The sequence below is a fragment of the Agelaius phoeniceus genome, chromosome 1 (genome assembly GCF_051311805.1).
Source record: "Agelaius phoeniceus isolate bAgePho1 chromosome 1, bAgePho1.hap1, whole genome shotgun sequence".
Taxonomy (NCBI): domain Eukaryota; kingdom Metazoa; phylum Chordata; class Aves; order Passeriformes; family Icteridae; genus Agelaius; species Agelaius phoeniceus.
In genome coordinates, this window is record NC_135265.1 from 106,952,755 (window position 1) to 107,013,702 (window position 60,948).

General features: G+C 38.0%; 1 protein-coding gene across 2 annotated transcripts; it reads left to right on the forward strand.

Moving 5' to 3' along the window:
* The first annotated feature begins 26,064 nt into the window (after nt 1–26,064).
* On the forward strand, nt 26,065–60,506 carry RBBP8 (RB binding protein 8, endonuclease). 2 transcript variants are annotated; one of them, XM_077184813.1, is made up of 19 exons: nt 26,065–26,166; nt 29,130–29,350; nt 34,441–34,483; nt 36,865–36,960; nt 39,019–39,131; nt 40,663–40,738; nt 43,815–43,981; nt 45,398–45,499; nt 46,187–46,284; nt 46,905–47,032; nt 47,966–48,851; nt 48,937–49,063; nt 50,879–50,979; nt 51,372–51,486; nt 52,395–52,547; nt 53,163–53,232; nt 54,189–54,285; nt 57,855–57,996; nt 59,911–60,506. In XM_077184813.1, exons 2-19 carry the CDS (start codon nt 29,239–29,241, stop codon nt 60,006–60,008), a joined length of 2,724 nt encoding a protein of 907 aa, XP_077040928.1. In that variant the 5' UTR covers nt 26,065–26,166; nt 29,130–29,238; the 3' UTR covers nt 60,009–60,506. The 2 variants fall into 2 exon arrangements, with proteins under 2 accessions (XP_077040928.1, XP_054488742.2); XM_054632767.2 differs by having other exon boundaries at nt 26,081–26,486.
* Nucleotides 60,507–60,948: the final 442 nt, after the last annotated feature.

Sequence of the window (60,948 nt, forward strand, 5' to 3'; positions counted from 1 at the left end):
CAGTGGTTGGAAATGAGCACCTGAAGGACTGTGCTTTTCATATGCTGGCTGTGGAAGCCACCTCTTAATCCCACCTGGACTACCTAAACCATGAGAGGAATCAGCCAGCACAGATTTTCCATGTAATTTACACAAGATTTTAATTACCAGCCAAACCAAACAGCAGAGGGTTCAGGAAACACATAATCCACTTGGGAATTCACCACCTGCCTGGTTCAAAAAGCACACACAAAACCACATTGTTTTATAGGCTTCAAAAAGAGAAGGAGGATAAAAAATAGTAAGCATTTGATTGCTTTTCTTCCAGAAAATCTCTTTTTCCAGAAAATTTCTCTTGTAGTTCGATTTTAACAGAACTACTACAGGAAACTGAAACTTATCAGTGGTCCAGACTGTAACTTTGGGTCCATCCTCTGCATTTTACCAGAGATAAGACTAATAGAATCTTGATATTTTTTCTGAGAATATAGCTCAGACTGTGCAACTAAGGGGTCTGTGGGGAAAAAACATGTAAATGTCATGGACATGGAGGAGACAATGTTACAGAGACAACTTATTTCTGATATTTTGTTACTTTGTAATGCTTGACTTGCAAGCTGAATAATGTAGGTTTTACATGCAATTCCATTAAAGGAAAAAAAAAATGAGGGACAGAGAACTGGAAAACTTCATGAGTAGTCATCAGGTCCCAAAAGCTTAGATCCACAGCACAGCCTACGATTGTCCTAATCTGCTTGAGCATTTGGTGACACAGTAGAAGACTATTGTCTATGCTCAGCCACGGGAGGCAGATGAGACAGAACTTTAATGAGTATATTTCAAAGCTATTTGTTAGACAGCAAATGAAAGATGAAAGTTGGGAAAGCACAGTTCAATCACAGAAGAAAAATGTATTTTCTTTTTGGAAAACTCTGCTGTTCTTATTCTCCCTGGCTTGTCTCTCCATCCCCACATCTGTTCCCACTTACCCTGCGCCCATTTTCTCACTGGGAAGCATCAGACAATCTTTACTGCAGGCACAAATATCCATTCCAAGTGTCTTCGAGGGAATACATTCTTAGTCATGGCTCTGCTCTACTGGGTGTCCTTACTTTACATGCAAATCTGGGTCCACATGTGGCCCAGGCTTCGACTCAGCAAAATACTTATGCAGGCATCTCACAGTACAGATGTGCTTAACCCCCCAAATGTCCAGCACACATTTAATTTTGAGAATTCATTCCACTGAAGCTGGCAGAAGTGCAGTGTCTGTCACTGTCTTCTCCTAAACCGAGGCTTGCAACTTGCATATTGCACTTTGTGACACTGACAGCCAAAATGCATATTAATTATATCACAAATGTAATGTTTTTGTTTTTTAAAAATATGTAAGTTGGCAAGAAAGTCGGCTGCTATTTCCCCCACACTTTCTCCAGATGAGTGAATAATTTTCTCCCTTATTTTGTTACGCACTCAAAAACTCAGAGCAAGGCTTTACTTGTCTGGCTTGTGACACTGCTGTGAATTCTTTTGTGTCCCTTGTGTGTCTCCCAGGAAGAACCAGTGAGCCCTTGGGGGTCTCCTCACTCTTCCACTGACTTTATCCCAGGGAAGTCTCCTTCCCCTCAGCCCTCTAGGTGGCTCAGGTGTCCTTTACAGACAAAGCAGACCATGAACACTTGGATGAAGGGGGGAAAGATGCCCAAAAACATAACACCCTTATTTGCCTATTGCTTGTGGGTAAATGATTGTGATCCATGGGAGGACTAGAGAACTGGCATGGATAGGGAAACAATACCATAAGGCAAACAAGTTGCTATGCAAAATAATGACTTAATAGGCAATGCCTGTAAGCATTTGTTATTAAATAATTGCAATTAACCTGTTTCAACTACTAGGAAGATTTTCATTCAGTTAGAAATACTAATGTTCAGCATGCAATGAAGCCACTAAATGTAGAAAATCATTGCTCAGAAAATCATATCTCTGCAAGAAAAGAACATTGTTGCCAGCAGTTTTTTATTTTTTTCCCCCAAGGAGACAAGCAGCTGATACAACAGGACAGGACATTTTCCACTCAGAAAACATGCATGCTCAGGCAGGCTGGAGCACTGTGTAAAACAGGCAGCTGTGAGAGATGAGTAAGTCCCATCCATTCAGAGATAAAACAACTTTTTTTTCCTTTTTTTTTTCTTTTTTTTTTTTTTTTTACATAGGCTAGTCTAGTGTGGAGACTGCCAATCCTTTCCTCTCACTACTTCTTTGATGTTCATTTGCTTTAAAATTTTTCCCTGTGATGAACAACAGAGATTGCCAGCAAGTATTTGCAAGCTCAGCAGCAAAGCAGAAGGAACTGAAGACTTGCTGCTCCAAATGAATCCTTGAAAATGACTGTCTACAATCATTCTCTTCTGTTTGCTTCACTTAGTGAGTTATAGGATAAAGGGAAACAAACAAAGTAACATGGCAATAGCTGTAATAACAATAACAACTCATTACTGTTTGTAAAATCTCTGTTGGAGGCACGTAAGTGTGCAAAGTATCACTCTGAAAGGGACACTGAAGAAAGCATATTTATTTCCTCACAGACTCCCTCTAATTATTAATACATTTTGGGTTTTGATAGCATCACTGATTTTTTGATAGCAAATTTCAATGCCATAAAAAATACCACAAGAACAGTGAAAAGTGTACCTAAAGCAGTACACTGTCCATGATACTTTGGGAGGAGTGCAAGAACACACTTAGAATGCTGGAAGGTGGTAATATCTCCTCCAGACTCACTCCCCATCACAAACCATCACCCATGTTGCACATTATGAACACAGCGAGCATAACCTGCTCCTTCAGAAAGCAGCCGTGCTGGGAGCTCCCCTTGCCGGAGATGTCACACGCCCGGAGCAAGAGGGTGGGTGGCGGCACTAGGTGGCACTGGAAGCCCTGCGGTTAAGGCAATTTTTGGGCTATTTTGGGCTTTAAGCGCCATCTGGCGTTATTGTCGGCTTTTTCTTAAAAAGTCTGGTTGTGAGACCCTGAACTGGCCACCTCCACTTTTCATGTTTTACAATAAATATGCATAGCTAGTTATTAAAATACAATACCATCGAGTTTTGCTGAACAGATTAGTATCTCCTCCCCTTTCTTGTAGCACTTTTGGAAAGGAGCTCAATATGCAATGCACTTATCAATTCTGATTTTTAGCCAAAAACATTTAATCAGAGAAGTTTTGGCTTAAAGGCATGAATGTGCTGCCAGATGCACTCCTGCTTCTAGATGCAAGAGCGTTTCAATGCCCTTTCCTTCACAGTTCCTTGGCTTCCCCTCCTTATGTTTCCTCTTGAAAACTCAATCAAACAGGTTAGACAAATCAGAAAGACTGACATGGGAGGCAAGAGCACAAAGATCAAACAAACAAAATCACACATCCATTCTTCCAACTCCCGTCCACCCTGCCCCCCCTTATAAAAAGAAACACCAAACTGAAACAATAACAAAGGACTAGTCCTTCACAAATTCCCCAAAGCATGGAATGCATCTCATCAGTCAAGATGCTGCACACAAATGCCAACCACCCAGTAAGGATTTTCTTCCATGCAAGTTTGTTGCAAATCTTCTCATTCCTGTCTCCATTCTTTGCTTGTTTGGCCTGAAATGCTTTAAAACCAAATGACAACTTATTTTATACCCTTAGAATATTCCTTCTGGATAGAAGAGTGTATTATTCGTGTATGCAAAACTGTAGATTCTGCTTTGCCATTTCCTGGACAATATACAACTGGTGTTGAAGGCAGTGTGCAACAGGTACACATTGAGCTTCCCAAAAGCAGGTATCTGTTTCACATTTTGAAAGACTCTTGCACTATTGTAAAGGCTGGGAGGGCAGCCTTTACAATAGTGCCTCATTCTTGCTCATGTTGAGGCTAACAGAGAAAGTTCCTTTCCACTTTAGGAGCATACAGTGGATTTTGTCTTTTGTTACTACCTTGTAAACTGATGCTGTAAGAAGGAATTGCTGACACAGTGTGACAAGGAGAAACAGCTCTGGCTCTAGGAGCTGGTGGGTGACTGATGCTGGGGCAGCAGCTGACTGAACCACCCAGACCCCAGCGACAAACAGGGCAGGGGACTCCACTGACTCCACCTTGAAAGGCAGAAGGGCTACCTTGTTCTTCCTGGGATTACCAACACTGGGACACTAAAGCCAAAACTCAGATTACCTTTTACAACTTGCCAACAATTCATTTACCCTGTTGTTATCCAACATCCCATCACCTGGGGGCAAGGATGGAGGGGGGTGGCAGGTAAACACCAGGGCACAGGGTGGGCACTTCTGCAAACTGCCAGACCAAGCAGGTTAGCCAGGGGAATTCAGAAAGGAGTTGACCTGCCTAAAAATGAATCCTCTCACAGACATAATGAAGACAGAATTTGCATTAGAAATTCATACAGCTGTTTGGAAAGGGGAATGTTGCCCTCAGGGACAAATCCACTCCCTAACACCCAGCCTTGGCGTCTCCCTCATGCCTGGCCAAGGTCCTCCCCCTCATGAGGAAGAATCCTGCCCCCGAGGCACCTAAGCAACAGTGGAGCAATCCTGAGGAGGCTGCTTTATTAAATTAAATGTCCTCGTGGGAGGATGCAATTCAGGGGTTTTTTCCTTTTTTCTTTCTTTTCTTTTTTCCCCCTCCCCTCAAATGAAGTTTACTTCTCAGAGAAGAGAGTTTCATTTGGAAAAATTAATTCTGTGAGGCATGATTCAAACTGAATGTTGTCTTTTGTTCCTTTTTTAAAGTCAAGTTGCATAAAAAGTAATACATTTCCAGAATCAGATTGTCTCCTTCTTCAGATCTGATTGCTTACTCCAAGTTCATCACTAGGATAGTGTAATGTGGATCCATGGTTTAAGCAGGACTCTCCAGTGAAAACAATGAGTGTTCTGCTTTCTGCCTAAATTAATAACACAACATGTCCAGTAAAAAATGACTAAAAGATAAATCAAGCCAAGTTAATTTCATTTAGGCTAAATGTGGGAGTTTTGCTTTGAAGTAAGAACATAGAAATTTGATCTTGTTCTGTTCTAAAAGAAATTAATTTGAGAAACATATCCTAAATAATCAAGACAGGCAAGCATTTTGTACATAAGTAACCAGGATTACATCCCTGAAATACAAATCAGGATTCTTTGCAGCTTTAATATAAGGTTTTCCATACAAAATACTCAGCATAAACTCTCATATCCAATATTCCTCTTCACTTTTTATAATTAGCTTTTTTTTTTTTTACTTTAATCAGTGTAACTCCTTAACAACACACTCCTTTTGCCTATTTTGTACTATTCTGCTCATACTAGACCACAAAAATAAAACAATTTCATAGAAGAAGCTTAGGAGGTCTGTACTTTTGTTAAGTATGTGCTTTACTTGGTGTATCTGCACCACAAATAAACAAAAGCAAGAGGTCACATCATTGTGCCCCTGTGTGGCTCCAGAAACAGGACTTTGGGCTACAGTCTACACAGCTGTGGGCATCACAATGGTCACTTTTAGACTGTATTTCAAGCTTGTGTCCCAGCGCATGTTTAAGCTCCAACTGGTTTCATGTCCAAATAATTTCAATATTAACACCCAAAACAGGGCTTTAAACAGAGATCTGGAGTCATACTATTCTTTAGTCCAGATTCAAACATGTCAGCATGCAGCAAAATTACACAAGGCAGACAAGGCAGTGTAGGTGCCTCCTAAAACAACTGGTATCTGCAGCAAGGATAGGTAGGGTGCTGAGCTGTCCTTCAGGGCCAGAACTGCAGACACACAGATGAGAAAGTCCATTTTGTTTCACACAGCTCTCTGTCTTGTGCTTTATCCACAAGGGTAGGGGAGATGCAGCCCATGTGACCCAAAATTTCCTGATTCTTCTTAGAAAAAACACAATTTGTTAAGTAAGTTCTATTTTAACCTAATGGCCACTTCCACCTCTGCAAGACAGTCTCCATGAGAGACTCTTTTCACAGGACAGAAAAGACAGTCAGGCTGTCAGAAGAGCTTTTCAGCCTGCCTTTTTTCATTATATCTTTTCAGCTCTAGAAGGTGCGTAGCAAAGTGGCAACAGCTGTTGTGAGAAGAGAGAGTGCATCAAAAACAGACCTTGTGGTCTTCTCTTCCTACCAGCCTGTTCTCACTACCTGTGTTCTACCATCTTGTACTTATATTGTTTAGACATTTTACTCTTACCAGGGGATTTGTGTTGTTTTCATCTAATTATCTTTCTTTATACAAGATCTTCACATAGAGCAACTTCATCCAGCTGAGAGAGAGGCATACAAATAAAATTTTCACTGCACTGGATGCTGGAAGAATGAAGAGAGGTCACACCTCATCTACCCATCCTGTACAAACCTCTTATTCGTGTAGGTATGGTCACTGATGAAGAGTGGGCTTTAAATAACTTGTTAAGAAGAAAATGAGTATCTGAAAAGTAAACAAAATTACAAACTTCTTGACTCTTCAGCTTTGCTGAGACCCACAACCTCTTTCTCATGCCTTCCTCCAAACATAAAAGGCACCTTAACATTCTTTGTCATGCAAAAATTCTCAGTTGTGTGAGACTCTAGTGACTTGTCCCACTGGCCTTTTAGGGCATAAATACCTCTTCTAAAAAGAAGAAAAAGGTCAGATTCGTTAAAGACTTCACTCTACTCATGACTACCAGGCTATTGCAATGTAATGACTCCAGGAGATAGGTCTTCAGTCCTAGTGTTAAGGAATGCGATTTGAGCCGTTGCCGGTACAGACATGTCACTGATGCTACTAAAACAAAACTTGAGCTAAAATTTGTTTCAAGTCTTTACTTGCTCGCAATGGAAAGTTTGCTGGCAGCTGTTGTCATCATTAGCCTTGTGGCGATGTTTTTTTCTGAAGTGTCTTGTGTCTTACTGAAGCTTAATGCTTGTTAAGTTGGGAGGGGACTTTGGGTGATCTGCCAGCAGCAGACAATAAAGTGTTCTTTTCTCCTGTTGTAACAGAGTCGTAAGTTTTGGTTTATGGATAATGGCAGCTACACACAGTAAATTAAAACACACACAAAAAAGAGGAAAACATGAGGGCTTCTCTCTAAGTAGTCTATTTAGCCTATTACAGGCTCCCCTCGGGTTTTAAATACAACCATAAAAACACTCTAATTTTTGACAATTAAATATTTTTTTTTTCTTAGTAAGCTAAGTGCAGGCATTTTTATAGCAATGTCCCTCTCCAGGGACCCCAGCTTTACAAGCTTTGAGCAGCATTACCCTTTGCTGTGGGTCCCTAGACATGCAGGGAAAGGTGTGATCTGGAAAATACCCCTTTGTCTGTGCACAGCTCTCTGGGAAGGAGCTGAAATTCATCATTTGCTACTACAGTGTCCACTGGTTTTGCCTTCTACTATGGATTTCTGGGATGGATGGTGGTCTTGCTTTTAAATATGGATCAACTACATCATCTTTATCCTTTCAACTGACACAGGGCTGTACCTCAAAGCATGCCACAAAGCCCAGGAAAGAACCACTGAAGGAAACTGTGCAGTCCAAAGTAGACTCAAGTACATTGGTTCTATGCAGTGAAGCCTCACAAATGGCTTAGGGAGGTCTGTCAGGGCCATGGGACCCACTTCAGACATCTGGTAATTTGTTGGTATAAAACACCAAATGCACCAGAACCACTTAACTTCACCAGCTTCTGTGCAGAGGCCCTGTAATATGTCCTGCAAGCAGATGGGGAGGTACTATACCACTCTACAGAAACACACAGCAGCCTCAGACTGCTGTTAGGTTCAAGTTTAGGTTCATTATTCTAAAACAGGTCCAGTGAAAGCTAATCAGATTAAGATAATTAAAAAGTAACCAGGCACCTTCAGCTGAAAAAACAAGACTAGAAGTCCAAGCAAGGAGCAGCATGTTTTTGCCCATTGGTTGTGGTTTTCCTTGTTTGCTCAAGTTACCTGAGTCCTTGAAGTTACATGGAACAAGCATCGCTGGGTACTGGCATTGTTTTAGCAGCATGATGAAACTAAACTGTAAAGAAATCTCTAAGGTTTGTGTGATTTAACCCACTCTGTGGGTAGGTCCTGGGCTGGAGACACAGGTTACAGTAACTCCAGCTCCTCAGGGCAACCTTGGACTTGTCACTTCAGCTCTCTGGGTCTTTTCTCCTCCTTCACATTACAGCCACAATGATGATGCATTGCTGCCTTACCCTTTCCTGCCTCACCTCCTGGAACAGGAGCTCCTCAGGAAGCAAGCTGCTGGCAGCTGCTTGCAGGAGCACAGCCTGGCACAGTGGGGCCACCAGAACAGATCCTCATGGATCCAGCAGCAGCAGCAGGGTGTCTGGCACTCCTGTGTCACCACAAGAGCACACACAGCAAGGTTCACTGTCCCTGCCACAGCACAGACAGAAAGACAGCAGGCAATAACCACCCTCTGCACGCTTTATAATTTAAAGGAGGTAATTGCCATACATAACTTAAACCTCATGGGTAATTCAGGAAAAGTGGAATTAATTTACTATTAATTAATTTTAATTAATTAAAATAAAGGCACTTGGTCTTGATTCTACTGCTAGGACATATTATAAGACATATAAACATCATGGAAGTGTTGTTCTATTTGTCATGCTGTTCTATTTGTCATGCTAACAAACAGGGAAAATACTACTGAATAGGAAGCCAACATCTTTCCTCACGTACACTCTGCCTTAAGAAATCATCTCTTCCAGAACAGATCTGAGGCAACAGCATTCCTGCTATTAGCTGTCTTCCAATTACAAAGAAATATGAAGTACAGAAATAAAATTCCACTTGTATTACATCTGCCTTTCCTAAGTGGCCAGTGCATATATCTTGCTCAATTTAATTCTGGAATCTCAGACCCAGCCAGAAGCCAGCTCAGTCTCCTCAATGCGACTCATTTGGCAGTCTTTCGCCAGGTTCTTTGCATTTGCATCTTTTCCTAATCTTCTTTCATGATGTTTGTGTGTCTTTTGATCTTTCTGAATGATAAAACAAGGTAACCTAACAAAAAAAAAAAAAAGGAAAGGAACAGAAAAGCTATTTTAGCATGTGTAACAACAATCTCATTGGAATTTCTCTGGAAGTCTTGTAGTCTGATCTTGTAGAGGCAAATACCTCAGGTTGAGTCCTTTTTCTTGTTCTGACCCAAACATTTGCATAAAATGGGCAGGTTTTTTTTTTCATAGCATCTAGATTTTTTTTAAAAGAATATTTCACACAACAGCTTTCATTTAGGTGTTGAGACAGCCCTGATGGAAGTGCAGAGATCCCAGCTGAGATGAGTGTCCCCTCAAAGTAAAAGTAGGGTAATGGCAGTTCAAAATTAGGCAACTGCCATGTTCTCAGTGGCAAAACTTCATAAAGAGACCAGACTAGACTAAACAGCTGTGCCAAGAGACATGTTATGTTCTTTTGCTTTTAAAATGTCCCTAAAGCTCAGGTTTAGGGACCAGGGCTTTCCTCAGGTGCTAGAGCTCTGTAAGCAGCAGTAGCATATGTATTTCAAACATCAGCCACTGCTGAAAGACAATGAACAAAGGGCATGCAAAAGGGAGGAAAGAACTCAGAGCCAAATTCTCTCAGGTCACATACCAGGTGAGATGACACTAGTTCAGGCTGTTCACTTGCCCAAATGAGGCCCTCCTGCCATCTGCCCACATATTTCTATCTTTCCGGTGTTGTTGTCACAGCAAGTCCTTCATTCTTTTGAGAAAAAAAAAAGAAAAAAAGAAAAGCCACCTGACCTATTGTATGTGTATTGATTTGGTTGATTTGCTGCCTGTGTAACTCAGAGCATCATTAATCTGATACAGAGAGCACCATTTGAAAGGCTTTGACTAAGTACAATATCAAGTGTCACCCTGGGCTTTAGAGTACAAAAAGTACAGATAGCACAAACAAAAGGGCCATATTCACCCTGGTTTAACTCTTCCAGCCTTGCTAACAATTGCCATAATGTGCTTATTCTGGAGTCGAATCAGAGGAAAATCTGAACCAGAAGAGAAATGGGAGAAAGTTGCCTGGACAAAGATGTTTTCTTGATTTCTTTTGCTTGATTGATACCACTGAAAACACCAGATGATTGGGAACATTCATTATGTTGTTTCTCAGATGTTGGAATTGTCTGGTTTCTGGATAGCAATATGCTTTTCAAAGGTGCTAATCACTTCCTCCACATAAATAAGATTAATTTCTCTCTTGAAGATTAATATGCAGGTAGCCTCTGACCAGGACTGGTGAAGTGCTTCATAAGCAGTTGGGTAACAGTAAAACCACCTGAGAGTATATTTAGAGGAAGTAGCAGCAGGCATTCACTTTCACAACAAGGAACCTTTCAAACTCAAGTACACCTTGTGTTCTTGTCCAAATTCCTTCCCCTCACCTGTATTCTGGTCCATGCTTCCATTGCTGTGTCAGCTATCACCCTTGCTGTTCCCATGCCCTCTTTCTCTTATTCTCAACAACTGCTGTCAGCTGCTGCCTTCTCCAACAAGACTTAACAACTACAGCACACAGGGCTGCTGTACAAGCTGCAGGTCACCAGCCAGGTGCTTTGGAGTATGCTCTGTGATCCCACATGGACTTTCAGTATGTTTCCCCCGTTCCTACAACCCACACATATGCATCCAGAAGAAGAGGTAGACTTTCATTATGCCAGCTAGGAAAAAAAAAAAAAGAAAAAAAAGAAAAAGGATGCCAAATCTCCAGTGCAATAGGGCTGTCATAAGCCTGAAGCAAAACAAAACTCAGCACCCTGTCCAGCCCTCCTGCCCTTGATCACTCCTAATATTACTCACTCACAGGAGCTCAGTCTAACCTTTATGTCATGCCTGTGGCAGACAGAAACTCCTATAGTTTTACTGAAGTTGAATATTATTTGAATTTTCAGTCATTCAGGTGTCCCTTAAAAAAGAACTTTGTGAGGCAATTCAATTACTTGACCTTTGTCCTACCGATAAAATCCTTTTTATGTTGAAAAGGGTATTTTGATCTGAATGACAGAGGCTGGGCTGAACCCTGCTTTGTTTTCAAGCCAACAAGGTGGTAGAGGGCCAGGGCACACTTCTGCTTTCAGGCTTTTACACAGCCCAGAAATGGGCAAAACATGACCTAAAAACTTTGAATAAGATGAGAGGGGGAAACCGAAGCAACTGTGATCCGTTTTTAAACCAGTTCCAGTACTGGTAAAAATCAGCCCCAAATGCCTTGAAATTCACTGAGACCAGAACTTCTTTTTTTTTTTTGTATGCGTGTGTGCTATTCTTCGTGCTTAGCACTGCAAAAATGTAAAACAGAAAAAGAAAATTCTAAATAAACTGATGTTGCTGCTGACCCAGGTAGAATACCTATGACAAAAAAACAACTTCTCTCTGTCACTGAATTATTGTTTCTCACTGACATTAAGAAAACAACCTGGAGATTAGCCATTGATAAATGGTTTCTACTTCCCCACAGGGAACTTTCCCGTTTTACGCCGCTGTGCAGACAATCGAGCCTATGTCAGATTGTCAGTAACGCGTGACACAGGCTTCCTGTAACAAACAGGCCATGTTCCAGTCTGCACATTCCAATTCCATTAATCCTTGTACTGCTCTGTGTTTAAAGTATAAGTAGTATGATTGGAAAAACAATAAAGATATCATCTGTGAATTAAGTATATAAGGGTGCAGAATTCTTAGAAAACAGTACTGCTGACACCGGACTGTCCCTGGGCTTCTCAACATGTAGGGAAGATGAGACCTTGACACCCTAAAAACAGGTTACCATAATTCACATGTGCTGACAAAACTCAGGAACTGAGGGTTTAACCCCTGCTGCCGCAGTGAAGAAAGAAGCAACAGATTGCTCCTGCAAAAAGCAATCACCCCTCTGCTCTCACCCCAAAAGAGTCCCCATTCATCTGTTTTGCTGGCCTTTTACTGAGGAGCAGCTGGATAGCTGGCTGCACAGGGGATGCAGGTGTCCCTTCCAGCACAGGCATACAGGCCACAGAATCCTTGCCAGCCCAGTTTATGAAACAGGGGGACCCATTTCATTCCTTGGTTCTATGTGCCCCCACAGACTAAGCAGGGACAAGTCTTTGAAGAGTGCTAAAAAACCTACAGAGCAGCAAATTAGTGAAAAGAGAAAGAACAATTTCCTCACACACCTACACTGAGATCACCAATTTCAGGATGAAAAATTATTTTATGCACTTCCTTAATGAAATAACAATCCCTTAATTTCTAACACAGAAGCTTGCTTTAACAGTAGCAGAGCCTAGATCAATACCCTGGATGTGGTTTAACACTTTATGCTTTTGTTTCACTGCCTTTTAAAGCATAACTCAAGCATGAGTCCCTGATATTTGTTCTTAGAATTAATTATATTCCTTTATTTGCTTGAATACAAGCCAGAAAGTAATGAACTACAGACCTGAGTGTTAGAAAAAATATATGATCAAAGGTACAAATACACTATTCACTATTCCATACATTCTTTAAATTGCTGGGGTGGGTAAAAATGTTCTCCCATTTAGCTCACACATTTTCATTTATTTAATTAAAAAAAAACATTTGTTGGTCAGTATTCTTTGCTTTCTTTTAGGTTCCTAGTTGCTGCCATTTTACAGAGCATATTGTCTGGTCCTGACTGCATATGAGTCAGCCCAGTTTCAAGAAGGTAGGTGGAGAATTAGTGTTTGGGCCAAGTGAGGAGAGTGATATTTGTTTCCCAGTTAGTTTTGACTAGAAGTAACTTATTGGGGAGCATGGGGTGGGTGCCTGCAGAAATGCAGTTCTGTTAATTCTAGAGGGTGTATCAGAGTGATTTTTCAAGGTGTTGTGCCCAGGAAAGAATGATTTCACCACTGTGTTCTGATTTTGCATTTCTATACGCTTACATAAGAAAAACACCTTGCTGATTTGCAAATAGAAACACTCAGGGCCTCCACACTGTATGAGTAACTCCCTTTTTTAAACTCTAGATCAAATTCCAATTATTTTACTTTCAAAAAAGCATCTGTCAAAACATTTATTTCCTAAAGAAGACCATACTGCAAGAACATTCACAAAGGATGATTAGGACAATTCCTTTTATATAATTGTATTACATAGCACCAAATTAAATGACACACTTTACCTGGATAAGCACCAATTTAGAGGACATGCTCCAGGTCAGCCTTACTGACTTTGTTGCCCACTTTTTGCTTATCATGGAGGAATACAAATTAATCTCATGAGTGGGATATGAGCAAGCTTCAGTGGATTAAGTCCCAGCTATAAAAGGTAACCCCTGCCAAAAGGACTAGGGACCACCATCAGAATTCACTGGTTAGTCCACTTTGACAGTAGAATACATTGACATTTTCTACAAGAATTTGTTCAGAAGGGACTAGGGCAAGGTATCCAGAATGCTGTAAATTTTCACCATATCTTACTTCTCTCTAATCTGCCTATGTTAGACACAGTAATGAAAGAAGAGGTTTTAAACTGATTACACTGAGCAAATCCAAAGTCTGATCACTGAAGTTCACCTTCAAAACCAGACTTCCTGTCTTAGCTTAGCTGATTCAGAATGGAAGTCAAACTAAGTGGCTGCAGATGAATTTGGTCTAGCTTAAGTGAATCATCCAAAAAGCTCTTCTACACTAAAATCCTGTAGTGTCTGTTTTCTCAGAAAACATGACTCAATCCTTAGCCATCAGCTGGATTCTGACCTTGCCTTAGGTGGAGGCTTGGACAAAGGCAACCTGAGCCATCAGTCCTGACAATCCTGCCTTCTGTCAGGAGCTTATGGAAGCACCAGAAAAAAATACACTTTCCTTAAGGCAAATTACCACTTCCCTTGGAATTTTCAGAAGCTCATTATTTTTGCAATACTTACATTGTGTCAGCAATACTTACATTGTGTCTTACAATGAACAGACACAATGTAAGTATTGCTGTACTTACAGCAATACTTACATTGTGTCTGCATTGTACTGCTTTTTTTTTTTTTTTGATCACTAGAGCATTGAAAAAGCCATGGTGTTATGCTCAGCACAGTAAACACAGTGCAAAACAAAATCTGACTGGCATCATGTAATGAAGAATCACTTCAAAGTTCATATCTTTCCTGTGCAGGTGAAGAGTTTATGTTTTAGCCATGAAGTTTTCCTGAGGGAGGAAAATAACTCTAATACAAAAGATACTGTTAAATCACCATTAACTTTTCTGTGTTTGTCTTTTGTGGGTTTTTTTTCAGTTGATCCCACCTCTCTAGTGATAAAGCAGTTGGAAATGAGGAAAATGTATAGTTCATTTCTCAACTTAGTCCAGTAATGTGCTCATACCGTAGCTGTCATCTCATTATACAGTTTCTTCATGAAATTTCAAGGCCTTTAACAGCATTCATATCATACTAAGTAAAGTTTTTGGTCACTGTGCATGTGCCAGTTTCCCAAAAGTTTGATCTCTTTCATATATTGAAAAGTTTGGAGCATGTGCTCCTCAGACATGCTACCACTCCTTTATTTCATAATGAAACGTTTTGCTTTAAAAAATAATCCTGTGAGTCCACCACTTTTGTCTGCCCTGCCAAGGTTTGCTGATACTTCGGCTATCCTGATACAGATTTTGTGTGGTTGTGCTATTATATTTATTTAATAATTGTGATTTTAAAATTCCTTTTGTTTAAGTATAAAATTTTTAAACTAGACTATTCCACTGATACCCTCCACCAAGAAAGACCACCAACACTTTCATTGGAATATTTTGGAGACAATGGCAAAGTTGGATTCTGGATAAATCAAAAAGGTGAGTGACAGCCTCTGCCATTCGTGAATGTCAGGGCTTCAGATGTGTGTCTCAGAGGAAGGTGGACAAAAGCTCTGCAGAGACCTGTGCTGGGGAAAGGCACTGCCACACCTTTCCCACTGCTCTTCCCCTCCTTCTGCCACAAGATATCTCCTCCTGGAATTTCCCAGAGGTAGCTAATCTGAAACAGGATAAAGAAGAGATACTGAATGAGGCATAAAAACAAGACACTCTGTTCATGCAGTTTCAATAATGCTGCAAGACTGCTGTGAGCTCTTCCCTTTTAAAGCCCTAAGGGACCTGACAACAGGTTAAATGGTGTGACTGTTGTAGCTGCTGAATATAAACAACTGATCAGAAGTTGAACAACATGACAGAAGTTGAAGAAGTGAGAGAGGGAGAGGATGTAGAGCTAGTGATCTGCTGGGTGATGTGCTGAACTGATACAAGCATACTTACGGTTTAAGTCACAGGCTGAAAGTCAAAGGTGGAGGCTTGAAGCATCTCTCTTGATTTTCTGTTTTTATCATGCATGGCCAGAAAGGGAATCTTGAGTCACAATAAAGCATGGTTCTGTATACTGTGTATGGACTAGCACCACAGAGAAATGGCTGCCTAAGTTTGTACTTCCCCCTTGCTCCAAAAAGTGAGTAGCTCCCTTAACAGCTCAAGCCAGAAAACATACTGGAACAGTAATTTTTTCAAAATTGTTTTATCCTACAAGATAACAAAAGAGGATTAAAAATCTGGCTTCAGTAAGATCATTAGCGAAGCTCCTTCTAACTTTAGAAGCTTGGATTTTTCTGTGAAAGACATTAACTGCAAAAGTCAAAAGATTTGCTTTTGAAAAGTTGGAACATTTATTTACATTCAACTAATGTTTTCCTAATACTCTCTTCCTCTTGCTTTTTTTTAAGTACAAGAACCAGGAGAGACCAACAAAGCCTTAGGTATTGGAAGAAAAAATTCTGCAGCAGGACTGAATGAAGTAACAGAAGTAAGAGTGGTTGGGTTTGCCTCAATGTTCTGAATTCTGAAGATGCTTAATACCAATGTGACATCTAAAGTTTCTAACAAAAGACATTGTCTCAGTAACATTAGGTTTCAGAACAAAAACATATTTTCTCACTCAATGAACCAGAAAGCAACAAATAACATATTCTTTTTTTAAATACAGACCTATTGAAAATTTTAGTGAGTCTTTCTTCAGTAATAGCATTATTTAAACTACCTTTTTTTTTTTGCATAAGAGACACAAAGAGAGATCTAATGTGCTAAGAATATTTCAGGACTCCTACAATAGAAATTGTAGCTCCTTAACAAAACGATCTGGTGTATTAGTAAAACAGCAGACAAATGAGTAGTAGACCATCTACTTGGATTTTCTAAGGTCTTTGACCAAGACCTGCAGAGGATACCGTAAGTACAGATTAAGGGATGGGAAAGTAGTTCTCATATTTAAAATAAACTGAAGGCCTAGATGACAAACCAGAAAAACTAAATATCTGAGTTCAGTATGTGAAAAGATAACTGTGAGGTCCATGATATCCCATGCTTCCATGTCTTCATATAGAAGGCCTTTTCCCTAATACAGTATCATTTGAAAAAGAAGATTAAGAACAAAAAAATATTTATTATTCAGATACTCAAACAATGACAGCAATGCCTCTTCTAGGTCCTGCTTTATAACTCTCTCTTTACAGCAAATACTCACACTTCTGTAATGATTAATCTCCATGAAAATAAAAGGCAAAGCAGTCCTAAATGTCTGTAAGACACCAAAAAATAATAACATTTCAAGGCTTTTTCCTCTCAGAGAAAAATTGCAAGATTTTGTATCAGGCTCACTTTTATAGTGAGAATCGTGATAGTTCTCTTGTAATTAATTTTTATATCCTGCTGTCTCAGACAAGGTAAAGGAGAAACTGTTGTTATCAACAAATTAGTTACAACAAGTTCTAAACCTGTTTTTGCTCAGGAAGGCATCAAAAATGCTTTAGGTTGCGTCCCTTGGCTCACTTGAAGGCATTTTTCTCTAGTTAGCCTCTAGGTCAGAAATTAACTGCTGCTCCCTCTCTTCCTTTTCCAAGGTTGGACTTGGCCTACTTTTCATTATGCCCTTTATGAACCAACAGTCTCCTTCCCTTACACAACTAGTCAAGAGGAAAGAAATATTATCTAACTGTGATAAGGGGTGGGGGCATGTGTGTTATCTGAATTTGCTTGTGAATGTACTGAACAGCTCTTGATAGCTACAGGGAGGTATGTTGTAAACTCTCTGTAATGAATACTTGTAGACATGAATGTTTGTGCATACCTTCACTATAAGAACAAGTTGAAGCCTGCACCATTTATATTGTCTTACTTTTCAGAATTGCACCTTTCTGAGACTCCTCTCCTGAAGAAGATTTTATGTGATCACTGTATAAATTGGTAGAGTTCACAGATAAGTATTACAAGACTTTTCTTGATGGAAGCTGGAGATGACAAACAACTTATACTTTATTCTCAACTGGAAAAGCATGTAACAGTAGGTTTGATTTTGAAGAGAATTTATCTGTGAAATCCATTTAATGCAAATTATATTTGAAATAAGAGAGAAATAGGTCCTTCAGATAATTTTACTGCCTTCTTCAGGAGAAAAAATGATCTCTCTCACTGAGAACTCCAAGGAAGCCTGATACTACAATATATATGCCTGTGGTAACTTTACATTTAAAACTGCTATGAGTTATGAGGCTGGGAACAACAGTCAACTGATGTCAAAATATGTGTTGATACATACAATAACTTCCTTGTCTTATACTTTTGCCTTTCAGTTATGAAAAATTAAATTTCTGTAACTTGTGGAAATTAATATAAAAGCATAACTTAAAATCTCAGTCCTGACAGCGACACTGTATGAGAAGCCCTAACTAAGGAAAAGCCCCTGCTGAATCTCTAAGGTGTGTACATGGTGGGTTTTGTCTGGGGGGAACAAGAGTCTGGAAACAACAAGCTCCTTAAAAGCTCTCAAGTCAAAGGAAGAGGTAGTAAACATCCCCTTTTCCCCAGGCTTTTCAGAGTCCAGGAAAGAGTTCAATGGCAAGTACAATGCCTTTAAAGACCCACCATCAGGTTCACTAAAAGACTCCAAGTTTAATGGTGAGCTCTGGGTCCAGAAAGGAACATTTCAGAGACCAGCTGACATAGTTGAAAGCGAAAGGATGCAGAAAGGAACATTTCAGAGACCAGCTGACATAGTTGGAAGCAGACCAGCTTTGAAGCAAGCACACCATCCCTCCTTAAGTCTAGTATACAGGCAGAACCTTTGCCACATTTTACATTCTTACAGCTATTTTGGGTGGTAATTTACTTGTGTTAATCAGTTACACAGTTTGTCCAATTATGCGACACTCATAAAACCAAATCGTAGGTGGACAACAGTACGTTCACATTGGATAGGGATTTACAGTTCAAGATTAAGAGCTTGTAGAAAGAGCTTTGGAGTTTTTAAAACTTCCATTTAATATGGCACCAAGACTGGGGCATACCCAGAACCCAATGTCCCCGTCACATTTGGCAGTGATGCCCGATTATTCAGTAGAGCCTCCTGAATCAGCAAAACCACTTCCTGCAGCAGACTCTCTGTAAATCCCTTATCCAAGTACTGACCCAGCCCAACCCTGCTTAGCTGTATGCAATCATAGCCTAAGGTGGTGTGAGTGCAAGCACAAACAGCATACATCTGGCATTTCAGCTCAGTTAGCTGCCTTCCTTTCAAGGCAGTTTTATAGGAAGGGTTACTTTCCTGTAGTAAAATCATCTGAGTATATTCAAATATCAGCTTGTCCTTCATATTCAAGTCAATGGTGAAAACACCATTGCCTATCCTACACAGCACCATTTGAATTTGGTGGTAACTTCCTGTTCTAATCACAGGTTGTGTAGTAACTAGTGCTAAAATCAGTAAGTAAGAAAAGATGATCTAAAAAATGATAAATATCACTGTGGAATCATTTTATGAACAAACACAGCTTTCTAGAGTTACACATATACAACCTTTTCAAGCCTGAGTGTTTAAATTCTGGGTGCCTAAACAAAAAAGAAGCACATGTTTAACCAACTGATTGTATATGTACCCATGATTACCTTTCCAGAAGTGTTAATTACAGTTCTTACTGATTTAACTCAACATCTCCGACAATCACAGCAGGAGATCTAAAAATTATGGGCTATATTTGTATTTGAAAAAAAAAAGAGTACTAAGTTTACACAGATGCAGGCTTTGGCTTCTGTCAGGGCATATGCTGATCTCTGCCTACAGCCTGAATAACTATGCAATCTGCAGGACTGCCGTGCAAGTATTCTTGCCCCACAGCCATGAACAAGAAGCAGCACAGCTGCTATTGCAGCCCATGTGCTATTGTAGCCGGGCAACTGCTGTAGTTCCTCGCAGTTATGGCCCAAACGTGCCATGTTCTCTGACCTGTTTCACCTTGAAATAGGCTGTGCAGTAACTCAGGGTTAGATTGCACAGACTTGGGCTCCACCAAAGTCACAAGGTGGATATTCCACGTGCAAGCTCCCAGTATGCTGTTTCTCATGTGGTAACAAAGATACACTGAACTCTATGAATACAGTAAATACACTTTTCATTGGAAAGAAATCTGAATTAGTGCATAATTTTGGGGATTTTAGCTGGTCACACTAAAGATTTGGTGTTACATTATAATAAGTCTGTACTGTTAGTGTTATAAAAAAAGGGTATTTTCTTCTCTGTTTCTCTTTGCGCTTATGCTGGGCAGACCTCTAGCCCAGTTCATCTGCATATAAAATGAAACAAAATTTATAACAATAAGATCTTGCTACACTTAACAAGGATGTATCACTCCCCCACCCCTCGGTAAATTATTTTGCTGGAGGCTACATCATTCTCTCAGAGTAGTATGTTGGGAGTTGACAGAGGCGTGCATAATTCGCCGCGGAGAAGCCTCCCCAGCCGAGCTGAGCTGCAGCATGTTGGGCTGGCCTTTGATGCAGACTGGTTGGGCAGGTTCCTGGGTGCCCCGGGAACCGGTCTGACGGGCCTGTTATGCCAACAAATTCTGGTATGATTCCATGCTCTCCAGAATGCAAAAACCTGCCCAGCCAGTTAAATGAAAGGCATATTAGGTTATCCATTGCACATTGTATATATCTTAGGTGCAGCAGATCTCCACTCGGCATTCTCTAGTGTGGTCCACAGTGGCTTCCTCATCTCACTTACACTTGAGGTTTATAGCTGGAGGGGAAGTCAATAGTAAATATTTATCACCCCGACCAAGAACAGAACTTTTCACAAGTCAAACAGAAGGGTGAGTTTTGAAAATCTTTCTTTAAAATTAATTTAAGATAACCTTAAGCAAAAAATTTCTCTGATGCTTGAAGTGGTATAGTGTCTATTTCCTCGATGTGTCTGAGTACTGCCAGTCTCTACAGCACTGGTTGACAGAATTTTGGTAATTGCAGCTGTTTGAGCTTTCTGTGTGCAGCTCAACATCATCTGCTGTCTGCAGGGTATTTACTGCAGAGACAGTTCAATGGACCTAGCACAGCAGTGAGACAGAAACTCCACAGCCAATGACTTGGTATTTTGAGCAGTTCACTTAAGTATTGCTTATATTGCTTCTCTTTTATACAGCATTTTTATAATCCCTGTCACATAACAGCAGTGTTGTGATAAGGCATAATGCCATTACAGTAAGGTGTGTGGTTACTAATTCTTGCCAGACTAATTTTTTTAATAGTTCAATTTTATAGAGTGAGCTACTTAAGCCTAGATTTACCTATTTCATGGTAAGATAGGAAAAATTGCTTGTCATTCTTACTGCTTTCTTTCTACATACTTATTAGAAATTTACCTGTTTAGAATGAGTAACGGTGGTAGTAATGGCAATAAAAAGCAGTGCTAGTCATAAAGGGTAGGCTGACCTGAAAGTTGTACCTGTATCTGCAGCTGAATCCATTCACAGGTTCTGTGTCAAATAAGAAAAATTAAACGGTGTGAAAACAAAAGCTGTGGAATCTGGTAACTGATTAACTACTGGGGCACAGAACTACTTGCTGAGCTGAATAGAAAGGAATGAAGACAGGTTTTGTCATGCCTGTTAGGACAAAATAACTCTTTAACTTAAGTAAATGTGAATCTTCTCAACATCTGTGTAGCTACATTTTTAAAAACCCTCACATAGCTACTTCCGTCTCCCGGGAATTCTTGATTTTGCCTAACTTTAAGCAAAACAATTACCATTCTCTTTCGTGATGTGAGAAAAACCCATATCAGAATCAGTGGATACAAACCACTAGATACAAAATATCTATATTGGATTATGTAAGATTTTATGGTAGTCACACAACAGGAAGTTTCAATTATGTTTACTGCCAGCTATTTCCAGGCTGATGCTAAAATTAATATTATTCTTTTGTAGAGTGCCAAGAAAAAGGCCCCTTGAGCCTCTTAAAAAAAATCAATGAATTAAAATCACTTTCTCATTAGCAGTACTGTATGTGTGTGTAAAATTTTTTCTTCAAAGTGTAGATAAACAGAAAAGAACATAGGAAAATTTTATAGTCTCACAGAGGCTGATAATACTCATCAGAAAAAAAAGTTCCATTTTCTTATATTCTCAGTTGATTCTGCTATCAAATACATAATGAAAACTTGCTAAGGGATAAACCATTCTCCAAAGAAAAATTACAGCTGGCTGAACTATATGGTTTGCATAAGAACTCTGTGTAGAGCCTCTAAAATGCTACAAGAGAGCATTGATTTCTAAAGCTATAGGATTTTAACACAGAACATGTTGAATGTATTTAAAATTCAAACTAAATAAACCACTTTTTCAAAATGCTGCTTGCCATCCCCTCTTCCCCTGTACAGTTTATGTGTTCTGTTTTATTTGAGTTTTCCTCAGCTGCCTTTTTTTTTTTTAGGGGGCTGGAAGTACAGGGGCTATTGTTTGGGAATTTCTTTTTCCCAAATGGTAAGTAAAATATTACAAATATTACTTCCTATATGTTGTTTCTTTTCTGTCCCTGAATTCATGTTGTTTACTACAGTAAAAGGTAGGTGGCATGATTTTTTGCACAGATCTGTTAACTTTTACTTCAGCCTTCCAAAGCTGAGATAAATATGCATAACTAATCAAACTGGTCATGTTATCCTGAGTAACATCAGTATGAACAAAACATTTCCATCAGTATGAACAAAACATGCAGCTAACACAAATAGGTGCTTCTGCTTAGAGCCTGAAAACCAGGAACTGGTGTCCTGCAACTGTATCCCTCACGTTGCCCTTTTTGGTTTTTTCCCCCTCCATCAGGTCTTCCCAAGAGACCTGAGAGTTTGAGTTGAGTAAGCCCCGGCAGTTTCTGACTATAGATGAGGAGCAGTGAAAGCACTTCAAAGAAGAGGGCTCCTTAAAATGAACAGTGTTACTGGCATCAGGAAATTTGATCTTGGCTCAGTTTCAAATGGGGCTACGCAAGCAGCTTGAGAAGAATCAAATTCAACTAGTGGGGTGATGGAGTGGCTCCTCCCTAGTTTTCCACAGAGAGCAACCACCTGTGCCAGACAGCAGTGGTGGGGTCTGTTGCCTGTGTGCCTTCCCAGCTGTAAAAAATCATGCTACTCAGAGCACTTCCAGTTCCAACACTTCCAGTTCAAATCCCATTTAGGTAGTAGCTGAACTGTGCCACATATTCTTATTTACTGCATCTGAAGTTGGGCTCCTTTGATGGTCTTATTGGCAATTGCCACATAAAGTGCATTAAATGAACACGACCAGAGAATTAAACAATATATTTATCCTTCAGTTGCAGATCTGCAAGTCGAGGAGGTTGTGAACACACTGGCCATGTATATGTATGTGTAATCTATTAAATGTGATGCAAATTCATAAAGACCTCACTATTTTATTTTATGCACACACACATATATATATTTATTTTATACACACATACATATATATATATATGCAAAGAATGAAATAGTTAACTTTGTGCATAAAGCAAATAAAATATTTAAATTGGACTTCCTATTGGAATTAATATCTGGTTTTAATCTCTACATCTAAATTTAAAGTAATTGAAACAAAAAAAGAGTAAGCTTTTCTGCTAATATCTTTTAGCCCTACTCTGTATGCGTATGCAGTGAACTATGTCCTCTGCTGCTACCTGAGTGGTTAGAAACACTGATGCAGCCTCTGTACTCCCCCTCAAAAAGGGAGGGGTGTGTGTGTGAATTGAAGGCTATTTTTAATTTTATCTGTGCTGCACATTGTAGTACTCTCACAATAGAACTTCAGTTATTAGCTGATTTGCTAGTAAATAGTCCAGTCATCAAGAAGAAAGGCATTGCCACTAAACTGTAACTGAAAATTGACAGCTCCACCTACTATTATAGGATTAAACAGTTCAGACCATCCAGGTCTAAAATGGGCTAGGACAAAATAAGATTCCTGCTTTTCAGAATTGCTCATGGATAAGGGCTCTGTCACCTAGTTCAATGTGCCACAGTAAGGGTTATTTTGAAATCTGGACATAAGCCATGACACCACAGGAAGTTTCATATCTGTTCAAGCGCAGCAACGGTGAAGCATTTTTCCCACAGTTTTATTGTCTAGGTGTGTGTGTTTACTCTTACGAGGTGAATGAGACGTAGTTCCAGTTAGACTAGTCATCTCAAGACACCCAGTGTGTGAATGTGGACTATCAGACTCTCCAGTAGTTTTCTGGCACATTCAATGAGCCAGGAATTTATTCAGTGGCCACCTATGTGATTATGAAGTACATAGAATCAAATAAATCTGGAAGGGAGATAAAACTAAAGTTCAACCGTTAACGTTAATCCGTTTTCACTTACTGCAGAGTAGATAAGGATAACACTGTAGAAGTCAGTGGATTTATACTGCTGTAAAGATCAACATGAGAGAATATGAAAACAAACAGCTCAGAGTTTATTGGGCAATAAAAGGGATGACATAATTATTTGCCAGAGTGCTTCCTATAAATAGTAAGAAAGGTACAGTTTATGGTAAAATATCTGATCGATCAGCAAGAGGGCTACTTTATTTCTACTTATCAGATCTGTGCATAGATTTAAGACATCTCTTAACATGAGGAAATGATTGCTTGCCTACATCACAAACTTTTAGATTACAGAAGTTTCAAAAGTAGAATGAAAAGCTGCCAACAAGCATTATTTAGAAAGACTGGAGTGTCTATCACAACCTATTATGACATGACAGCTTCCTCCAAAACATCTAGCTAATTTTAGTTCCACCATATGTCTACTGATCTGATAATGCAAAAAACTTACAATTTGATCCTACAATAAGTAATCTGCTGCTGAGCTCCTGAACAACATGTTTCTTTTATTTAAGTCAAAAAATTAGTGTTTAAACAATGATGAGGAATGAGCAGAAAAGTTAAGGACATGATTTTTTTCAAAATACTTCAGAATTCATGGTACGTACTTGATGGGAAACCAAGAATATTTTCAACAGTGGGGAACAACAGATTTGAAGCTTGAATCATGTGTCATCTCCTGTCTGACAGTATTTCAAAATACCTCAAAAATGTTGAAATAGTATTTTGGATACAGTTTTATTTATGCTGTAGCTCCTTATTTATGTTTTCTTGAGACCTGAGTGATCTGAGTAATGTAAAAAGAATTAGATGGAAAGCTACTAACAATTATGAAATACCTGAACACTTAACTTTTTAAATATTGCTATTAACAATCTAGAAAGTATAAGTTTGCAGCACTGTCCCTTCCAAACTGATCACTATTATGTCTTCTAGTCATGCCACCAAGCTGTCTCTGCAGGAGTTCCTATACATACCAAAATGGTCCAGCGGAATCACGTGAAGACAGAATAGTAATAGTGAAAAACTCTGTTTTGTTTCTATTTCATCACTAAGAACTACCTAAAATCAAGAGGTTTATCTCATTGCAGACAGCAGGGCTGGTCCCAATGAATGAAGGAACATTGATCTGCAATTTGGGCAAAAAAAATATAACACTGAGAAGTAACAAAAAAGTTCAGCAACCTTATACTGTACTAATTTTATGTGCCTACTGGTTTCCATACTCACATAAAACACAAAAATATGCCTAGGCTGCCCTGTTTTACAGTAAAATGACAAGCCATGGAAACTGTTAAGATCAAGAGGATGGGGGGAAGCCCCCCACATACTTCTGTGTGTAAGCCCTAGCAACCAGAATATGAATCCTGGGGCACCGATAAATTTAACAGCATAGTTTTAAAGGCAAGACCACTTCTGGCACAGTAGTACACCCGATGATCCTTTTTACATCTAAACCAGCAAGAACTTCTTTCAGGAAGGCAGGGGCAACATTTGTTTCAATGCAGGCTCCCGCTAACACCCTTGATTTTCCACAGTGTTCTGTGCCTGCTGTGACACTGAACTGTGGCACCAGCCAGGGCTTGGCTTATCCCCTTGGCTTTCCTCTGGCAGCACTCTGTGGAAACCCCAGTACTGGGCCAGAGGAGGAGAGGGCTGAGACAATACCTGGTGACGTTGATAAACAAACACGAGCCAGCAGTGTGCCCAGGCAGCCAAGAAGGCCGATGGCATCCTGGCCTGTGTCAGAAATAGTATGGCCAGCTGGACCCTGTACTTGGCACTGGTGAGGCCATGAGGCTTGGGCCCCTCACTTCAGGAAGGACATTGAGGTGCTGGAGCGTGTCCAGAGAAGGGCAGCAAAGCAGGTGAAGGGTCTGGAGCACATGTCCATGAGGAGCTGCTGAGGGAGCAGGGGCTGTTTAGCCTGGAGGAGGCTCGGATGAGACCTTATGGGTCTCTACAACCACCAGGAAGGAGGGTGCAGCCTAGTGGGGTCAACCTTTCCTCCCAGGCAAAAGTGACAGGACAAAAAGAAGTGGCCTCAGGTTGCTCCAGAGGAGGTTTAGGTTGGACATTAGGAAGTTTCTTCACAGAAAGGGTGATTAGACACTGAATGGACTGCCAGGGAGGTGGTAGCCACCCTCACTGAAGGTGATAAAGACTGGACGTGGCACTCAGTGCTGTGGTCTAGTTGACACGGTGGTGTTGGATCAAAGGCTGGACTCGATGATCTCAGTGCTCTTTTCCAACCCAGCTCATCCTGTGACCCTGTCACTGTGCCACCACCGCCATCCGAACTCCCCGCCGACCGCCCGGGACGGCGGCTCAGACCCTCACGCTCCCTTCTCTCGCGAGACCTGCGCAGAAGCCTCGCGAGAGTTGCCCGCGGCCCCGCCTCCCCGGGCGGGGAAGGCGCTCGCTGCGGTTTTTCCTTTTTTCCCGCCGCCGGCGCGCGGAGCCGCCGGGAGCCAACCAGGTAACGGCGCGCGCTCTCCTCATCCTCCGCCGGGGAGCGACCGCGAGCGCGCCGCCCCCGCTCCGCCCCGGGGACGGGCCCGCCACGGCCCCACCGGCCCCGGGACCCCGTCGGGCGCTCCTCAGGCGCTGCCCCGCCTGCCCGAGGGAGCCCCGTTCTCTCCGTCTGGGAGGCTTCCGCCGCTCGGGACAAGCGGCGTGTGGGACATGCCATACTGCTCCTCTGGCGTCCCGGCTGCGGGGTGTGACCCGAGCCTGGCGGGAAACTCCCAAGTGTTGGTCATGGCAGGATTTCCCAGAGCATCCCGGCGTGTCTATCGAGTGAGTTTTATGTGCGGTGTTGGTGCAAGAGGGAAAGGAGAGCGAAGTGCATCGCCGGGAAGTGCAGCAGAGTTGAGTTTGTAGGGGCAGCCGGCGGGGATCAGGGCGCCGTGTGCTCCCCCGAATCCCGGAGGGGCGGTGTGGCCCCGGCTGAAAGGTATCAGCACCGATAAGCGGCCTCGGCGCCTTTATCGGTGCTGATGAATTCCTGGAGGCAATCACTGGTGAGGCCGTGGAAAGCCTGACGGTGCCGGAGGGAGTTGGGTTGTGGAAGAAGAGGGAAATAAATGGACGCTTTCAGGTGGTTCTATGAAAGCGGCAGTCGGCAGGATAGCAGCAGAGCGTGACATCCGGGAGAGGGGCTGGCTCTGTGCATCCACCCCCCAAGCAGCTTCCAGTGCTGTCCCTGCCTGCAAGTGTCCGTACATCCAGCTCTGGCGCTTTTACCCCCTAAGGACTGGAAAGCGCTTCCTTAGGGCTGGAGACTAAGCCGTCACTTTTACACCTGTGCAGCTGCCCAGGCCTGTCAAAGGCTCCACTTGAACGCTTCTTGCGGGCCCTGTGCTTTAAGGGAGGTTGAGCACCTGCAGGAAGCAATGTATCATTTTGGTATCTTTGGGCAGATGAAGCTTGGGTAAATGCCTTGCTATTTTTTCCCTACTTGTAGTCGGTTGATGCACTAATAATTTGCAGAAACGTTGAGTGGGTTTTGTGTATTTTTTTTTTTTTTTGCAGTCATCTTGGGGGAAAAAAAAACCCAAAACAAACACTACGGACACCATTTATTGTCTAGAGTCAGGTGACTTTTCCATGGGGTTGAGTCATCTGACAGACTTAAATCTGAAACAGTAAGTGAAAGCAAGCGTGTGGTTTTCAGTGCCCTAGTGCTTGACAGAGAAAAAGTTTGATCCTGAAACATCTGTTGAAGGTGCAAAGCAAGAGTTTAAAAGTCATTCCTAATTTCACTAGGCAATTGGTTCCACAAAGAAGTGTTGTAAGATGGCTTAATGTGGCTGCACACAAAGTGGAGCATTTCAGCTGCAAAGATGCAAGCAAATCACTGTCCAACTTCTGTTGAAGACTTGTAAGCATTGCTAATTTCACAGGGTAATTTTATTTTCTATTAAGGATTTCTCTGAAGATAGCATTTGCTAATATGAAGCCATATCCTGAAATAGGCACTGAATTTGCTATGGACAGAGCAGGTTAAAGCAAATGTGGAGCTGCTGGCTTCATTATTGTAACATTTAAATATCCTTATACTATAGAAAACATACAGTTCGAGTGTTACTGTTGAGAATAATGTTTTGTTCCATTATTTTTATTCCATTGTAAAGACAGCCAGACTGCAAAAACGTGACTTAAAACAGTGCACAGAGAGATGAGACAGGAGAATGGAACCAAAGCCTGCAGGCCCTACACTTGGTTACTGACCACTGGACTGAACATTTTGCTGTGGTGAATCTGGGGGACCAGCTAAACCAGCAGCTGCATTCAGATACTCTAAGTTGTTTGAAGGCTTTCAAGATAGGAAATGCAGCTTCTTGACTAATCATAGGCCTTGTATCATCTGAACTACAACTTATACCTCAAAAATTTGAGAGCAAATTGTTCCTTCCATTTGTTAGTATAGGCATGGTGGTTTGCTTGCTCAAGTTGCTAATTTAGGGATAGTACAAAATATCTTTTTTTCCTTACTGCATTTTATATTACAAGGTCATAGAGATAGCGATGTCCACCTGGTAATTACAGTCCCTGTTCAGAAGTGTTTGTTTTAAACTGACTGCATAAAAATGGGGAAAACTTAGAATGTCCAGTTTCACGCAGGGAAACTGAAGGACAGAGATTACAGGAGTATTTCAGTATTGGACACCCAGTGACAGTAGAATTGAATCTTGCCTTGGCTCAGAGCCAGATCTGAGTACCATGCTTTGTCTGTAGTTTGCCTGAGGGCATCATCTCTGTAAAAAAAACCCCTTTTTTGGGTTTTTGAGAATTACGGGTAAGATTATCCTAAATTTTGTAGGCAGTCAAGCTTCTAAGATAGAGATAGCTGACTTTGATTGTTCTTCTCAAATATTAATGTTTTGGCGATTTATAGATTTTTGTGGTTACTCTCCAATTCTTTTTTTTCATCAGGGAATGGGAATCATTTTAATATAGAATTGTGAACACTTTAAGGGGATGTGAGCTTTTCTTTACAAATGCATGTCGTTTGAATCCAAATTTATATAAAGGATGTGTATAGACAAATCCATCTCTGATAAAACTTATGACAAATTCTATTGCTGACAGCCAGATTTTGGTACTATGGCTTACTTTTGGAAAACAGGAATTTGGTATTACTCTATCTTTAGATAAGAAAAAAAAATGAAGACTCTTAAGTGTTTTAATCTAATTTTAAGTTGATAGCTTTTTAAGGGAAGGAAAATTCTGTTAGTTTGTAATTACCTGCAGCAAAATACTTAGCAAATATTAGTTTGTAATTACCTGCAGCAATACTTAGCTTTCAGGGTGACTGTCACTATGAAAGTATATAAATATATATCCTCAACAAGGATAAGTAAACTTTGCATTTCATCTATGGCTACAAGTTATGCTCTGATAAATTCAAATGTAAGTGTTTTCATTCTGTTGTTACAGATGTACACCCCTCTTCAGAAACAGTTTTATAACTATGTAATTTAAAATATCAAGTTTGAGAGTGAGCCAGTTCTGCAAGTCAAAGAAACTGGGAGCAGGAAAAAGCAATATGAATGCATCTGGAGGAAGCTGTGGCAGCCCTAGTTCTGCAGAACCTGCAGGAGATTTCTTCAAAGAACTGTGGTCCAAACTGAAGGAATGTCATGATAAAGAAGTACAAGGTAAATCATTGAAGGTTGGGTTTCAGGTTAAAGTTGATGTTTGTCAGTTACCACAGGAAAACTTTGAACCAAAATACTCTGCATGGAACTAAATAGATTTTTAATGTTTTCAGTTATGCAGAAAGTTGGACCTGATGATTACAAATGATCCTTAGAGATTGACCACCTAAGCCTGGTTTAACAGGATTAAACTATCAACACACATAAATGATTTGCTAGGTCAGTGAAGAAAAAGTAACACAATGTTACATGGAGTCTCTCCTTGCCTACAAAATATCTATGTGTTACTTTACCTTTAATGGATTGTGATTCAAATCTCCAAACCATGTAATTCAATGGATTATTTTCTTTTTCTTTTGGCTTTTGTTACTTCAGATACATTAAAATTATTTGCATTGTTTATTTCCCCTAACTTATGCAAAATCACACTGCAGATTAATGTTACTGAAGTGAAAATAATTTCTTCAGATTTTAGTGTTCTACATTTTCTCAACAAAATTTGTAATGTTTTTATAATTTGATTATTCATACATTATGTGACTTGTAATAACAATTTTACTACAGATTGGCTGTTAGTGTCTCTTCATTCTTCAGTAATTAAAAAAAGATGAATTATTGCACTACATGTATTGCTATTGTAATATTGTTTTAAAAGGAGCATTCGTAAGGGCTTTTTGCTAAAAACATTAAATAAGTTAACATTTTGTTCTGCTAATCTAAAGTCACATGATCCATTCTTTTTGGATGGAATTGAAATGATATTAGACTGTGTCTTCTAAGAAGTTTTTTCTTATGTATGAAATAGTATTTATATTAGGCTGGAATAAAAGTAGTTGAGTTTTTGTGATTTAAGAGCTGTAGTTATGCAAGTGGATCTTTACCTAGGGCATTTTAGTGGTCTTGGTTGTTTCTGCTAACCTCAAAACAGTTTCAGGTCTGTCCATTTTGGCCCAGTTAGACCATCACTTCTTGGTTTCAAAAACTCTTGGAGATTGTTTTATAATTAATAAATGTTACATGCCTCCTACTGAAAGTCTTGATTCAATTATTTGCAGCACTAGGCTGTGACACTTTGTTGTTGATTATTAAAAAAACTAGACCAAACAAGCAACCAAAAAGCATATACCAATATGGCAACTAGAAAAAAACTCTAGCAGACAGTAGCATTTCTTTACATTAACATATGGGCTACAGTTTTACAAAAAACCACTTTTTTTAATAATTATTTTTTAAATTGCTGATGGTTCTTTTTGGAGTGGGTGTGATGTCAACCACAGATAAACACGGAAGTACTGACAGAATGGGATCTGGCAATCTATGGCATGTCTGAACAACAAAAACTTAACAAACAAAAAGCTCTGATGTAGAGACTTATGTTAAGTGACCCTTTCTCTAGTTTCTTGGGGTGTGCAGCACGTGATTTTCAAGTTTGGGTTTTCTTTATGCAAGCAAGATACTCTTTAGAATGCGTGCAGGGTGTGGCCAGGTAATTTTGCCACCAGGCAGTCTTTTTCATGCCTAGCCCTTTGTCAGTATGTCCCACACTGTGTTAGGTAAAATTAGGTATTCCATGATAACATCAAAGACATGCCTGAAGGATAGTTAATTTTTTCAGAAGGTGGGGATCCTCTTATAGAAAATGGTACTGGAAGATATTTTAGAAACATCAAACACAGACTTGCCTAGACTTTGCTTGTTTCTGAAGTCTATAAATAAGAATTAAAATTGACTCATGAGTTTCCAATCTGAATGTCAGCAAAAATTATTTTAAAGGTGGTAGAAGGTGGATTAAGGGAAAGTTAGTAGTTGTTGGAAAAGCTTCTTTCATGTACAATGTACTGAACACTGAAGTGGTGGAATACTTATTTAAAATCCATGAAAAGTAGAATTTATGACACATGAACTTGACATGGTCAGAAATGCTATACAAGTTGTACCTTTAAAATGTAGACTGAAGAATACTTTAAACTCATGCAAATTGAAAGGGATTTTATTCAATTTCAGTATTACTATATTGTAAAGGGTGTGTTTTTTCACCATTATGTAAAGAAATCCAGCTTCTTGTTCTTTTAAACTGATCACTTCCAAAAAGATCCAAATTTTGGCCTTCTTCAGCTGAAAGTAGCTATTATTTAAGTTAAATTCATTATGAAACAATGGGTAGAACACCTACATCCCAGTTTCCAAAATACTGGTTATGGTCAGTGTTAGTTGACTTTTCATAAAGTTCAGAAGTGCTTAACAACTCAGAATAATGGTCATTAAAACTCTTTGCTTTTATTTCCTATGTGTGGGATACTTCCATAGTGCCCAGAAGATTCAAAGGAATTCAATAATGCTTTTTGTAAAGTGATTTATTTCTACAGGTGGTAATCCTTACCTCTTGCTTGAAATAATTATATAGATGCTTGCTGCATGTGGATTGAGATGGTTTCTGAGGATTAATTTAAATCTAAAACTCTGTACTAAAAATATATATTGGCATAGAAATGTGAGCAGTGTTTTACGTACAAGAAATTGCCTAGTTTTTTTAAATTATTGCCTACCTCTGAAAAGCAGAAGATATCAATGGACAAAAACTGTAGTCATAGAAGGAGAGACTTAGGAGGAAAGCAATCTCATTGGTAGATAGCTGTAGGAAAGGAAATGGCTGGAAGTTCCTCAAAAGTAAGTAATTATAGAAAACAGAGCTGGAAGGGATTTTAGGAGGTCATCTAGTCCATCTCTGTACCCTTGAGGTAGGATTATGTCTGTGTCATTGCTGACAGTAGCTTGTCCAACTTGTTTCAAGAAATCTTCAGTGATAAAGAGTCTGTGGTCTTCCCAGGCACTGTCAGCATTGAGGAAGTGCATTTAATGCTTTTGAAAATTCATCAGAACAGAAATGATCATAGCCATTAATTGAAATATTACAGCTATATAGTCTAATCACATAGCAAGTTTCATAAAATAGTTTAATTAATCTGCCTAATGATAGTTTAAATAAAGTCTCTGTTGCTTTAATAGGTGTAGAGTGTCATTTACTAATGCACTTACAAGCTTTAGGTAACGTAGATTATATAAATCTACAGCTTGTCTATTCCATAAAAATATTGTGTAAAAGATAAAATTGAATTGGGAAGGGACATAGTGTAGTTCCACAGAGTTTTATGTGCTCCCTATGTTAAATAAGGAAATCTGAAAAACCCAAGCTCCTTAAATGAGCATGTTTAAAAACTCTCAATGCTCTGGAAAAGTAAAAGGAAGAGACTACAGCAGATGGAGTAATTCAAGGCTCTTGGATAAATGTATCAGGCTGGTTTCCTGCCTTCTCATTGCAGTCATTTGAACTAAGAAAAAATGCAACCTTTAAGTAACTAGTTTAGTTCCTCCTGAATTCAGGTGGGAGAGGAGATAGTGTTACCTGTAGCACAGTGCTGGGCCTTTTGAGCCCTGCCTCTTCAATTGGTTGCTCAGGTTGCCAAAGTTACAATCCTAAATACTTGCTGAACAGACTACCTGTTCATACAGGAGATGCATTGTTGTGCAGCTTCATTCCTTCCGATGGGCGTGGAGCAGCTTTAAAGCAAGCTTTATAGGGGTTCTAATTGCAGATGCCTAATTGACTTGATGAATAGCAACTGCTTAAAAAAATAAACCCTCTTTCTCTGCTGATCTGCATGATAGAACATAACTTCTCACAGGTGCTGAACACTTGGAGATAAAAGAAATCTTGCTATATTTCCTCATAATTTTTTTAAGTAGTCTGTCTGCATTTTTAACTCATTGTCTCACTGGCATCTTGTAGCAAGTATGGGTTCACTGAGTCTGTGGCTGGCTTGACATTTTAAGTGGCCTGAGGAGTGAACCTTCTCAGGCAATTAATTTTTCCCTTAGAGCTATTCCTAGTTGAGTGTGGTAGTGGAGAAAAAAAATAGTCTGTTAGCTGCCTTAACCTACATTTTCTATAGTAAGATGTAGTATCAACTCCGTATTTAGGCTAAAATTCAAAATAGTCTGAAGTTTTCTTACAAGTGTTCTGGTTTTATAAGTTTATCCTGCTATCCTAAATGCATAATGCTTTTGCAAGAGAACTTAAAAGACACCTAATGTTCAGCCTGAAGTTGGTAGCAACTTTTCATAGTTAGAAGAAAATAACTGTGCTAGGAAATGTTATTTTCTGATGGATATGAAAATTTCTCTTGTATTTCTGTTTAAGAAACTGTTCTGTCATTGGGGTCTGATTATTTCTGTTTATTTGGAATAGGAATGGCCAGCTTGTGTGTGGGTAATATCACATAAATTTCCATAGCACTGTGTCCCACTTGTTGAATTGTTTTGTGCACAAATATCTTCTTGTCTCTATGCACATACAAATGCACCCAAGACCTTGCAAGCAGATTGGCTGGACAGTGTTCTGTCCCCTGGGCTGTCAGCTGCCCACTCCTGTTGAGAACATCAGTTATATTTGAAAACCTTTTTCCTTCTGCTCAGAATATAGAGTTAGGAGTGTGGAACTCTTATGGGGGAGAAAGGCCACAGATGAAATATCATTCATCAATTCACCTTCAGGTAGTCCAAGGAAGCTTTGACTGAGACAATCTGGTAGCTCGTCTCCAAAGAAGGATGTTGTCCTTCTGTGCTTTAAAGCCTTGAATCACATCTTTTTAATGTTTCCTTTATGCATATACACTGTAAAGCATTTCTCAGTTCATTGATTGGATGCTTCATTTCCAGTGTTGTATTATGAATTTATGTGCACACAGAACATATTTTATGCTATTTCTGTGGGCATAGTCAATGAAAATATATTGACAGTGCTGGCTATTCATGTGTGGTTATTTCACAAAGGTGTTTGTTTACTTGTGTAAGTGGAAATCTGTGTGTTTGCTTAAGTCCTTATTTCCTGGAGATCACAATGACTATATTTGTTTCCAAGATCCTGTAGAACACACTCAAAAAGTCCAGAAGGAACCTTTTTCTCTCCAGGTTATTGACATTTTTTGTCTCTCTTTGCAGATAACAGTGGTAAACGGGGAGTTAATTTATTGTCTCACTCATTTTTTAAAATCAGAATTCTATAACATGTAATTCTTCTTTCCACTTTTCAGGCTTACAGCTGAAAATATCTAAGTTGAAAAAGGAAAGATGCTTGTAAGTACTCGTCCTAATGATTAATTTATTAAAGGAGAGTCAGAGTCCCATTGATGAGCTGCAATTCTTGTAAGATCAATTAAGGTTTCATGGATTCTTTCTTTAGAGGTGTAAAAAACTCTGCTTACTTTAATAATTCAGCTTAAGTTATCTGCAGATGTACAGAGCTCTTTACAGGATGTGTTATTTCTTAACTATAATTTATAAATTAAGTAGTTGCTCATTTTTAATCTGAAATGATGAAATTATCTCTTACTTTTGATATTAACCTGCTGTATCATAAGTTGCTTCCCTGTTCTGGAGTCTTAAATTGATCAGTCAGTTTTCTAGATGAGAAATATTATCAGTGATGTGACTGAACAAGTACCAAATAGGTTAGTTGTTGTTTGTTGGAATCTTTCTACAGCTGCCACATTGTGGATACAGTACTGTTACATAGGAGGTCTTGTTCTCCTTGCTGCATCTGAATACCTGGGGTTTAGTATTTCAAACTTGGTAATAAGCTGACAATGAGCACCTTATTTTGTATCCCACTCCAGCATTGGAGCTAATGACTTGTAAACCCTAGGTCAGAGACCGGCCATTATGCAGTGCCTTCATAGCCACAGAGTCTGTCATGTTTGTCAGGCGCACTGAAATTTTAAGGAAAGAAAACCCAACCAAAAGCCTAGTTATTTCTGTTGTTTTACTGTCTTCGTGGGGCATTTTACAGGGTTTAGGTGAAAGGCATGCAGTATTAGTGTACACTAATATCTTCCTTATTTATTGCAAGTGACTTAATGCCATAGAATGACATCTAATTGACAAGAAACAATTTTTAAATTTGCTATTTTAAGCCTCCTGTGAGTGGTATAAACAGAAAAATGAGGGGATTATTTGTGGTTTTAGTTTTTTTTTTTTTTTGTTGGAGGGATTTTTTAATGTCCTAAACATCAGGAAAATACAGCCTGCTTTTGTCAGACTTTGAATTTTGCCATGGTCTGGCTGTACTTGGTTAGTGAACTGAGGTAAGAGAACTTTAACATTTTGTGTTTCCCAAGTAGAAGTATAAGCCTTAAATGGTCCCTCATGCTGTTTGCATGTAGCTGTTTTATAGGTTGCATATGCAGTTGGAATGGCCTATGTGGGCCTGTGTGATAATACAGAAAAATAAAGCATCTGTACGTAAATTACAGTTTATTAAATGTGCTTGTGATTGTACACTGTAGAAGCTTCCAGCTGTCCCATTCACTTTATTACCTATGATTGCTAGTTTCTTGAACTACTGTAATGCCAGCAATATGAAAATGTGGTTAGCTAAACATATGTTAAAGGGATAGTGCCAAATGAAAAGTTTGTTTGTGTAAAAGAACTGTATCAAGTTAGTAAATATGTTTTCATTTCCTGCTGTGTTTGTGTGTGTGTGTGTGCGCTTAACAGCTTTTCATGAGCCGATTTCATGACTTCCACAAATAATCCATCTCAGGCACACTGAAAACAAACAACTGCTTTCATGGATATATACAAAGTATTCCATGGTAGAAAGAAGAACTGGGAATTTCTCAGAAGTTAGCCACAGTCATGTTACACAGATTCAGGCACTTAGCTTTTATTGAACATTAATATTCCTGTAGAAAATAATTGTGTGGTTGTCACTCGTACCATGTTTGCATCTTGAAGAGATGTTGTGATCTGATAATAACATTGAAAGGGAGCTGAAATTGGGGAGTTAACATGACTATTTTTCCTTAGCTCTTTTAAGGAGAAAATATTCTTTGTCAATTAATTAGTTCTGGTTTTTAGAGAAGGTATTTTCTACAACTGCTTCTGAGCGTTTTGTAAAGAGACTTCTTTTGTCTTTATACATATTATGGGAATACATGCTCTATAGAGAATTTCTTCTTGAGGAAGTAAACCTCTAATGGATCTAAAGACTTCTCAGAGATTTCCAAACCTAATGTGGTTTGCCACACTGCATAATTTACTTACTGATATGACAAGAACAAAACGACCTTATTGTGGAAGCTCCCATTAGATTCCCCACAGCTCCACAACACAGTAGAGTGTAAGAGAAGTGTTTGAGTTTATTCTCTGAAATTGTTGCTTGAACATTGTTAGCTTTTATGTCTTGACTGTCATTAATTCTAGTTTTTACCTGAACAAAAGTTATATAACAGAAGATCACCTGTATTATGAATTAGAAACTAGCTGCATCTTTCCTCTGTCATTTGTAAATTATTAATTAGAAACACTAGCTTTGTGTATCTTCAACATAATGTTTGTGCTCATGATAATCACATTTCCTGAGGATATGAAAGAAACATGCCAGAGAAAATTCTCTAGTGAAAAAGTAATTACTGCAATTTAAAGCTAGAACTAATTTTTCCTCCTTTTCTTTTCAGGGATGCAGAGAGGCTTGAAGAGTTCTATACCAAAAACCAACAGCTCAGAGAACAGCAAAAAGCACTTCATGACACTATCAAGGTTTTAGAAGACAGGTGAAGTAGTGTCTTCTGGCTTTTGAGTTTGTTGAGTTTTGCTCTCGCAGAGTAGCTCTGGATACTTTGCAAGTTGAGTTTATTGTGTTTTGGTGTGGCATTATTGATTTTTGTTTTAGTAAGCCAGTCCTTTTCTAATGCAATCCAAATAGTGTGTTATAGACAAAGGTGTAGAATTTACATTTTTCTGAAGAGCAATCAATCAATATATAACATATGTATTTATCTCATCTATATAATTAAACATAAAATCAGTAATGAATAAAAATAAATAATTTCTGTTCTATTGTTATCTTCAAAGTGCTTAGCTTGTTTAGTTCAGTTTCAAAAGAACTTAGAATAGAGCAGCTTGGAAGCAAACAGACATTTTCAGGTTTGTTCTTTTGTATCCATCTTTGTACAGTTAAATTTTATATTGATCAAGATGTAATACAAGTACAAAACCCAAAGGCTATATACTATGTTGTGAAACTAATGAAATAACTCACTAGGAAATGTTTCAGTTTGAGGGGGTCTTTTTTACTAATTGCCTGTTTTACCTGAATTTGATTATAGGTTCCATCTGTTACCTTTTTTTGGACTTAGGTGTTCTCCTCACATATTGATCCATTCTACTCTTTCCTAATTTGTTTCTGTTTAATCTGGTGCAGCAAAGCAAAACAAATAGACATGAAATTACAGTGCATTTTTCCTTCTTTAAAAACTATACCTGTTTTGGAAAGTATATGGTAAATTTGCTGTTAATAGGCTCTCAGAAACTTTCTGGGAACAGGAGATCATTACATAGTAAATGATTTTCCACTATTCCAATGTTACCTCAAATTTTGAGCTGTGATACTCTACTTTTACTTTCAACTCCATTTCTCTGTGAAAGGCATTAGGGATAAGCTTTAGCCATGCAGGTAATAAACTTTCATACCATGTAAGTAGACAGGCATTCATGGTCTGGATGGACTTTTCCAATCCCTTAGCAGATGAATTACTCACATTGTGAAAAACAAAAGAAGTATTTCAACTGACTTAATACAAGGAGATTGTAATGCTGTGTTTGTTACACATTCAGATAAGCTAGTATGAAAAGGCATTTCAGTATTTTACGCTTGCCATAATTCCACAATATTAAAACACCAATAAACAGGTATGGGTTTTACTTCCAATATTCAGCTGTGAAATTGGAAAGTTACATAGTTTGTTTAGTTGGGATTTTTTAATACTTGATGTAGTAGCATCAGCAATGGAGAACTTTTGACTAACTGGTTTCTTATTTAGCAGGCAAAAGAGAGTCTGGTTTTCACTTTGGTAATACTGTTAGCTTTTTGCTGTGTACCAGAAATAAATATATTCCATTTATCAACTATAAAATGAGCACATATTTCATTGCATGAATGAATGTGTCAGGTAAGATGGAGTGATTCTAACCAGTCCTTTTCTGATCATGGATGTATTTTAAACAGCTAATCTGAACTGTTAGAGACAGTGGAGTCAATGCCTCTCATGAACTTCTGTATCCACTTAAAATTATTGGTGCTTAGATAAAGATAAAGGGTTTCACATTTGCTTGGCAGTTGTTAAGAGTGAAATTACTATTTGTCCTTTTTATTTTATTATTTTGCTTAATGACAGTACATATCCTTCTTAAAAGAGGTAGTAATTCTATTTAGTGAAGTGATTTGCTTATTTGTATTTTCTTGAATGAACTTTACATAAAATGGTGATTTATATCCAACAGTATTTTTAGTAGGATGCCTTACAAAGGATTTCAGCAGCAAGGTGTCGCATGCTCCACTTTATTATATAAAGTAATGCATGTTGCTTTAGAAGCATCCAGTACTTACAATCATTTATGCAAATGTTAGAGCATATAGTATTAGATCGTTCAGAAATCTCAAAACATTGCTATGTGAATGTATAAAACCACAGTACTTAGTGGTGTTCTGCACAGCTGTCAGAAGTTCTCTGGTTTTCATTGTTCAAAAGGTCTGTTAAACATTGGTATCTGCTTCATGCATGGCAATATTTTTTTAACAGAGGGACCTTTTTCTGTTCATTTTATTGTAGATTGAGAGCGGGGTTATGTGATCGCTGTGCTGTAACCGAAGAACATATGAGAAAGAAGCAGCAAGAATTTGAAAATATCCGGCAGCAGAATCTCAAACTTATAACTGAGCTTAGTGAGTTTTATCCCCAAGCCTGAAGACAAACCATGCTATTTTGTAAACTGGTTCTCCAGTTATTCCTGTAACTTGATATAATTTATATGGGGTGTGTTTAGTAAGCCCAGAAAGTTCAGTCAGGGGATACTTAACTGTACAGTCTGAAAATATGTAACATACCAGTGACTAGTCATTTGACCCACCTTCTTAGATTGAAGTGCTGATACTGAAAGTGAACTGACGTGGAAAATCTTACACTGTAAAGTAGCTACTTTAGATAAAATGTGACTGCTTCTGTTTATTCCTACAGCTAGAATGATTGCCAGCTTTCCTAAGAATACACTGACTTCAAAAGGAACTGGTGATTGCAAAGTATCAAGTTCAGACAGAAGTGGATCCAGCTTGTGTCCTGTAGTTGATCTTGGACTTTAACTGCAGTAAACCCATAACTGTCACATAACCAACTGACGCCACAAAAAATAGCTTTATACCTGGCAGCTTGTAGCCAGCTCATTTTGAAATCAAGAAATAGTACATGTGACACAAATTACACTGTTTGTTTCAGGTGATACACAAGCAGGACAGAAATATGTTCATAAAGAGAGTTTGGAAAGATTGGTTGTATAAAGCATACAATAATAAAGGACAGAATTTTTGAATGTTAATGGTATCCTTACCATTAATTATTTTGTATCATTTAATTGTCTTTATTTGTCAAGAACAAGCAGACATTAAATGAGATTTAAAATACAGGAAATGCTAGACAAAAAGTAGCTTTTTGGTGCTTAAGTAAATTGTGGAAATACTATGCTAATACAGAACACATCAGTGTTTTAAGGACTTCTAATATTGAGCACTTACATAAAATTATTCTGAGTTGTGAGTTTAATGATGAACAGCAAACAGGGTACAGCCAATCTCTAAATATAGCTTTGAACCTTAAAAATCAAGGTGGCACCTATTAGGTACAAATCTTGAGCTGTGACACAACAGTAGGCTCCCATGGGTTTGGCTTGAGATCTGTAGAACAATGAAAAAGATAATTTGAGGAATCTAGAGGCAAACTAGACAACAGCAAAATAAAAGCAAAAACAAAAATTAAAGTGGACAGAAGAGTTGGAGCTATCACTATGTTAGTTTGAGACAGCGTGGAAGAAAGGTTTAATGGTTGCACTAGTGGCTAAAAGCAAATTCAAATTGCTTTGTATTTCATAGGTTATCCTTAGTCTAAGGTAGCAATTTTGTCCATGGAGGCAAGTGAGCAATTCACTCATCTTTACAACACAGTCTCACTTGTGTGTATGTGGACAAAAGTAATTAATGATTGTGTAGAACTAATGTTGTGATACAGTAATTGTGTCACCTCTGCCTTTTCTAACATGTCATTTTACTACTTTTTAAATGACTAGCTTGAAACTTAATTTTTGTAAACCACAGAGAAGGTGCATGGTATAACATTTTACAATTGGTTCTGTTTCCTTCAAGGACAAGATTATTATGTTAACATGTGTATATTGATTTTTTAAATACATTTTTCTATAAATTTCAGTGAATGAAAAAAACAACTTACAAGATGAGAATAAAAAGTTAACTGAACAGTTCCAGCAATTACAGAAGGAGCTAGAGTAAGTTTTGGGTTGTTTGGGATATTCCCCCATTCCTCAGTAGAAATGTCTGGGAATATAAATATCAGCTTTTAAGTCTTTAAATCTTGTTTCCTCTTTCTGATAGATAGACTATGATAAGATAGCCTACTGCCACAACGTAACAACATAAGCCCAGCTGCCTTCTGTTGTGCAGATTTTTATTTTCTTTTACATGTGTGCATCTTGTTTTAAACTGGGAGTAAAACTGGGAGAAGTGAATTTATCATAGAATTTTTTCTTGACTTCTGATCACAGTGCATAGCAAAGCCTTACATCTCATGCTTTTATTCCTTGGTTGCCTCTTTACCTTATGTTTCCTCCTAGACTAAGACTTCAGAAAAGTAGTTACTTAAATAGTCAAAAAGTCCCAGATCTTGCAATACATTTTTAAAATAAACTTATTATAATTTTGCAATTTTAAAAGAAAAATACTATAGTAAATTTTGAAAAAAAGACATAGAAATAATGAGCTACAAATTGACTGAAATTTTAATCTGCTATAGTAAGAATGTGCCATCTAATGTTGTTGTTAATATGTGAATGTGGTGTACTGTGCAAGGCAGAGGTAGTGTTCCCTTCTTGTTGTGGTCTGACATCATCTGAAAATTATCTCACTTTCCCCTATCTGTGACTAAGTTGTGTACATGCCTGGGAGAAATGGGACAGGATGTGTGGACTTGATACAGAAGGTTTTTTATGCATGTGGCTTATTTCTTGTCTCTGTCAGAATTCAACTTCAGTAGGGAGTGAAACAACTAGAGTTCAGTTCAGAATGACTGCAGCCCTATTCCTTTGTATTTCTTGGTTTGTCTCCTATCTTTGCACCTTCATTGTCCTTTCTTTTTTATGTATGCATTTAATTTTCTTGGGGTAACATACTTCATGACCTGAGCTTCGACTAAAAATCTCTGGCCAATGCAGGAAAGCTGACAATGACCAATGTCACAATACGTTATTTGCTTTGCATGTTAGGTGATCATTTAAATAAGTGCAGAGTTGAGTGGATGAACAGTAATTTACAAGGATGGAACTGCAGTTTTAATACTACTGCATTTGGTTGGTTTGGTTGAGCTATAGTCATGGTACTTTATTTAGAATTAGCAACTTAGATTGATATAATATCATCACATTGTAGGTGCAAAGTAGCATATTGTTTCCACTGCATGATATGAAATCAGATTTTTGCAGTCTTCTGTATTTTGTAACCACATTATAATAATAGGAATAAAAATCTGAGAATTCTCCATATAAGTGAAATCAGTGGAAGTGTAGAAGAATCGTATTATCTGATCCTTTATGACATTGAGATTTCATTACGCATGGATGGGAGCAGCAAGGAAATTTCTGCAAAAACCTCTCCTGGGGTCTCAGATAAATCTGTGATTCAGAAGTTATTTATTACATAGTTATGATGTACAGTATGTATGGCAGCTGCTTCATTTGGTGTTTTTTTTCTGTGATGGTATGTAGAAACCATCCTACCTCTTGGTTTATATAGAAGTAAGGTGCAGAAAAATATATTTTTAGTCGGTTCATTTGTCAAACAAGGCCATGTGTGCCAGTAAATTTAAAGAGAACTCTAGCAGCTAACTTAAATTTGCGAAGTAAATTGATTAATATATTGCTCTGTTGTTTATTTTGATTTGTGTCTTAAGAAATTGGTAGTAGATAATACAGTTTTCCAGTGCTTTCTTTGTAAATGTGCTAGAAAAGAGGAATTACAAAATGCCAAAAGGGATTCATCAAGACTTGAGAGCATCAGTGCATCAGTATTCATCATTAAGTTCCAAGTTAGTAGTGGTAAAAAGCCTAACTGCAAAAATGCTTTTTGTCTCAAGCCAGACAGCTTTTTAAAGTTTCCATTACCTTATTTTATATAAGATGTTGTGGTTCAGCTTCAATGCAAGCAAAAATTTATCTGTATTTCCTCTTCTTCCCTTAAATCAAAATCTTATATCCTTCTCTTTATAGTTAGGAAATTATCTTTTGGCCTGTGTTTTCTCTTGAGAATCTTAAGGGAAAATGCAATTGCAGGAAGATGACCAAGCAGGCTGAGATAGATTTCTGTGTGCTTTTCTTTTACTGCCTCTTCCACATCTCACTGCCACCACCATAGGGCAGTTAGCCCCTTGTGAAGTACCAAACAAACTATTTAAATTCAAAGATCCAAAATCAGTCCTTTTTTGTTGTTATTTCCTCACTATGTATAGATAGAATTTTTGGAAAGAAAAGACGTTGTTTGTTACACCAGTTTTTATATACCTACTCTCCAGCAGGCTGCTAGAGCTGACAGTGTGAGAGAAGGTAAACTTCATAGCTCATCTTGTATTTTGCATTACTTTTTTCCATGCTTTTTTACATTATTTCCTGAAGATCTTTTTGAGTTGAGTTAGAGGTAACATCAATGCTTTGGAGGGGGATTGCTTTGAATACAGTGCTATTCAGTACTATTTAAAATTGTCCAAAAGCTTTTATTTTGTATTTAAGGCAGCATTTCTAATCAATGAATATATCCTAAATTGGAAAGGACCCAACAAGGATCATCAAGTCCAGCTCTTAAGCAAATGGCCCATCCAGGGAGTGAACCCAGGATCTTGGTGTTATCCAGCACCATGCTCTAACCAACTCAGCCAATCTCAGGGTCATAAACTGTGAAGATGTACAGGGATTTCCATACAGGGGGGAGACACTGATCCATCCATTTCAGCATTCTTTTGTTAAAGAAGAACCTGCTTCAAAGGACAAGCTATAACCTCTACAGTACCTAGCTTTGTCTGGGAAAAAGGGCTTCCATGTGCAGTTGTATGTTGAATTCAAATGTGAAGAGCTAGGGTTGTATGCTGTTCTTGGGCTTGATGGAGCAATTGTTAATCTTTTGTTAGATGTATCTAAAAACTGGGTTGAATATGACTTTTTTACAGTGTAATCTTATTGAGGTGGCTGTATTTCCAGAATTGTTGGGTTCTTGTACTGTGTGATTGTCCTGCTTGCTGAAGTGAAAACTCTTCATCTTGCTGACTTGGGCTTTTATTTGACCACTTGATTTGGTCTCCAGGGTGCAAAAGCAGCAAGCAGTGGAGGCAGAAGAAGTTATTCCAGATTCTCCAGTTCTAGCATCTTCATTTTCTGTGGTTAATCGTATGAGAAGAAAAAAAGAGAATAGGCATGTCCGATATGCAGAACATACACCCCAAGATTTGGAACTTAGGGAAAGCAACAGTGGTAAGAGTATTTTTTTTTTGTAATTATTTAAGGGCTAAAGAGAAAGACGGTGTATAAACTTGTTTGCAAAGGGCAAAAATTAAAAAAAAAACAACCCCTGTGCTTTTTTTTGCTCTGCTTTTTCTCTTTTTGTGTGATAATGCATGAGTCCAGGGGAAAAAGTCTATAGCAGTAACTGTTACATCATTTCAACTGTTACATTTGCTCAGAACTTATCTCAACCTTCTACTTTTATTCACCCATGTGCACATGCAAATGTAACAGTTTTCCAGCCTATGTTTCTTCTCTACGTGCAAATTGGCTGATAAAGTATCTGTTCGCATTTGACTTGTGCATGCAGCAATGTCACCACCTAGTGGAGAGTGAAACAGATATTTTGCCACATTCTGAAAGTATTCTGCAACTGAAGTAATGTAACTGGAACTGGTAGATATCTACACGATCTCTCTGTATTCCACACTGTTTGCATTTGCTTTGTGTCTTAAATTCAGAAGTACTGTGTGCCTTTAATTTCCAGACTTTGTTCTGTCAAGAAATAGAAACGTGTCATAGAAATAACTCTAATATATTTTGTCTACAAAAAGTATTTTTGTGAAATAAAGCACTTTGTGCTTGTATTTTATTGATACACAGGAAATATTATAATGCAGGTCAATTTATCTTGTGGCATAAAAAAGGTATTTTAAGTATGAATACATCTAAGTATTGGTCTTGACTAAAAGCCTCTTCCCAAGAATAAACATAGGATAACTGTGGGATGAAAAGGGTGGTCTGGTTATTCATGCCCTTTATTTTGCATTTGAAATTTTTAGTGCTGTGAGTACTTTCTCTTTTCTAAGCATACCTTTCTCTCTCCATATTCTGTATAAAAAATGAAGCTACTAAATGAATCCAAAGTTTAATATGTAAGAAATGGTGGGAATACCTTTCACAGTTAATGGCTTTGAAAAGCTATTGGTCATCAAGGTAGAAAGGACTGCATGGCATATGTTTGTCATGATTCAGATCTCAGGTTTTTCACCTTTTTGTTACCTTAGCTGATGCAGAACATTGTTGCCTTGGATGTTTTATCCTTCAATAATTTTATTGCCCTATTAACAGGCCAAATACAGCTTGAATAACTATTTTTATGTGGTCAGACTAGATGGTGGTGTCATTTTGTGTTAGTAGTGTTTTAGGGCTGACTGGCTGAAATCATATTTGTGAGAAAAAGGATTAATATATAATATTTATCATTTTATTTTTATTCTGACACATCACTGTCACAAATTATCAGATGTGCTTACATTGCTGGATATACTGAAATATTAAATCTCACATTGAAGTGCTTTTAAGATCTAGGTCATTGTTTGTATCTATGCAAAATTATCACAACAGAATACCTAATTTGACCATGTGAAAATCCACATTTCCTAGAGTTTGGAAAAATTCCACTCTTTTCCACACAAGTGAGCACTCACCATGGAGGAGAGATACTAGTGACAGACACCTGTGATCCACAACTGTCCCCTGTGCCACGTAAGTGTATTAATAGATTTAGTTCTAATTCCATTCAAAATAAGGCAAAAATATTTTAAAACTGAGGTTTCATCTCTTTAACCTTTTTTAACACAGAAACCTAATAAAGCACAAACCTTTTTAAATAATGACTGAGAATCAGCATGGAATTATTCATGTAAGTCAGGGCTGAGGTGGTTGCTGTTCTTGTGCTTTCCAATATTATTATTTTGCCCCAGTTTAATGAACTGAGTAATGGTAAACCCCTCAAAGAGGGGAAACTGTTGTGTTCCTAATAAAAACAAATGAAAAATAATGGAAATATGCAAGAAAATATGCAATATAAGCATTGTATCATAAATACACATTATCTCTCTTCTATGTGCTTTTATCAGACTATTTGTGCCCTGGACCAGGAGTGTGAAAAGCAACTTATACATTGATTTTTAATTCTGTGGAGCTGTATTATTCAAATTGGACACATATTTCTCTGTATCAAACTGACACAGCAGTTTGCTCTCATCAGAAATTCTTTTGCCACTTACTGCTTCCAGATGTGACTTTTATCTGACAGAGATCAAACTATTTCCATAAATGCCAGTTTTAATTTGTGATCTTTTTCGTTCTGTGTTTGTACCATCTCTGTGAGTCGAGCAAGATACTAAAATGCATATGTATCTTATTGTGATCTTCTTTCTACTCACAAAGATAAACCAAGGGTGGGAGGATATCCTGCTCCAAAGCCATCTTTTAACTTGGCTGCAGTCGTTGCAGAAACAATTGGACTTAGTGTTGAAGAGGAATCTGTAAGTATTCCCAAATTTCTTACATAAGCAACTTTTTCGGCCAGTTGTTTACAAAAACAGTGGTTTTCTCTTTTGCATTAAAATTCTGCAAAAGTATTCTGAGTTCCAGTAAGCTACTTTGGTTTGCTTTTGCTTAGTCTTTGCTGACTTGAGCATGAAGAGATACAACTGTGCTGACCTGTCTGGGGGGGGTGAGGAGGAGGGTAGAGACATGGTTCCTCCTTTCATGTTTTGTTAGTACAGTGATCTAAATCCCTGGGTCTGATAAATTCCATTTGTAATCAAATCTAAGACATTGAAAAATGTTTCTTGGCCTTGAGACTGGTTGGTGACTCAGGTGAGATTATTTGATGGTTTTGGTTGGTAACTACCATGAAAATTATAGTATGAAGAATATTTTTGTGTCTATGCATGTGAATGAATTTTTTCAGTTTCCATAAGATTTCTTTAAAGCTTCTGGTCCAAATTTCGTCTCTTAGCTTTTATGATTTTTCAGAGTTTTGAATGTTTTGATTTGAATGGGTCTTCTGAATATTTATGTGCCAACTGAGCATATTTCTAATTTTAAATCCAGTATCTTCTCACACTTCTTTTCTTTGTTTTCCTTCACCACTTGCAAGGAGTCCCAGAGTGTACTGAATCTTCCCCTCACTAATACAGTTATGAACCAGGCCTCAGAGAACATGCAGTCTGAAGACTCAAGAAAACATCCAGCTTCTGAATCAAGAAATGATGACAACAATTTAGGGTGTGTTTCCACTCAGTTTAATAGTTATAATTGTTTCACGTAGGCTTATAGAAGTTGGGTCTTTGTAGAATTTCAAACCATGCAGCATTTTGCTTTAAAGGTATAGAAATGGAAACAAATATTTTGTATCAGAGGGGTTTCTTTCAAGTAAATAACATGAGAAGCAATGAAACTGATAGAATGCAAAACTATAGGCTTTTACTTAATTCACAAACTTCTGGTTTGGGCTTCTTGTGTACACAGTCCCTTATTTCCTAACTTCTCATTATTGCAAGGTATCTTCTGAGGCCCACAACCCTGTCGATAGTGGGCCTAGAGCTGGAATGCAAGAAGGATCTTATTGCTCTGATTAGGTGTCAAACCAATTGACTGCTGCCCTTCTCACTCTCCTCAGGATATTGTGGTCTAAACTGCATTTTTTTTGGCCCTATCTGTCATCTTGAATGTGTTTTGTTGATGACAGGTAAAAAACAGTACCTGAAAGGAGCTTGCACTTTTTTCCTTCGCTTGCAGAAGCTTTAAGAATCTGTTGTGGTTTTAAGATCTATACAAGAACCTAAAAAGACTCCTATTGCAACCATTCTCACTTTCTTCCTTTTCATTACTGAAAGGTAGGGAGTCCTTGGATAGAAGAGATACTTTGGCAAGCTTAATTCTGTCTTTGGTTCTCAGTTGAATGTGGAACAGAATTTCATGCCATACACCAAAATGAAGGGCAAGATCTGCATTTTGTTTACCTTCTACAGCTCTTAAGTGCAGCAGTACCTATCCCTAGAATAGGTTAATTTTTGTTTTTCCTTCTGTTTTCAGTTAATACTAGCAGCTCACACAGCTTTAAAGCAGATCAGCAATAGAAAACATGTTTTTTTTAATATCACTTTCTCTCCTTCCATCTGTACACCAGAAAAATCTCTCATGTTTCATTGTATTCAGTATTTCAGATCCATCTCATAACACTCCACCACATGATGACTGGGATTCTCGGGTAGCTTCTCCTGTTTTTGGAGCTTCTAGCAGCATGAAGAACAACTCAAGTACAGTTCATGCTCCTTGTATTTTAGATTTGGGATTGAAGCCTCATCTCAAAACCAATCTCTTCAACAATCCATCCAGTTCCAGATCTCATAAAAGTAGATCAAAATCTGAAGATGTTGCTTTTGTTGCACCGCTGAATCTTGGGACGGAAATCAACTCGGTTATCAGCCAGGCCTCTGTCCATAGGCAAATGGTTATGAAAAAGAATTCTAATGAGGCTGTGACCTGTGTTGGAAACACCTGCACAGCTAAAAATGAGGTGATCAAGAGCGATGTCCTCCTTGTATACCAGAAGCAGCTAGAAGGCAGGTGTGCTAAGAGAAAGAAAGCTGAAGATGATAATGGAGTTAGCTGTGAGAAAACATCATTCAGCAAAGAGAGCTCTGTGCCCTTTAGATCTGATGTTCAGCAGGTTAATGGGGAACATACAGGGGATAAGCCCTTGGATCTGTCTGATCGCTTCTCTGGAGTTCGTGGGCAAGAGAAAAAACAAGGAAGTGAGGAGACATATAAAAACAGACTGAAGCAAGTGACTCTGCATGACATTTTTTCACACGTAGGGAAGACCATTCCTGAAGGTTCATCATCCGTTTCAAATGCCAACAATGAGAGCTGTTTGTTTGGCAGAGATTTACAAGAGGAATCCTGTGTACAAGAGGCAGTGCTGGGAAGAACATTCCCTGACAGGAAAAACCAGATCCCAACGAAAGAAGAAGTTCCTCCCTTCAAATTTGCACCACTGCCGAGTTCTGCAGAGACAGAGGAACTTTTTGATGATGTAAAGGTATGCTTTTCTGACTCTTTTTTCTTCTCCTTTGAAGTATTTTATTTGAGTTTTGGGTAATAGTAAAATTGCAATATGTTGTTAGGTTGCCAGTGGCCATGTACCCAGTAGAAAGAAAACAAGGACAGGACATGGAGAGTCTGAACCAGCATCTGTACTTCAGCCAAACCCTTGTAGACTATCAAAAAGTAAAGCACAACAAAATGAGCAAGGTAACTTGATGAAAATATTCCTTTTACTGCCTGCCTACCCCTTCAGCCTGTGCTCGGATTGAATAGAATTTTTCCTGTCTTCCTTTAATCCTTTGTTCTGCGTCTAACTCAGTCACATTCTATTTGGGATTTCTCAAGATGACCCCCAACATGTACAAGTCTGTCTTCCTGGCATACTTTTGCCACTGTATAATAAGTATATCATTGGTATTCAGGTGTACATTCGACAGGCTAGGAATCTTCTTCTTTGTTGTTTGTTTAGCATTGTTATTTATTGCAGTGTAATAATAAAATCTCATGAAGTTTGAATTTAAACTATCTATATCAAATACTTGAAAACTACTCAAGTGTAAGCATAAGTCATTTTTTTTTATTCCTAATGATCTGGTAAGGAAATTTGTATCTTGATTGATAATCAACACAGGCTGTCATATATTCTTTCCAGAGCATGTATGTTCTTTCCTCTTAAGTTCTCCCAGGTGGAAAACTTCTTGAACTAGCATTGTAGAATCAAAGCTTCTGTACTCCTCAGCCAAGCTGTTACACTGCATACTTTACTTAGAAATATTGCATTATGAATTTAAGAGATACTTGCCAATAGTTGGTGTGGCCATGTAGTTTGAAATCTAAATATTCCCCTCAAAGCTAAACCAAGAGGCATCTTTGAAGCAATGACCAGACACTTGTACTCTTTGCTTAGACCTGACGCTTGCATTGTCATTGATCTAAATTCAATAGTGGCCCAACTAGGGAAGGCACCTCCTGGACCTGTTGTAAGCAGAGAAGGACTGGTAGGTAAAGTGATGGTTGGGGGCCATCTTGAGCACGACAGTCACAAAATGATGGTTTTCCATTCTCAGAGAATGAAGAAGTGGGAGGTAGCAGAACTGCTACCTTGAACTTTTGGAGGGCAGATTTTGGCCTGTTTAGGAGATCACTTGATAGTCCTCCCTTGGGAGGTGGTCCTGAAGGGCAGAGGAGTCCAAGAAGTGTGGACATTCTTGAAGAAGGAAATCTTAAAGTTGTAGGAGCAGGCTGTCCGTGTGCTGCAAGAAAGTCCAGCCTGACTGAACAGAGAGCATTGGCTAGAACTCAGATATAAAGAGTTTATGACTTTTGGAAGAGGGGGCAGGCAGCTTCAGGAGAACTACAAGCATGTTGTGAGGGTACATATAAAATAAGAATATAAAGTATAAAAATAAGAATGACCAAAGTCCAGCTAGAGCTTAACCTGGCTACCACCATAAAAAATATTTCTGTAAATCCATCAGCAACAAAAGGAGGGCTAAGGAGAATAAGCTTTATTGGATGTGGGGGAAACACAGAGATAAAGGATGAGGAAAAGAACGAGGTACTTGGTGCATTTTTGCCTAAATCTTTAATAGTAATTCTCAGGGTACCCAGCCCCTGAGCTGGAATAGGGAGCAGATTGAAGCCCCCATAGTCCAAGGGGAAATTGTCAGTGACCTCCTGCACCACTTACACACAAGTCTGTGGGGCCAGATGGGATCCACATGAGGGTACTGAGGCAGTGGGCAGAAGTGCTGAGCAAGCCACTTTCCATAATTTATCAGCAGTCCTGGATAACCAGGGAGGTCCTACTTGACTGGAGGTGAGCAAATATGACACCCATCCACAAGAAGGGCTGGAGTGAGGATCCAGGGAGCTACAAGCCTGTCGGCCTGACCCAGGCTTATCCCAGATCACCTTGAGTGCCATCATAAAGCACATACAGAACAGCCAGCGGATCAGATGCTTCTGGCAGAGTTTGATTCTAATTATTTGTCCTTCTTTTCTCATATTCTGTGCATGCAGACCTGAAAGATAAACCTTCTTTAGAAAACTTCCAGTGGAGCATAGACCCAGGAGCTGACCTTTCACAGTACAAAATGGACATTACTGTGATTGATACAAAGGTGAACTTTTATAATAAATCTGCATGTTCTGTGATGTTGGAAAAGCCTGCAAAGCAGTATCATGAACGTTGTTCTGGGCAGACCAAACCCACTTTGTAACAAAATTCAGAATTTGGCTCATTTGATATTTGTTCATGCTATAGTTATCCTAAAACATGTCCACTGTTTAGTTGTACTTCATAAACTCAGCAGGCATATTCTCAGTATGAAAGTGGACAAATGGTTGTGAGAAAGAATTCTAATGAAGCTGTAACCTGCAGGAAAAAAAAACTTAATCAGTGTCCAAAAAGAAGCCAGTAACTGCTTTGAAAGTATTTCAGATACACAGCACTGACACTGACTAACCAGTTGCTTCTGGGTGGAATTGTCATGTTTGCTTCTTTTTTCCCTAGGGTGGTTCTCAGACCAGAGTTGGAGGGGAAGTTGTTGATATGGATTATACTTATGTTAGTGACAGTGTGCTATTAGAAATGAAAAATCAACAGCAAAATCGGGAAAGCAGTCCACGTAAGACTTTTTTTTTCTCTTTTCTTCAGTTTGCTTTGCTTTTTTGTGGTATGGTGGGGGTTTGGGGATTTGTTGGAGGTTTTTTTTTGTTTGGTTGGTTTTTTTGAGGGGGAGGAGGAAAGAGTAAAAGAGCACCTTTTTTTTCCTGTATGGCTAGATAGTAGAAAATGGTTTGCAGTAAAAAACTGGTGATGAATTTTTATAGGTTACACGGGGTCAGTCTGTTTCCTAGAGAGTTGATGGTGGGTTTTGAGGTTGTTTTTTTTTTAACATAGGTTAAGAAAAAAGACAGGATTTGTGCTGAGGAAGCCAGTAGCTAGCTATTCCTTTACAGTGCTTAAAGGGTGAAATACTTAACCATGTAACAATTCTGATCTCACCTGCAGTAAACAGCTTTGAAAGTTTTCTGTGTAATCACATCATACTTTGTATGAGAAGACTAATTTCATTTTTAATTACATACAAATAGAACTAGTATGTTTAAAATAAATCCAAATGAGTTTATGTCACTTTTACTGTATGGTATGTGGTGAATCGTGGCTGCAGGGCAGTGACAATTTCCTACCCACAAAAACTATTTCCTTTTGCTTGGATAAGTCCATAATTACAAGAACAAAAATATCACATATCCAGTATTAAGGTTAAAGGTACCTCATGGTGATTTTAGCAGTTAATCAGATTTTAGAAATGGGATCCAAGGTATCTGAAAAATAAATTAGCATTGGCCACATTTGAAAGACTGACAGAGAAGTTGCAGCAAGAATTAAGGTATAGCTGTTTTTGAGTTAATTGGTACTGAAGCAGTAAGTAAATGTTAATTATTTTGATGCACATTTAGTCAAAATGCAATTTCTTGACTAAAATCATTGAGACACTGATTTGGATGTTCTTTGTGCTTTTAACAACAGGAGGAGAAATAACAGATATGTTTGATCAGACAAGCCATGAAGAATATGAATCCTGCCTACCAGAAGATAGTCCTTCTGCATGTGATGAAAGAGAAACTCTTCATGATGAAGAGCAGGATAAGGGAATAACAGCAGCAAGCAAGAAACTAAAGAGTGGGATATAATTTGGTTTTGTCTTTATTAGCTTACTTAAACTACAAGAGTTGATTTGAAATCAGACTCTGTTCTTTAGGAACAAATATGCCAAATTAACCACCAGTTCTTTTTGCATCAGTTTGTGGTAAAGTTGATTATTTTTAAGGACAAAACATAAAGCAATATGAATTTTTTTTTGTTTTTTTTTTTGGTAGTTCATTTTTCACCACACAAATATGGAATGTATAGTGGAAGTTGGCACAACAGCAGAACATTAAATTGACTCTTAAAAGAAACACCAGGTTTTGGCTACAGTTATTTACTTCCTTTCTCCTCACTATTCTAGGTTCTGTGGAAGATTTTACAGTATGTTGTATTTTAAGCAGCCTTTCCTTTGATGTTCTTCTTCTCTTTCTTGCTTATGTCACTGCTGCTTTCCTTCTGCTCCAGTAATGCTTTTTGATTGATGGTTCTATCAATTCTGTATTATTTTTTGTATCTATTTGAATCTCTTGTCTCAGACTGAACTGTACATGGCATTTTTATATTTCTTAAAAGTTAGTTAATTATTTTACAGAAGTTTCTGCAGGCAGTGTGTTGACCTTATATTTTGTTTTGCATGTCCATTTACAGAACATGAGGATAAACAAGATAAAGCCAAGCAGAAAGCTTTTGTGGAGCCTTATTTCAAAAGTGATGAGAGGTAATTTAGTTTGTTCTCTATGGGCATTTTAAGGCTCTTTGTATCTTCCCTATAGGAAACTTGATCCTCCATAAAATAAATGTGTTTGTGTGTAACAGCCTAACAGTTGCAGAAGACGCAGAAGATCAACTACATAAGATAAAAGACTTTAGATATAAAGCAGGGTAAGGGAAAAAAATGTTGAGATGCCTATTACATTTGCTGAAGAGAAGGGATTGCCTCTTCTGCTTTTTATAATTTTAGTGAATGCAGTGTTTTGTAATCTATGTGGCTTCTTACAGGCGTGTGGTCATGCCTGAATTTATGAGCCAAGGACCTGTGGGCTGCTTGTACAAATGAAAACCTTTCCTTCTCTGTTTTTTTTACCCCTTGCTCTCTAGGCAATAAATGAATAGTGTTCAACAACTGCACCTCTTAGTGCCTCCTCTGTTGCCTTCCAGTATAATCATAATTAGAAGTCTGAATCTTCTTTTTGTAATGACACCAAGCCCTTCAGTTAGCTTATATTTTATCTCAGTGCATGTTTTCTTTGTAGAGGAAAACTTGTTTACTGTTTTGAAAGTAGTTAAGTTGAAAAGAAACTACTGATCTTGAACTCCAACATATGTTCCTCTCATGGAAATCATTGCAAGCACAACTCTGTCTTGGACAAAAATATTCTACAGAAGATCTCTATTTGAGTAATTTCTATATAGGAATTACTTTTACACTATGAAAAGCCATAATAATGAAACACACATCTCTGGTTATGTAAAAGTTCATATTATGTTTGAAAACTCTTTTATTTATAGAAATTGCCCTATTCAACTATGAAAGGCAGTATAATTTCGGTTTTGTAGATGTTTTCTGAATTATTTTTTTAACTTGTCTGTCCGTCATTGTATTGTAAAAAAATGGAAAATTCCAGTCATGTAGAAGAAATAAAAGTACTATTATTAAACATTTTTGTTTTTCAGAAAGAATACTGTGTTAGATTTTCCTCATATTGAGGTTATTCGGAAAAAAGAAGAAAGAAGAAAATTACTTGGCCACACTTGTAAGGAATGTGAAATAGTAAGTAGTGCTTTAAAATTTGTCAGTCTTCCATTCTTCTAACTCCAGACAGTATCTTAAGTGCTGAAGTGCTGTTTTTAATTGTTAATCTGGTTGCATCATCATCATTACCTACAGCAGCTGGGAAGTAAGTGTTTACCAAAGCTGGATAACCAAATTTGCAGGTGGTTTGTTTGTTTTTATTGCAGTAACCACATATAGCATGGAAAGACTTGGGTTTGATTTTTTTATGTGTGTCTGCAAGACAGAAGAGCTTCTTACATCATGGTTCCAGTACAATTACTGTTAATAAAAAATACATTAGTAGTTCAAAGAGCTATTACAGATTTCCAAACTTTAGATCAAAAGCTCTACTGAACTTTATGGGTGCTGGAATAAGTAAGTTCTGTATCCTATTGTACCTTTATATGTCTATCTATAGACCTCATTTTGGTTGATTTTTTTCTTTCTTTTCTGGGTTAATTTTTTCAGATAATTGCACCATCATAGGAGACAATGTGTATATTTATGCAAATGCATGCAAAAATGTTTAAAGTTGCTTGTTTAAAATACTTGTTAAAAAGTATGAAATTTTTGATTTCACATTACACAATTTTTTCTCCTTTTCTATTTTCTAAGCTGCTTTCAGGTACTTGGTGTGGAGATAAAATATTGACATAATTACATGTGTAATAAGAACATATTTTATTTAGCCATTAATAGAGTTATGAGCTCATAAATGATGACTCAGTAGAAGTGTGGATTCATGACTGAGCAATGATGGATCTTCTGGAATCTTTCCACTTAATTTCCACATGTATCTAGAACCAACATCTTCAGAGATTCTCTTGCTATTCACTTTATAGTCAAGTCCCATTTACTGAGCTGAAGAAATTTATTAGAGTACGTTTTTAATGAAATTATTTTCTGAAAAATATTGGTAAAACTCCCTAAATACAAATACCTAATTTTTACAGTCAACTATAAATACCATTTTAAAAAATATGTTTGATTTAAAGAGTTTGAAAGAAAACGAAACAGCCCCCAACCTTCAGTCTGTTTCATGGTTCCAGAGCCATGTGTTAAGCATTTTAATTTCCTGTTTCTGTAAGCTAGAGATCTTCCTTCTGTAAATCCAATTTGTGTTACTTTCTGTCAAATTGGAGTGATAACTATAGTGTCTGGAAACATTCACAGCTCCAGTTTTGTAACAGTAGGTTTCTACATTAAATGCTAGGAAAGTTCGGGTTTGTTGTTGGTTTTGGCTTTTTGTGGCTTTTTTTTTTAAGTCTGCACCATTCAAGATTAATGTCTTGGAACGTGTGGAATGCTTGGCTGTGTCATTGCACAATAATAAAACTAGCTTTGAATTAAATGCCTGTGAGAGAAGGGAGTATTGGATAAAGCATAAATGATGCTTTAGAAAAGCCTTGGCTTGCTGATTAGCCATATGGGTTTGCCACAGTCTAAGGGAATATTTAAGGAGTGGATGGAGATCAGTAAATTGATTCCTGCCCTCTACTGCAAGTGGTGTCAGTGGGGTCAGTTATTGTCACTCTGAGAAGACCTGGGATTTAACTTCTGCACGTGCTGCAGCAGGCTGATATTAAAGTCCTTTATAAGCTTTATCTTAAAGCTTTGTGGAAGCATCTCATTCACTTTACAGTGTAGAACTTTTGATAAGAAGTCTTGTTTTGGTTTTTTATGACCTTGTGATGCTATCAGAGATTGTAGGCAGAAGTTACAGGTAGATTGTAAAGACTTTGTTGGTGTGGTTATTAAGTGTAGCTACACTTAGGTGAGTAGGAGGATCACTCAGATGCATTTTTATATGCATTTAGATGACTAAAATTATTCTGCAAATTTTTGCTAAACTAATGGGAGGAACATTTTGTGGGTTTGCTCACTTTCTGAAACTGCAAATTGTAGAGTTCTATAAACAATTCTTTCACAGGGAAGATAGGATGAGATTGCAGTATCTTCACACATGGAAAAGCCTAGCTCAAATGTTTTGTGTGGATTAAAAATGCTGTGGACAGTGGGATCAATCTAGAAAGTAACTGAGAGTTCTTTTTGCTGTTTAGCTGACATACATAACTCTCATTCTCTGTCAATCCTAATAGATTTCTAAAGAAACCAAAGAAGTTTCTTTCTAATTTATTTTTTAAACATGCTTATCTTGATTTTTGATTGTTCTTATTTTCTGTTCCTCCTAAACTGTACTGTATTTTTCATTGTTGGATCTGTAATTATTCCTTACTAATCATAAATTATTTAATTTTTAAAAATGCAACACACTAACAACTTTTAGTAGATTAATTTCTAAAATTTCAGGCTATTTACAGGACAAAATAAGGAGCACTGATAATTATCCCTAAATAAAACTCAGCAATATTTGTCTATACAGACACTATCAAATTCTTATAGTTAATTTTGTTGACTTAACACCTTGTTCTTAACTTTTGTCAATAAAAATTGAATGAGCATACTTTACAATTCCAAGTAGGTTTTCTGAAATCATGCCAGTAGCTGAGAGCTTGAAATAATCTCTTTTGATAGAGGTATCCTGTTCTCTTCCTGAGTTCCCCAGTCTAGGTCACTTTTCATCTGATTGAATGAGTTATAAACTTTAATTTGCCTTTTTGAATTGTAACACTGCCATTTCAGTAGATTTGTTTTACCATTTTCTACCAAGAGTCAGGCTTCTTGTGTGGCTCTGACTGTTGACTTACCAGTTGAATCAAACAGTGCATTCACTTTTAAAATATTTTGACCCTCTATGTGCTCTAAGGTCCAGATATGTATTTTTAGGAGATACAACAAGAATTACAAATTAAATAGTAGAAAACTGCATGGAAAAAAATATACTCTACCTTTCTATGATGCTACTCAGGGAAACACCCAGCAAAAAGCTTTGGAGGGAGTATATACTTTTCTCACTGCAGCCCCCAGGAGTAGCTGACAGGGGTGAAAGAGTGTAGCCAATTTACTGTAGAGAATGCTCAGCTGACAGATAATTTTTGGAGTCCCAGTGTCAGTCAGCTACTTAAACTACCTCTTTATTTACTTCTAATTTGAGGCTAAGTAAGTAGGAAGCATTTTGACTTAAGTTTGCAGTTACTACTGTAAATTTGGATACTGGAAATAATTCTGCAGCATGGGGTTTGTAGTGGGGTTTTTTTATTTTTTTATTTTATTTCTAGATGCAAGCTGACACTTAAAAAATTTTAAAATTCCAATCTCTTTCAACACCTGTGCTACTTAGCTTTGTAAAATCAGTAAGTAGACTGTTGACATAAGTAATTGTACACATGCCTCAACCTTGTCTCTTATGGTATGTTAAAAGATAGAAGGTTAACAAATTTGCCATGATAAATTTGTTATACTTAGTCTGTAAATTCAGTAAGCTTTTAGGATAATTGCCAAGTGTTTGTCACTTGGATAACGAATCTCCACTCTGGCTGTCCTCACCATTGTTTTTAGATAACTGTGTTAATAAACACAGTGATTGATAATGTCAATTGTGTAAAGCAGTTTCTGTTATGTATGAATTTGTTAACTGGGATTTTTTTCCCCCTCCTTACATTCAGTATTATGCAGACATTCCAGAAGAAGAGAGAGAGAAGAAACTCGCTTCCTGTTCAAGACACAGATTTCGCTACATTCCTCCAAATACTCCTGAAAATTTCTGGGAGGTTGGATTTCCTTCCACCCAAACCTGTGTGGAAAGAGGTTTGTGCCAAAAGAAGCTTGAAAAGTACTTTTTAAAGCTCTTCTTTTTTTTTCCCCCCCTGAAATTATCTCTAGCTCATTGCAGCCTTTCTCACCCAGTCCTGTTGAAGTCTGTTTATCAGCAGCCACTGCAGCCACCATTGTCTGGTTTTAGCAGTTCCTGTATTTCTAAGAAAGGAATATAAGGAGAATTTCTTAGAGCCTAGATAAAGAAGGCATTGGGAAATAATTGGGATTTTCATAGAACTTAATTTAAACCTATATATTTTTGACCATAAGCAAGAGTTGAATTTTCAGAGTTAAAGGCCAAGAGATTGTACTTACTTAGGAGAGACAGGCAGTACTACTGATGTTTTCTGTCAGTGTTTTTAGAGCTTCATAATACCAGGTGATAATGGAAATGTTGCAGGTAAGGTGTAGTTAAACAGTTTTTCATACATATACCCTGCTTGTTGGTGGCAATGAAAAGATGTGGTTGGGGTTTTTTTAGATGCACTTGTTCACATAGAAGTTTGTTCTTTCTAAATAATTTTTCAAAATCTTAGAGACTGGTGTAAAAATGAGGTTCTACAAATTATGTTAAAACACAGTGAATTTGTAGTGTACTCTAGGTACAATTCTTCAGAAGTGGTGAAGTGCTGGGGTGAGCAGGCCTATAGGAACTCTGAGTTCCTTATATCTCTACTTGTGCATTAGCTGTGAAATATTAATCTTCGCTTTTATCTGTTCTTGTAACAGTGTCAAGTCAGGCATAGGAAAATGTAGCCAGAGTTGCATATGTGTGTTGTGTGATAGTGTTGCAGTATCATCCTTAATCTTTCACAACAGGGAGCCTTGATTTTTATGGACCATATAACTTGTTACTACCCATTTGGAATCTGCTTGCAGCCTCATTAAAAATTAGCTTCTTGGCTGTCTCCTTGTTCTTCTGGAGGAAGAGCTGTTCAGTTGTTAATGGTTCTCAACAGCATATCAGAGGCAGATTTTAGATCAATCCTCCCTTGGAAAAGGAAATATTTTATAGCAGTGCAGTAAGAGAACTAAAACACGAGAGAGTTCCCACGATGAGCAATTGCTCTACACTCCAGTGTAGTGGGGTACAACATAGATATTTTCTCCTCCTTATTGGTATCTTGAACCATCTGTTTGTGCTGTTTTGTTGGTTTTTGGTTTTTTTTTTTTAATAATTTAGTTACAAAGGCAGAATTTTCCAACTATGAAGTAGAAATCTGCTACTCTCATTTTGGAGGTCATTTTTGCTGATCAACAGTAAGGAATTGACAAAAGCCAGGTGCTGAAACGGACTTGCATAAAATGTCTGTTCACTGTCAGCGTTAGCTAAGTTGAGTATGGTATAGAAATTTTCTATCCACTTCTCTTATCAGAGAGCTTTCAAGGTGTGTTTGATCCATAGGCTCATGTTCAGCTTTTTCCAGTCTTTTTAAATCTGGGTGCTCTTAAAACAAAGGGAGGTACTGTTTATACCTACAAAAGACATGTGCCTGAAGTTTCCTCTGTATTATTAGGATTTACATTTTCAAAAGTGACTTTTATAAGTGAATTGAATTAGCAGTTCTTGCATACTTTGTTACTCTTATGTAAAATCCTTGGTAGAAAGAAAATGGAAAGCGCAGTTGTGTTTTGAATAGATGAACAATTCATAGTTTCCATTCTGTTCTTCGTTGTTAACTGTCTGTATTGCATTACTGTGCAGTCACCTACTAGAAAGCAGCTGTGTATTTTAATGAATGATATTTGCACACTGGGATCTCAAAACTTTTATGTGAAGTCAGAACCAGTTGCCCCAAAAAGAAAAAAAATTACAAGTTATTTTTTGAGGCTAAACACACATTAAAGCTAAAGTTATGCCTGTTTTTATATAGTATTTCTTACCCCAGGTTTATTCTTTTTAAGGTTACATTAAAGAGGACCTTGCTCCCTGTCAACGTCCAAAGAGGCGGCAGCCTTACGCTGTGATGTTTTCTCCAAAAGGCAAAGAGCAGAAGACATAAAGGATGGGGAAGGGAGGAGTGCCAGCCTGAAATGGATCTCTCCTGTCCGTAGATATTTATAGTTAATATAAACTTGAAATAAAGAACTGTGTTTTTCACAATGATAGATAAATTTTTTAATTGAATATGTAAATTTTATAAAATTTGTTTGCAAGTCTGATGTACCAGGAAACAAAACTATTTAATGTATGTTTGTTTCATATTGTGTTAATACATTTTGTATTCATTTTTGCACCTGTCAGAGAAGTCTCCTACTTTTTTTTTTTCTTTAAGGCCAGCAGCTGAAATTCCAGCAATTCCTGTCTGAACTTTGTGTCAGTAACTGCCTTTGAAGTCACTGAAATCAGTTGTTCTTGCAAGAGTAAATGTCTGTTAATGGGAACAGAAATGACAGTTTTCTAGGGTGCTTTTATTTTGCTCTGGATTTTCTTGTATTTCTTTTCTCTTGTTGCAATAATGGTTTTATCTACTTGGAATAAAGCTGCATTAAATATTAAATGTATCTACTGTTCATAGTTTGGGAGTGTGAAAACCAGGAAGTCTAAGTGTCTTTCTTCAATTCTGGTGTTTAATGTATAGCACCATGTTTTCCTCAGTGTTTAAATTAGAGTGTCCAATATTTATTTTTTCCTTGAAATCTCTTTGCATATAAGTGTCTCATTTATTGATAGAGGTAAGCATTGTTTTTTTCTAAATTTGGGTGACAGCCCAGAGTTCTCCTCATGGACAGCAATAGTCATCACCTAGGTTACAAATGATTATCCAGAGATATTTTAAATTAATCTTTTGTAACAGGGGATATATTTCCATACTTGCATTGGGAAAGTAAGATCATACAGTATCACAGAGGCAGGATAATACCTACATAGGTAGGCAAGCCAAAAATCACCATAAGATCCTTAGAAATAAAGAAGCTACAATCAGAGTTGGGTTCAAGCAC

Coding starts and splice junctions, on each gene's coding strand:
- RBBP8 (XM_077184813.1), top strand. CDS start 29,239: ATGAATGCATCTGGAGGAAGCTGTGGCAGCCCTAGTTCTGCAGAACCT. Junction 51,487..52,394: donor AAATCGGGAAAGCAGTCCAC/GTAAGACTTTTT, acceptor TTTTAACAACAG/GAGGAGAAATAACAGATATG. Junction 54,286..57,854: donor CTTGTAAGGAATGTGAAATA/GTAAGTAGTGCT, acceptor CCTTACATTCAG/TATTATGCAGACATTCCAGA.